A 72,089-nucleotide genomic window follows, 5' to 3' on the forward strand; every position below is an offset into this window, starting at 1 on the left:
CTCCCCTCCCTCCCTCTCTCTCCCTCATCCCTCCTCCCTCTCCTCACTCCCTCCCTCCCTCCCTCCTCTCTCTCTCCCCTCCCTGTCCTCTCTCTCACTCCTCTCTCTCCCTCCCTCCTCTCTCTCCCTCCTCACTCCTCTCTCTCCCTCCCTCCCTCTCTCTCCCTCCCTCCCTCTCTCACTCTCCTCCTCCTCTTTCTCTCTCCCCTCCCTCTCTCACTCTCTCTCCACTCGTCTCTCACCCCTCCCTCGTCTCTCTCCCTCCCTCCCTCTCTCTCTCTCCCTCCCTCCCTCTCTCTCTCCCTCCCTCTCTCTACCCCTCCCTCCCTCTCTCTCCCCTCCTCCTCTCTCTCTCCCTCTCCCTCCCTCTCTCTCCCCTCCCTCCCTCTCTCTCTCCCTCTCCTCTCCCTCTCTCTCTCCCTCCCTCTCCCCTCTCTCTCCCCTCCCTCCTCTCTCTCTCCCTCCTCTCTCTCTCCCCTCCCTCCCTCTCTCTCCCCCTCCCTCCCTCTCTCTCTCCTCCGTCTATCTCTCCCTCCCTTCCTCTCTCACTCTCTCCCCCTCCCTCTCTCTCTCTCTCCCCCTCCCTCCCTCTCTCTCTCCCCCTCCCTCCCTCTCTCTCTCTCCCTCCCTCTCCACTCTCTCCCCCTCTCTCTCTCCCTCCCTCCCTCTCTCTCCCTCCCTCCCTCCCTCCCTCTCCCTCCCCTCCCTCTCTCACTCTCTCTCCCTCTTTCTCTCTTCCCTCCCTCTCTCACTCTCTCTCTCCCCTCCCTCCTTCTCTCTCCCCCTCCCCTCCCTCTCTCTCTCCCCTCCCTCCCTTCTCTCTCCCTCCTCCCCCCTCTCTCTCTCTCTCTATCTCTCGCTCTCCCTCTCTCTCTCTCTCTCTCGTTATTGTGGTGTCAATCACACTTAAGGAGGCGCATGTCACAAATGATGTTTGAATAAACGATGACTCTTCCAACTCATCATTGTCAGTAAGTGCGAAGTTGTAACCAACTCTTACACGAACGCTGCAATACATCCAAATACCTTTCCTCCTAGCATGTTGTGGTTTGTACAATCATTCACATTTTTTACGAAGCTAACGCCCAGCCCCACGTATCTCCCCACCCATACAAATTACTGGCGGGGCGGGGGGGCGGAGTGGGGGTCGTGTTTTATTTTGTGCTTGATATTTAGATAGTAAACATCAGATAGATCGTACTTTTCGCACGTTCGTCCGTAAAATTGAGATCTGCATTTCCGGGCTCTAAAACGCGAAACTGCCCGGAACAAGTCAGAGAATTGGGCGCGTTCTCCAGGTAAGAATCGTCTCTCCTCTGGTTTAATCACCCCTTCACAATTGCAGTCTTAAAGGCAGACTCTGAAACAATCACTATCCTTTCGCCTTCCCTCCCTCCCTCACTCCCCCTCCCTCCCTCACCCCTCTCTCTCCCTCACCCTCTCTCTCCCTCACCCTCTTCTCTCTCCCTCACCCTCTCTCTCTCCCTCCTCACCCCCTCTCTCCCTCCCTCACGCCTCTCTCTCCCCCTCCCTCTCACCTTCCCTCCCTCCCCCCTCTCTCCCTCCCCCCCCTCTCTCTCCCTCCCCCCCTCTCTCCTCCCTCCCCCCCCTCTCTCCCTCCCCCCCCTCTCTCCCTCCCCCCTCTCTCTCCCTCCCCCCTCTCTCTCCTCACTCCTCTCCCTCTCCTCCTCACTCCCCCTCTCCCCTCTCCCCCTCTCCCCCTCTCCCCCCTCTCCCCCTCTCCCCTCTCCCCCTCTCCCCCCTCTCCCCCCTCTCCCTCTCCCCCCTCTCCCCCTCTCCCCTCCTCCTCTCCCCTCTCTCCCTCCTCTCCCCTCTCTCCCCTCTCCCCTCCTCCTCCCTCTCTCCCCTCCCTCCCTCTCTCCCCCTCCCTCCCTCTCTCCCCTCTCCTCTCCCTCCCTCCCTCTCTCTCCTCCTCCCTCCCTCTCTCCCCCTCCCTCTCTCCCCTCCTCTCTCCCCTCCCTCTCTCCCCTCCCTCTCCCCCTCCCTCTCCCCCTCCCTCTCTCCCTCCCTCTCCCCTCCCTCTCTCCCTCCCTCTCTCCCTCCCTCTCTCCCTCCCTCTCTCCCTCCCTCTCTCCCTCCCTCTCTCCTCCCTCTCCTCCTCTCTCCTCTCTCTCCCTCTCTCCCTCTCTCCTCTCTCTCCCTCTCCCTCCCTCTCTCCCTCCCTCTCTCCCTCTCTCCCTCCCTCTCTCCCTCCCTCTCTCCCTCCCTCTCTCCCTCTCCCTCTCTCCCCTCTCCCCTCTCTCCCTCTCTCCCTCTCTCCCTCTCCTCTCCCTCTCTCTCCCCTCTCTCTCCCTCTCTCCCTCCCTCTCTCCCTCTCCCCCCCTCTCTCCCTCTCCCCCCTCTCTCTCCCTCCCCCTCCTCCCCTCTCTCCCCTCTCTCCCCCCTCTCCCTCCCCCCTCCCCCTCTCCCCCCTCCCCCTCCCCCCTCTCTCCCTCCCCCCTTCTCTCCCTCCCTCCCCTCCCTCCCTCTCTCTCCCCCTCCCCCTCCCTCTCTCCCTCTCCCCTCCCTCTCTCCCCCTCCCTCTCCCCCTCATTAAGTACCTCTGCTAGCTCCTCCAGTTCCATACACATTTTTCTACTGTCACATTTGATTTGTCCTATTCTCTTGCGTCTTATCCTCTTGCTCTTCAATACTTGTAGAATGCCTTGGGGTTTTCCTTAATCGTGTCCTCCAAGGTCTTCTCATGACCCCTTCTGGCTCTTCTAATTTCTTTCTTAAGCTCCTTCCTGCTAGCCTTATAATCTAGCTCTCTATCATTACCTAGCTTTTTGAACCTTTCGTAAGCTCTTCTTTTCTTCTTGACTAGATTTTCAACAGCTTTTGTACACCACAGTTCCTGTACCGTACCATCCTTTCCCTGTCTCACTGGAATGTACTTATGCAGATCTCCACGCAAATATCCCCTAGTTCTGTTGTACTCGATCGGACCCGATGCAATAGCAATTGTACCACAAATACACTGTCTGGAGTGCCCGGCGCTTGTGGTGTTTTAGTCAGGGTGAAGGCCAATCGTTCTGCAGTTAAGACTATAGCCGTCAGAAAGTGATAAAAAGGGGGGAATGACGGAATGAAGGGATAGGTAAATAAGGGGGAAAACAGAGGACAATGATTGGTGGGAAGTCAGCAGAGCTACAATGGTATGGGACGAATACACTGTAACTGGCTGTTGGAGGGTGATGTTGGAAGCAGCCATAACCAGGGAGTAAATGGCCAGGAGCATCTGCAAACAGGGTGGTAATCCCTGCACTACGGGGTCTAATTTAGTGGAATAATAGGCAAAAGGCCTGCGTCTATCCCCATGAATCTGAGTGAGCACTGCAGTAGCACAATCATCTAAAACATTCACAAAAAAGCTGGAAAGAACGGTCATAGAGTGGGTGGCCGAGAGCAGGTGCTCTCGAGAGGGATTTCTTCAATTCCTCAAAAGCCTCTCTCTGTTGCTCAGTTAGCTCTAGGGGCCCGTTAAGCGTACTGGAAGCCAAAGAACTCAAATGCTTTGTATACAGAGCAGCATTGGGAATCCACTGTCTGCAAAAGTTTACCAGACCAAGGAAAGCATGCATGGCTTTCGGTGTAGATGGCAGGGGGTTCGCAAGGATCGGGGTAAGTCTTTCTGAGGTGAGGTGCCTTTCGGTTGTACTCAAAAGGGTTCCCAGAAATCTCACTTGCCGTTGGGCTCTCTTTACTTTTTGGGGCGGGATCACGTATCCCCATGAATGCAGGGCATTCAGAAGCGTATTGGTGTCCTGCACGTTTGAGGTTTCTGACGGGCTTGCCAGTAGGAGGTCATCTACGTACTGTTTTACCGTAGAGCCCCCTGGAAATTGTAAATCTCTAAGCTGCCTATGTAATATCTGCGAGAAAATGGTGGGGGAGTGCACAAACCCTTGGGGTAACCTAGTCCAAGTGTACTGCTGATCTTGAAAGGTAAATGCAAAAAGGTACTGTGACTCAGGAGCAAGGAGTATTGCAAAAAAAAAAACGCATGCTGCAGATCGACTATAGTAAAAACTTGGGAGTCCGGTAGAATGTTGCTTAAAATTGTAGCGGGATTAGGGACCACCGGATGTATAGGCTGCACAATTTCATGCTTTATTTTGGTTGGCTTGGAATCCCTGCCATGAGTCCAAAAATGCTCAACTGCCCTTTTTCACGGCCTGCTTGTTCCTATCGGGCCAGTCCATATCAGTTCTAATAGCCTTGGACACATCCTTGGGGACGCACTGCAATATCATCGAAATAAACTGGGGCGAAGTATTGCCAGCATTATAAGTGGCATCTCCAGCATAGGTTGCATAAAAGGAGCAGAAGCGTTCCCAAAAATCGCAACCGTCCTCTCCCACCTTTGGTCGGCATTCGAGGACCTTGGTGATGTCTACGGGGCGCCGCAAAGCTTTCCTTAGAGCCTTCTTTATTTTGTCCACCTGTTCTGGGGGCGGGGTTGCGGTGGAAAAGGATTCCCAGTTGGCATGATCCTCTATAACTCCTTTCCATTTCTCCTGCTCACTGGTCGTAAGAGCCATGCAGCACAAGCTAAAGAGATCCTGGGGAGTTGTCTGAAATATTTGGATTGTACCAGTCATGTAATCGATAAATCCCTCGGGATCATTTTTCCTGTTCGGGGCCTGATTCATGATCATACATATTTCTTGGGGCTTCCAAGGAGTATAAACCTGCATAGTAGCCGCCTGGTTCGGCAGTCCTACCCTAGGGTTGGGAACGGCCCTGTTGGGAAATTGCCCCGGGATCCCTCTCCCTCTGGGTCTCGAGTCTTCAGAATCATCATTTTCAATACCAGAGTCATAATCAGTATCCGTCTCAGGGTCTATCAGGGGGCCATCTCCCACCGAAAGGTTTCGTCGCCTCCTAGTCTGGCACCTATTACTCCCCCGTCACCGAAGTTGTCCCCTGGTTTGGGAGGCTATTGGGCTTGGGGACGGTGTATTCAGAGGTGCCTGGGGTTGGGCAGCAGTAATGTTATATGGGGGCGGTAGCGTCATGGGTTGGGGTCAAATGCGGGCAACAGGAATGTGCCATACCTCCTCCTCCTCAGTCTCATTTTCATTAAGGAGCATGGGCAGTCCAGACAGGTCAAGAGGTACCTCAGTTTTACTTTTCCTGGCTTCATCATCGTCCTACCGTCTATCCTTAGCCCCCCTATCTCTTTTTTCCCTATCTTGTTTTTCTTTATTCTTATCGTGATCCTCACGCAGTCCTTCTAATATCTCCCACGATTTCAAATTTCCTTCATTGTCACATACACTAATCCCTCTGCGACGTGCGTTATGCACCCAACTACTTCGCTTTAATCTATAACCCCTACTCCCCATTAATCTTGTGCCGTGTCTCTCTGCACCCACTTCAAGGTCCTGACCTTCGCGTGGGGGATTTCCCCTCTTAGCAACCGGTCTAAGGCAGGGTGCTGGGACAGGCAAATTGTCACAATGTTCCCCAAAACGTATTTACAGCATCCGGATAGATTGCAGAGGAGAGTCACTTCTCCTGTGTTTGGCCAAACATCTGCTCTGCCCTGTGCTGGACAATTTACTGCGCTAGACACCCCGGCCCCCCACGCCAATTAGAATGGTTACCAGCTCCAAAATGTAATAGGTTACTGCCACTAACCCGCTGACCAATTTGCTGTAACACACTCAAAGAAAATGTAATAGATCACTACCAATGATCCTCTGCCCAATTGTTAGCACCGGCAGGCTTTAATATTAACAATACTTCGTCGGGGACTGTAACCCCTTACCTTATACCTCGTCGGGGGCTGTAACCCCTTTTTTAAACTGTGGTACTCGTGCGATCCTCAACTCAGGTTTCGAAAGCAATCCGTCAGAGAATTACCTGCCAGACGAGGGGATCGTCAAGGTGGGCAATTAATGAGAGAGGTCAAGGTAAATCTTATTTTGTGGGCCCACCTGTCTCACGTCACCACCACTGATTCGACCTCTGACACCGTCTAACGGAGATTCCTCGTTTTTGGACTCCTGTCTGGCATGCCAAATTGTCGTACTCGATCGGACCCGATGCAATAGCAATTTGTACCACAAATACACTGACACACGTAATTCTTTTCAAACTTTTATTCTTTAGTCATAGCATGCTATGGGGGAGGTTACAGACTGATCTCCCGAAAGAGCCAGTCCAGAAGCTGCCCCCGAATTACACAAACAACAGGAATTCTGCAGATGCTGGAAATTCAAGCAACACACATAAAAGTTGCTGGTGAAGGCAGCAGGCCAGGCAGCATCTCTAGGAAGAGGTGCAGTCGACGTTTCAGGCCCAAACCCTTGTTAGTCCTGACGAAGAGTCTCGGCCTGAAACGTGGACTGCACCTCTTCCTAGAGATGCTGCCTGGCCTGCTGCGTTCACCAGCAACTTTTATGTCTGTTGCCTGAATTACACAGTTCTCCACAATTTATAACATTGATAGGTAGCAGGAAATCTTACGATTACAAGTTTAGACAATGTTAGAATCATTTCAATCACATGCTAAGATACAATTAGATGTAAGATAATCATTGGTCAGTTAGTTATAATTATTTTAAGCCAAAGCTGGCTCATCAGTTCCCCATTCGAACCCCTTCCCCTTTTCTCAAGAACATTCTAGCCGTTACCTCATCCCTCCCATATTTAGCTATGCCTTGAGCTGCTTCTGCAAGATCAGATAGTTCCTTATTTGAGCCTTTACCTATCTTTAGAGAACAATGACTAGTACATCACCGGTTGCTGGGTAAAGTTTCTTTTTGACCGTCCAAAACAGTAAGCTAAGGCGCTTACTGTTGCAGTGACTAGTGGGGTACCACAAGGCTCAGTGCTGGGACCCCAGTTGTTTACAATATATATTAATGACTTGGATGAGGGAATTAAATGCAGCATCTCCAAGTCTGCGGATGACACAAAGCTGGGCGGCAGTGTTAGCTGTGAGGAGGATGCTAAGAGGATGCAGGGTGACTTGGATAGGTTAGGTGAGTGGGCAAGTTCATGGCAGATGCAATTTAATGTGGATAAATGTGAGGTTATCCACTTTGGTGGCAAAAACAGGAAAACAGATTATTATCTGAATGGTGGCTGATTAGGAAAAGGGGAGGTGCAACAAGACCTGTGTGTCATTATACACCAGTCATTGAAAGTGGACATGCAGGTACAGCAGGCGGTGAAAAAGGCGAATGGTATGCTGGCATTCATAGCAAGAGAATTTGAGTACAGGAGCAGGGAGGTACTACTGCAGTTGTACAAGGCCTTGGTGAGACCACACCTGGAGTATTGTGTGCAGTTTTGGTCCCCTAATTTGAGGAAAGACATCCTTGCCATAGAGGGAGTACAAAGAAGGTTCACCAGATTGATTCCTGGGATGGCAGGACTTTCATATGATGAAAGACTGGATGAACTAGGCTAATACTTGCTGGAATTTAGAAGATTGAGGGGGGATCTTATTGAAACGTATAAAATCCTAAAAGGATTGGACAGGCTAGATGCAGGAAGATTGTTCCTGATGTTAGGGAAGACCAGAATGAGGGGTCACAGTTTGACGATAAAGGGGAAGCCTTTTAGGACCGAGATGAGGAAAAACTTCTTCACACAGAGAGTGGTGAATCTTTGGAATTCTCTGCCACAGAAAACAGTTGAGGCCAGTTCATTGGCTATATTTAAGAGGGAGTTAGATATGGCCTTTGTGGCTAAAGGGATGAGGGGGTATGGAGGGAAGACAGGTACAGGGTTCTGAGTTGGATGATCAGCCATGATCATACTGAATGGTGGTGCAGGCTCGAAGGGCCGAATGGCCTACTCCTTCACCTATTTTCTATGTTACAAGGTGATTGATTATAAGTTAATCATTGTCCTCTGTTTTTCCCCCTATCCCTATTCCCTCGTTCCATCATTTCCTGCCTGATAGCCTCATATTTCTCCTTACTCCAATTAAATGCTTTCTTAACTTGTCTGTTCCAATCCCTCTCCAGTGCTATGGTAAAGGAGATAGAGTTGTGATCACTATCTCCAAGATGCTCTCCCACTGAGAGATCTGACACCTGACCAGGTTCATTTCCCAATGCCAGATCAAACACAGCCTCTCCTCTTGTAGGCTTATCTACATATTGTGTCAAGAAACCTTCTTGAACATACCTAACAAACTCCACCCCATCTAAACCCCCCGCTCTAGGGACATGCCAAACAGTATTTGGGAAATTAAGATCTCCCACCACGACAGCCCTGTTATTATTACACCTTTCCTGAATCTGTCTCCCTATATGCTCCTTGATGTCCTGTTTACTATTGGGTGGTTTGTAAAAGCACCCAGTAGAGTTATTGACCCATTCCTGTTCCTAACTTCCACCCACAAGAGATTTCGTAGACAATCCCTCCATGTCTTCCTCCTTTTCCACGGCCATGACAATATCTCTGATCAACAGTGCCATGCCCCCACTGCTTTTGCCTATGTACCATCAAAGTCAAAGACAACTTCTATCCCACTGTTATCAGATGATTAAATGGCCCACTACTATGGCAAGATGGATTCTTAACCTCAAAATCCAACTTGTTATGGCTTTGCACCTCAATGTCTGCCTGAACTGCATTTGCCTTGTAACTGTAAACTTCATTCTGCATCCTTTTGGTATTTTCACCTTGTTCTGACTCAATGTGTTGTTGTAATCTGTGTGGAGAGTGGGCAAGACAAGTTTTTTCACTGTATGTGTGACAATAATAAACCAACTTACCAATTTACCTGAGCTAGTCCCTTACTAGGATCAGAATTTCACCAGCATATATATATATATACATGTATTAAAATTATAAAAGAAAGTAGCGAGGTAGTGTTCCTGGGTTCAATGTCCGTTCAGAAATCAAATGGCAGAGGGGATGAAGCTGTTCCTGAATTGTTGAGTATGTGCCTTCAGACTTCTGTACCTCCTTCCTGATGGTTGCAATGAGAAGAGGGCACGTTCTGGGTGATGTAGGTCCTTTATTGAAGGATGTTGCCATTATGAGGCATCGCTCCTTGAAGATGTCCTGGATACCAGGGAGGCAAGTGCTTATGGTGGAGCGGACAATGCTTACAGCTCTGCAACTTATTTTGATCCTGTGCAGCAGCCCCTCCCCTCCATACCAGCCAGTGATGCAGCCAGTTAGAATGCTCTCCACGGTACATTTGTACAAATTCGTGAGATTTACCTGTCTAAATCTTTTCCATCCTTGAACTTGTGTCATTTTCTTGTAAACTTTAATTTGTTGGGACTTCGACTATGTCCTCTGGCAATTTGTTCCACATACCTTCCACCACTCTGTGTGTGAAAACCTGCCCCATCCTTTCCTTCTTACCTTAAGTAACTGTTCTATAGTTTTCGCCTTCGCTACCCTGGGAAAAAGACTGGCTATTCAACTGAAGATTGTTTTTTTTTTCAATCTTTTCATTAATATCAAAATGTTAAACATAATATAGTATTAATACAAAGCTATTGGGATTGCATTGTTAACATATCTAACTAAATATAAACTCAGTTGACACACAGGTATTAAAACCTCCCAAAATTGTACAACATACAAATATACAAAAAAAACCCAGAAATATCATGAAAAAGGAAAAAAAAATAAAAATACCCTCAGAAAAAAACTGATCTGACAATGCTAACCAACTAAACTAAGGAAAAGAAAAAGACATGGGCTGTTGTATAACATCAAAAAGAACCATTGGTGTCATTACCTCTGCTCCTCTCTGCATATATTTAAAAGAAATAGAATATGTTTGGAAAAGGTCAAATTACATCATATGGAAGCGTCGAATAAATGGCCTCCAAGTCTTTTCGAATTTAATAGAAGGATCGTAGATGACACTTCTAATTTTTTCTAAGTTTAAACACAACATAGTTTGAGAGAACCAATAAAATGTGGTGGGAGGATTGAGCTCTTTCCAATTCAGCAAAATGGATCTTCCAGCCATTAACGTAAGAAATGCAATCATCTGACGAGTTGAAGAGGTTAAATGATTTGGTTCTATCATTGGTAAACTGAGAATTGCAGTAATAGGGTGAGGTGGTAAATCAATACTCAGAATACATGAAATAATACCAAATATATCTTTCCAGTGGTTTTCAAAAAAGGATATGAGTTAAAGAAACTAGCTCGGAGTGACATCCATCACATACAGGATTTATATGGGAATAATAACGAGCTAATTTATCCGTGGACATATGGGTCCTATGTACTACTTTAAACTGTATCAAGGCATGTTTAGCGCACAGAGAGGATGAGTTAACTAATTGAAGAATTTTTTCCCATTTTTCAATAGATAAAGTAAGCTTAAGTTCCCTTTCCCAATCATTCTTAATTTTATTAGATATATCGATGTATTTTCATAATTATATTATAAATAGTTGCTATTATACCTTTCTGAAAAGGATTTAAATCTAATTTTTTTTCCCAAAATATCCATTGGATATAGATTCGGGAAGGTAGGAAGAACAGTTTTTTAAATATTTCTAATTTGTAAATATCTAAAGAAATGGGATCTAGGCAAATTATATTTATTAGATAATTGTTCAAAGGACATGAAACAGTTATCCAAAAATAGATCACAAAATCGTAATATACCTTTGGTTTCCAAGCCAGATAGGCTTGATCCATAATAGAGGGTTGAAAAAAAATTAGATATAATAGGACTTGCTAGAATAAATTGATTCAGCCCAAAAAATTTTTGAAATTGAAACCATATTTGTAAAGTATATTTAACTATTGGATTATCCATTTGTGCAATTTAGAAAGAGCAAAAAGATGCTAAGTCCCTAAAATAGAACCCAGTGAAAACCCTTGTACAGATTTACATTCAAGATTTACCCAATGTGGGCTTGAAATTGTGTCCTAGTCCCATGACCAAAATTTTAAATATCGAAGATTAATTACCCAACAGTAAAATCTAAAGTTTGGCAATGCCAGACTACCCTCCTTTTCAGATTTCGGTAATTATCTTTTACCTAATCTAGGATTTTTATTCTGCCATATATATGAAGAAATTTTAGAATCAACATTATCAAAATAGGATTTCATAATAAAAATTGGCACTGCTTGAAATAAATATAAGAATTTAGGTAAAATAATCATCTTGATAGTATTAATCCGACCTAGCAATGATAGAGACATTGGTGACTATTTAGTAAACAGGTGTTTAATCTGATCAATTAAAGGTAAAAAATTAGCCTTAAATAAATCCTTGTGCTTTTTTGTAATTTTAACCCCCAAATAAATAAAACAGTCGGTAACCAAGCTAAATGGTAAACATCCATATATTGGAACCTGCATGTTTAGGGGAAACAGTTCATTCTTATTAAGGTTCAATTTATAACCAGAAAAGTTACTAAACTGAGCCAACAAGGATAAAACTGCGAGAATGGATTTCTCAGGATTAGAAATTTATAATAACAAATCGTCTGCATATAATGACATACAGTATATATTATCCCATGGATAATACCAAAGATATTAGGTGAATCTCGAATAGCAATTGCTGAAGGTTCTAAAGCAATATCAAATAGTAATGGACTAAGAGGGCATCCCTGCCTAGTACCCCGAAATAAGTGAAGAAAAGGGATCTTTGATTATTAGTAAAAACCGAAGCTACAGAGGTATGGTATATCAATTTAATCCAAGATATAAATATCGGACTAAAATTAAGTTTCTGAAGCGTACTAAATAAGTATGGCTATTCAACTCTGTCAAAGGCTTTCTCAGTATCTAATGAAATAACACATTCTGGAGTACTAAGTGAAGGAGTATACACAATATTCATTAATCTCCTAATATTAAAAGATGAATAATGATTTTAAATAAATCCAGTTTGGTCCACAGATAATTTAAGGTAATACCCTCTCTAATCTAGTTGCTAGTATTTTAGAAAAAATCTTAGGATAAAAAAAAAAACTGAAGATTGTAACATCACTCTTGCCCTCTATGCTGCAGAGAAAAAAACCTCTAGCTTTTAATTCCCCTTCAACTGAACCCTTTCCAGCTGAGTGACATCCTCACTAAAGTTAGTGACCAAAATTTCACACAAAACTCCAAATATGATCTCATAATGTTATGACTGTGTAATATGGTGTCCCAACTCTTGTACTCAGTGCCCTGACCAATAAAGGTGAGCATGTCAAATGCCTTCTTCACCTGTGTTCCACTTTTAGGGAGCTATAAACTTGTACACCTAGCTTGCTCTGTTCTACCACACTGTCCAGAACCCAGACATTACATAAGAACATAAGAAATAGGAGCAGGCGTAGGCCATCTGGCCCGTCGAGCCTGCTGCACCATTCAATAAAATCATGGCTGATAGGGCCATGGACTAATCTCCACATACCCTCCTTTTCCCCATAACCCTTAATTCCCCTGCTATGCAAAAATCTATCCAACCTTGTCTTAAATGTATTTTACTGAGGTAGCCTCCACTGCTTCATTGGGCAGAGAATCCACAGATTCACCACTCTCTGAGAAAAGCAGTTCCTTTTCATTTCCATCCTAAATCTACTTCCCTGAATCTTGAGGCTATGTTCCCTAGTTCTAGTCTCACCTACTAGTAGAAACAACTTTCCTGCCTCTATCTTATCTATCCCTTACGTAATTTTATGTTTCCATAAGGTCTCCTTTCATACTTCTTATTCCAGTGATTATAGTCCCAGTCAACTCAATCTCTCCTCATAATTTAACCTCCTCACCTCTGGAATCAACCTGGTGAACCTCCTCTGCACTGCCTCCAAAGCCAGTATATCCTACTTCAAGTATGGAGACCAGAACTGCACACAGTACTCCAGGTGCGGCCTCACCAGTACCCTGTACAGTTGCAGCATAACCTTCCTGCTCTTAAGTTCAATCCCTGTAGCAATGAAGGCCAACATTCCGTTTGCCTTCTTGATAGCCTGCTGCACCTGCAAACCAACCTTTTGTGATTCATGCACAACTACTCCCAAGTCCCTCTGCACAGCAACATGCTGCAATTTTTTTACCATTTAAGTAATAATCTGCTCTTTGATTTTTTTTTTTCTTTCCAAAGTGGATGACCTTGCATTTACCAACATTGTACTCCATCTGCCAGACCCTTGCCCACTCAGTAACCTATCTATATCTCTCTGCAGACTCTCTGTATCTTCTGCACAATTTGCTTTTCCACTCAATTTAGTATCACCAGCAAACTTAGAATCACTACACTCAGTCCCCTCTCCCAGATCGTTAATGTATATCGTGAACAGTTGCAGACCCAGCACCGACTCCTGCGGCAAGCTGCTCACCACTGATTGGCAACCAGAGTAACACCCATGTATCCCAACTCTCTGCTTTCTGTTAGTTAACCAATCCTCCATCCATGCTAATACATCACCCCAACTCTATGCATCCTTATCTTACGGCTAAGTCTTTTATGTGGCACCTTATTGAATGGCTTCTGGAAATCCAAGTAAATAATGTCCATCTGTTCCCCTCTATCCACTCCGCTCATTATATCATAAGACCATAAGATATAGGAACAGATGTAGGCTATTCGGCTTATTGAGTCTGCTTTGTCATTCAGTCATAGGCTGATCCAATTCTTCTAGTTATCTCCACTCCTCTGCCCTCTCCCCACACCCTTTGATGCCCTGGCTAATCAAGAACCTATCTATCTCTGCCTTAGATACTCCCAATGACTTGGCCTCCACAGCCGCTTGTGGCAACAAATTCCACAGATCTGCCACCCTCTGACTAAAGTAATTTCTCCTCATCTCAGTTCTAAAAGGACGTCCTTCAATCCTGAAGTTGTGCCCTCTTGTCCTAGAATCCCCTACCATGGGAAATTACTTTGCCATGTCTAATCAGTTCAGGCCTTTTAACATTCGGAATGTTTCTATGAGATCCCCCCTCATTCTCCTGAACTCCAGGGAATACAGCCCAAAAGCTGCCAGATGTTCCTCATACCGGAATCCTTTCATTCCTGGAATCATTCTCGTGAATCTTCTCTGAACCCTCTCCAATGTCAGTATATCCTTTTTAAAATAAGGAGCCCAAAACTGCACACAGTACTCCACGTGTGGTCTCACGAGTGCCTTATAGAGCCTCAACACCACATCCCTGCTCTTATATTCTATACCTCTAGAAATGAATGCCAACATTGCATTCACCTTCTTCACAACCAACTCAACCTGGAGGTTAACTTTTAAGGTATCTTGCACAAAGATTCCCAAATCCCTTTGCCTCTCTGCATTTTGAATTCTCTCCCCACCTAAATAATAGTCTGCCCATTTACTTTTCCACCAAAGTGCATGACCATACACTTTCCAACATTGTATTTCATTTGCCACTTCTTTGCCCATTCCCCTAAACTATCTAAGTCTCTCTGCAGGCTCTCTGTTTTCTCAACACTACCCGCTCCTGCACCTATCTTTGTATCAGCAGCAAAGTTAGCCACAAATCCATTAATCCCATAGTCCAAATCATTAACATACATCGTAAAAAGCAGCGGTCCCAACACCGATCCCTGTGGAACACTACTGGTAACCAGCAGCCAGCAAGAATAGAATCCCTTTATTCCCACTCTCTGTTTTCTGCCGAGCAGCCAGTGCTCCACCCATGCTAGTAACTTCCCTGTAATTTCATGGGGTCTTATCTTGCTAAGCAGTCTCACGTGTGGCACCTTGTCAAAGGTCTTCTGAAAATCAAAGTACACCACGTCTACTGCATCTTCTTTATCTGCTTGTAATTTCCTCAAAAAATTGCAGTAGGTTTGTCAGGCAGGATTTTCCTTTCAGGAAACCATGCTTGCTTTGGCCTATCTTGTCATGTGCCTCCAGGTAGTCCCTAACAATCGATTCCAACAATATCCCCAAGTCATTTTGTATTGGTCCTATATCTACCCTCGATTCTCTTTTACCCTTTATATACTTAAAAAAAAGCTTTTAGTATCTTCTTTAATATTAGTCGCCAGCTTCCTCTCATAATTCATCTTTTCCTTCTGAATTATCTTCTTAGTTTCCTTCTGCAAGTTTTTAAAAACTTCCTAATCCTCCATCTTCCCACTAGCTCTGGCTTCCTTGTATGCCCTCTCTTTTGCTTTTAGTTTGGCTCTGACTTCACTTGTCAGCCACAGTAGCGTTCCTCTTCCCTTTGAAAGTTTCTTCTTATTTGGAATATACCTGTCTTGCCCTTCCCTCATTTTTCGCAGAAACTGCAGCCATTGCTGTTTTGCTGTCCTTCCTGCAAAAGTCCCTTTCCAGTCAACCTTGGCCAGTTCCCCTCTCATGCCATTGTAGTTTCCTTTATTCCACTGAAATCTGACGCATCGGATTTTATTTTTTCCCTCTCAAATTTCAGTGTGAACTCGATCATATTGTGATCACTGTTCCCTAAGGGTTGCTTAACATTAAGCTGTCTTACCACCTCCGGATCATTGCACAACACCCAATCCAGCACAGCTGATCCCCTAGTGAGCTCAACAACAAGCTGTTGTAAAAAGCCATCCCTTAGACATTCTACAAAACTGACCTGGTTTTCCCAGTCTAAAATCCCCAACGATCATCGTGACATTGCCTTTCTGACACGCCTGTTTATCTCCTGCTGTAATTTGTAATCCACGTCCCAGCTGCTGTCTGGAGGCCTGTATACAACTGCCATTAGGGTCCTTTTACCTTTACCATTTCTTAACTCGACCCATAGAGACTCTACGTCTTCCAATCATATGTCATCTCTTTCCAATGATTTAATATTATTTCTTATACACAGAGCCACACCACCCCCTCTGCCTACTAACCTATCTTTTCGAAATACCATATATCTTTGGACATTCAGCTCCCAATGGCAGCCATCTTTTAGCCAAGTTTTCGAGATGGGCCACAATGTCATATTTGCCAATCTGTAGCTGAATTTCAAAATCGTCCACTTCATTCCTTGTGCTGCATGAATTCAAATACAACACTCTCAGTCCAGTAATTGTTGCTTGTCCTCAAAGAACTCCAGTAAGTTTGTCAAACAGGACTTTCCTTTGCTAAATCCATGCTGCATCTGCCTGCTGGATCCATTTCTTTCCAGATGCCTCGCTATTTAAGGATAGCTTCAAGCATTTTCCCAACTACAGATGTTAAACCAACTAGCCTTTAGTTACGTGTCTTTTGCCTACATCGTTTTTTTGAACAGTAGCATGACATTCGCTGTCTTCAAATTCAGCAGTCCCCAACCACCGGGCTGCAAAGCATGTGCTACTGGACTGCGAGGAAACGATATGATTTGGCGATATGAGTCAGCCGCACCCTTTCCTCATTCCCTGTCACGCCCACTGTTGAGCTTGAATGCAGGCGAGGTCATTATGCATGCAAGGTCATTACCCGTGCGTCATCCATGTCAGCGCGGGAAGGCGATCAACTCCTCAAGCTTGCAAATGACAGCAGGCTGAAAAGTATGTTTGACGTAACATCTCTGCCAGCATTCTGGATCAAAGTCAAGGCTAAATATCCTGAGATAGCCACGAAAGCGCTGAAAACGTTGCTTCCATTTCCAACATGTCTCTGCAATGAATGCAACGAAAACTAAATTGCGGAATAGACTGGACATAAGGAACCCCCTTCGAGTATCGCTGTCTCCCATCACCCCTCAATGGGACCATGTTGTTGCAGGAAAACAAGCCCAGGGCTCCCACTGATTCAGCGATATTGGTATTTTGCAATGATTTTATATGTTCATACGGGGAAAATATGTGCTGTGTGTTTAATATCCAAACGTGATTTAAAATGTTATGATGCTATTGACTTGTATGTGACTTATATAAACACGGAAACAGGCCATCTCTGCCCTCCTAGTCCATGCCAAACACTACTCTCACCTAGTCCCACCGACCTGCACTCAGCCCATAACCCTCCATTCCTTTCCTGTCCATATACCTATCCAATTATTCTTTAAATGATAATATCGAACCTGCCTCTACCAATTCTACTGGAAGTTCGTTCAACACTGACTTCAAGCTCCCCTGTCCTCCGCTGATAATTGACTTATCACTATATTCATGCGAGGAAAATGTGCTGTGTGTTTAATATTAAATTCATTAGATAAACCCTTTTAGAAATGAAATTGAGTGTATTAGCCACTTATCACCTATATTCCGGTCGTGATTAACAACCCCCCCCCCCCCCCCGCACCCCGAACAGAATCGCTGAAAGCGATTCGTAGAGGAAAAAAATCAGCACGGTCACGCATGCGCACTGGTGCCCGCGCAAGGCTTCATGGTCATGGTAGTCTTTCTCGGGGTAAACACAACGTATTTGACTGTTTCCCTTGTCCGTTGGCAACCCTCCCCACCCCACCCCGCCTGGGGCCAGCCGGTCCGCAAGAATATTGTCAATATTAAACTGGTCCGCAGTGCAAAAAAGGGTTGGGGATCCCTGTTCTAATCGACCGGGACTTGCCCAAAGTCCAGAGATTTTTGGTAGATCATCACCAACACCTCTACTTTAACTTCTGCTATTTTTTTCAGTATCCTGGGATGCATTCCATCAGGACCAGAGAACTTATCTATCTTCAGGCCCACAAGTTTGCTCAGCACTACCTCTTTAGTGATAGCTACTGTTTTGAGGTCCTCACCTCCCATTGCATCCATAATGTCTCTCTTTGGCATGTTAGATATGTCTTCTGCCATGAAGACTGACACAGAATAGTCACTCAAAGCCTTGGCCATTTCCTCATTACCGAATATCAATTCCCCCCTCTCGTCCTTCAAGGGATCTACATTCACTTTAGCCACCTTTTTCCGCTTTATATAATTATAAAAACTTTTACTATCTTTTTTATATTTTGTGCTAGTTTATTTTCGTAATCCATCTTCCCTTTCTTTATTGCTCGCTTAGTGGTACTTTGTCGCTTTTTAAAGTTTTCCCAGTCTTCCAATTTCCCACTACTCTTGGCGACTTTGTATGCATGAGCTTTTAGTTTGATGTCTTTTATTTCCTTAGTTATCCAAGGCTGGCTCTCTCCACTCTTACTGTCTTTGTTTTTAACTAGAATATTCTTTTGTTGAGCACGGTGAAAAATCTCTTTGAAAGTCTTCCACTGTTCCTCAACTGTTCACCATATAGCCTGTGTTCCCAGTCTACATTAGTCAAATCTGCCCTCATCCCATTTAGTCTATATTGTTTAGGCATAATACAGTAGGTTTTAGATTGAACTATTGCACCCTTCGTTTGTATGAGAAATTCAGTCATACTGTGATCACTCTTTCCAAGAGGTTCTCCAACTACAAGATCACTAATTTTACTTGTCTCATTGCACAGGACCAGATCTAAGATCCTGCCCTGGTTTAATTTAACACAGTACAACACTTCACATGTCTGAGTTAAATTCCATTTGGATTTCTTAGCTGGCTTGTTCAGTTGTTCTAGATTTTGCTGTCATCTTAAATAACCTCCTTTACTATAACATCAGTTCTGGTGTCATCTTTCTTATCAAACTTTCTTATCATGCCAACAATTGTCACAACTCTAGCAAACAATATATTCCAGCTCATAACAATTTTCTTCACAAGTTACTTTTGCCTTGCAAATTATTTATCCCTGCAATCAGTTAAAGTGCTGCATTCACCTCCTCCCTCACCTCCAACAGGGCCCCAAACAATCCTTCCAGGTGAGGCAGCGCTTCACCTGTGAATTGGCTGCTGTCCTCTAATGTGTCCAGTGCTCTCATTTCATCTATTATTTGATGAAACCAAAATTGAGCTTTTTGGCCATCAGACTAAATGCTATGTTTGGTGTAAGCCAAACACCGCACATCATCAAAAACACACCATCCCTATTGTGAAACATGGTGGTGGCTACATCATGCTGTGGGGATGCTTCACTGCAGCAGACCCTGGAAGGCTTGTGAAGGTAGAGGATAAAATAAATGCAGCAAAGTACAGGGAAAACCTGGAGGAAAACTTGAGGTAGTCTGCAAGAAATATGCGACTTGGGAGGAGATTTGTTTTCCAGTAAGACAATGACCCAAAGCTACACAGGAATGGCTTACAAACAACAAAGTTAATGTCCTGGAGTGGCCAAGTCACAGTCCGGACCTCAATCCAATTGAGAATTTGTGGCTGGGGCTGTTCACTCATGATCTCCATGCAATCTGGCGGAGCTTGAGCAGTTTTGTAAAGAAGAATGGGGAAAAATTGTAGTGTCCAGGTGTGCAAATCTGATAGAGACCTATCCACACAGACTCAAGGCTGTAATTGCTGCCAAAGTTGCATCTACTAAATACTGATTTGAAAAGAGTGAGTACTTATGCAATCAATTATTTAGTGTTTTATATTTGTAATTAATTTAAATCGCTTTGTAGAGATCTGTTTTCACTTTGACATGAAAGAGTTTTTTTTTCTGTTGATGATGTCAAAAATGACAAATTAAATCCACTGTGAATCACTGTTGTAAAACAATAGAACATGAAAACTTCCAAGGGCAATGAATACTTTTTATAGGCACTGTACATCCCAAAGAAGAAGTATTCTAATGGCAGGGTGATGCAAACGTGGCTGACAGAAGTCAAAGCCAACAGAAAAGCCAAAGAGGGGGCATATAATAGAACAAAATTTAGCGGGATTATTAGAAAATTGGGAAGCTTTTAAAAACTAACAGAAAGCAACTAAAAAGTCATAATGAAGGTAAAGATGGAATATGAAGGTAAGGCAGCCGATAATGTTAAAGAGGTGCCAAAGTTTTCTTCAAATATATCAGGTGTAAAAGAGAGACAAGAGTAGATATGAGAGGTAGTAATGAGGACAAGGAAATGGAGGACAAAGTGAATCAGTATCTTGCATCAATCTTCATTGTGGAAAACACTAGCACTGTGCTGGTACACTGAGAGTGTCAGAGGGCAGAAGTGTGCGAAGTTGCCATTACTAGAAGCAGGTGCTTGGGAAACTGAAAGGTCTGAAGGTAGATAAGTCACCTGGAACAAATGGTGGACACACCAGGGTTCTGAAAGAGGTGGCTGAAGGGATTCTGGAGGCATTAGTACTGATCTTTCAAGAATTAGTTGATTCAGGCATGGTTCCGGAGGATTAGAAATTTGCAAGTGTCACCCCACTCTTCAAGAAGGGAGAGAGGCAGAAGAAAGGAAATGACAGGTCTCAGTGGTTGGGAAGATGTGGAAGTCGATTGTTAAAGGTGTGGTTTCAGGGTACTTAGAGGCACATGATAAAACAGTTCATATTCAGCATGGTTTCCTCAAGGGAAAATCTTGCCTGTCAAATCTGTTGGAATTCTTTGAAGAAATAACAACAGGATAGGCAAAGAGTTGGTGGATGCTGTTCATCTGGATTTTCAGAAGGCCTTTGACAAGGTGCCACACTTGAGGCTGCTTACCAGGATAAGAACCCATGGTATGACAGTAAAATTACTAGCATGGATAAAGCAGTGGCTGATCGGCAGGAGGTAACGAGTGGGAATAAAGAGAGCCTTTTCTAGTTGGCTGCCAGTGACTAGTGGTGTTCCATTGGGGGCTGTGTTGGGACTGCTTCTTTTTACATTATATTTCAATGATTTTGATGATGGAATTGATGGCTTTGTGGCTAAGTTGCGGACGGTACAAAGACAGGTGGAGGGGAAGGTAGCACTGAGGAAGCAGAATGGCTTAGATTAGAAAATTGGGCAAAAAAGTTGATGGAATACAGTGTCAAGAAACATATGGTCATGCACTTTGATAGAAGAAATAAAAGATTTTTTTTATAATGGAGAGAAATTCAAAAATCTGTGGCACAAGGTGACTTGGGAGCCCTCGTGCAGGATTTCTTAAAGGTTAATTTCCTAAAGGTCGAGTCAGTGGTGAGGAAGGCAAATGTGGTGTTATTTTGAGAGGTCTGGTATATAAAAGCAAGGATGTAATATTGAGCTTTTATAAGGCACTGGTGAGGCCTTACTTGGAGTATTGTATGGTATAAACATCATAAAAATGAAAAAATGACTTGAATATCTTACAGAATATTATTATTCACAGAATAATTTTTTTCTTCTTGGTTATAAAGCTAGTTTTTGGAGTCAATTTTACATTTTCAGTGTCTCATCAAATCCATAGGGACATGTTTGCCTACATTCTGGCCTCATTACTAATATGGTTTCTGTGCTGGTGGATACGAGACAGACGCAAACTTGAGCATCTCTCAGACAAGTATGTGTTCATCACCGGGTGTGACACTGGTTTTGGAAATCTGGCTGCCAAGTCCTTTGATAAAACTGGATTCTGGGTACTTGCTGGGTGCCTGACAGAGGAAGGGGCACAAAGGTTAAGCAATGAAACCTCAAGTAGATTGAAGACAATCGTGCTGGATATTACAAAGTCAGAGAGCATTGAAAATGCAGTGAACCAAATCAAGCAGGAGGTGGGACATAGAGGTAAGTCAAATTTAGAAAGTTAATTGCTAATAGTTTTCAGAAGCATGAAGAAATCCAAGCAACACACACAGAATGCTGGAGGAACTCAGCAGGCCAGGCAGCATCTTCGAAAAGAGTAAAGAGCCGACATTTTGGGCCGAGACCCTCATCAGTACCTTGTATTCTGTCTGGGTAGCTGCCAACCTGATGGCATGAATATCAGTTTCTCCTTCCAGTTTAAAAAAAACTCTCTCCACCTCCCCTCTTTTTCTGTTCCCCACTCTAGCCTCTTACCTCTTCTCACCAGCTATCACCTCTCCCCGGTGACCTCCTCCTTTCCTTTCTTCATTTGCCTACAGTCCTCTCCGGTCAGATTCTTTGCTCTCCAGCCCTCGCCCTTTCCCACCCACCTGGCTTCACCTATTAGCTTCTAGTTATCCTTCTTCCCTTCCACCCACCTTTTTATTCTGGCATCTTCTCCCCTTCCTTTCCAGTACTGAAGAAGGGCTTTGGCCCGAAACATCAACAATCTATCATTTCCATAGATGCTGCCTGGTCTGCTGAGTTCCTCCAGAATTTTGTGTGTGTTGCTCTGGATGTCCAACATCTACAGAATCTCTGGTGTTTTTGTTTGCATCGATCTGATTCTGACTTTACCTGCTTGAGTCTAAGCATCTAGATAGAGACTGCTAGATACGTTATTGATCCCAAAGGAAATTAGAGTGTCACAGTAGCATTACAAGTGCACAGATAAAGTTCGAGGTACACTGGGTAAACAGGAAGGAGCCAACACAGAGTACAGTCCCCCGAGGGGCCCGAGTGCTGCTTACAAACAAGCCACACAAACTGGTCTGCCCGTTTGGTAGTCCATTATCCAGGGTAGAATGGAAATGCTAACCTGCTTTGAATGGAGTTTTTCCCCCCAGCAATAAGGGCTGTATGGTATTGAAGGCACTTGAAAAAAATGTGATCCTCACAGTGCAATCCAATGGGGAGTAGGCTTGTTCAGCAGGTAGAGGACAGTATCATCAACTCCAATGTGCTCCTGCTATTTTGTCAGGTTGGAGACGCAAGTGTCTCCAGATGCTGGAACCTGGAGTAATGAACAAAATTCTGGAAGATGAGAGAAGGATCTTGGCCTGGAATGTCAACTCTCCATTTCCCTCCAGTTTCTCCAGCTCCTTCAGCTAGCTGTTTGTGAAATTGTCAGGTTCCAACACTTACAGTGACTCATTTCCACCTGATCATTACTATGCTTAATCATATAATAATAATAAAATAACAAAATATCATAAAATACTTTTGTTAACAATAACAAATAATAATAATAATGCCTGTGTCTCTGGTTTTACCAGTTTGAGCTGAGAAAAATATAAAAATATGATAATAATAATAATGAGCAGGGTATATATTGTCCCAATAGTAATATCTACAAATGGTATTTTTTATCTTAATATATATCTATGGTTTATTTACAATTGTTGACATTTGTTATCTTCATATAAACAGTACTGTGTATGTTTTATGCATAATTGCCCGAATTTTTTATCTTTATATACTGATGTATGTTTAATGTATAATTCCCCTCATTTGTTTCTACAGGTCTTTGGGGCTTGGTAAACAATGCTGGGATTGTCGGGACACTTTGTCCCATTGATTGGTTAAGAACTGAACATTTCCGAAGACCTATTGAAGTTAACTTACTGGGATCTATAGAAGTGACGTTAAAATTGCTGCCACTGATTAAAAAAGCTAGAGGAAGAATTGTGAATATAAGCAGTGTTCTCGGCCGATTAGCTGTGAGCAGTGGTGGATACTACGTGTCAAAGTTTGGCATAGAAGGTTTCAATGACAGCTTAAGGTAAGGATATGAAAAGATTGATATTCTGTGATGGGCTTCTATTGTGGACTGAGAGTGGGAAGGGGGCAGGGAGAGGGGAATCATGGTTGGGAAAAGGGGAAGGGAGAGGGGAGGGAGCAGGAAGCACCAGTAAGACATTTGTAATGATCAATAAACCAACTGTTTGGAATCAAATGACCTTGCCTGGTGTCTCAGGGATGGGTGTGTCTGCACCTGTGCCACCCCACACTCCTGGCACTCCTTTTCTGCCACCTGTCCTACACCCCTCCCACGGTGCTCCACCCTCACCATTCCCAACATCCTTTGTTCCCGTTAGATTTACAAATTTGCTCTCTGCTCCATGTTGACAAATACAGTACTGTGCAAAAGTCTGTGTGTGTGTGTGTGTGTGTGTGTGTGTGTGTATATATATATATATATATCTTCTACAAAAGTCTTACAATATATATGGCTAAGACTTTTGCAGAATACCTTTTGACTCAGTTGAACATTAAGCATTTTTAATTCAATGAATCATATCACAGAGTGATTAATTTCAGTCTGATTACAGACCAGTTTTTATTTCATGTCTGATTTTCTGCATTTGTTATGTGTTGTTATCCCTTATATTGAAAACTATAGTTTCAATGAGCAATTTCAAAGAAATAACTCTCTGATTTCAGTTATTGTGGGCACTGAGGGAATGTTAGACTGTTGTTGATCTCGTGTTTTGGAGTGGATTTTACACAAAAATACCTGACAATACATTTATGCTTCTTGTTTCGATTGTCCAATTTTAACCAACGTATTTTAAATTTGAGTCTCAGATCAGATGAGGTTTATATATGCAATCAATTCCGATGTGACTCTCCTTTACACTTTCTAACAACACTACACTGATTGGCCTAATCTCAAATAATAACGAGGCAGCCTACAGAGAAGAAGTCATCACCCTGACACAGTGGTGTCAAGAAAGCAACCTCTCCCTCAATGTCGCAAAAACAAAGGAGCTGGTTGTGGGCTACAGGAGGAATGGAGACAGGTTAACCCCTATTGACATCAATGGATCTGGGGTTGAGAGGGTGAACAGCTTTAAGTTCATCACCATACCGAGGATCTCACGTGGTCTGTACATACCGGCTGTGTGATGAAAAAGGCACAACAGCACCTCTTTCACCTCAGATGGTTGAAAAAGTTCGGTGTGGGCCCCCAAATTCTAAGGACTTTCTACAGGGGCACGATTGAGAGCATCCTGACTGGCTGCATCAGTGCCTGGTATGGGAACTGTACTTCCCTCAATCACAGAGAGTGGTGTGGACAGCCCAGTGCATCTGTATATGTGAACTTCCCATGATACAGGACATTTACAAAGACAGGTGTGTAGAAAGGGCCCGAAGGATCATTGGGGACTCAAGTAACCCCAACCACAAACAGTTCCAGCTACCATCTGGGAAACGGTACCACAGGATAAAAGCCAGGAACAACAGGCTCTGGGACAGCTCCTTCCACTAGGTCATCAGACTGATTAGCTCATGCTGACACAATTAGCCCTTCTGACCCTTCGAGCCGTGCCCCTCAGCAATCCCCTAATTTAATCTTAGCCTAATCACGGGACAATTTACAATAACCAATTAGCCTACCAGCTGGTACATTTTTGGACTGTGGGAGGAAACTGGAGCACCTGGAGGAAACCACGCAGTCACGGGGAGAACGTACAAACTCCTCCCAGGCAGTGGTGGGTATTGAACCCGGGTCACCTGTACTGTAAAACATTGTGCTCACCACTACACTATTGTGCCACCTCATTACCTCATAATCAACAGTAAAATTCAGGTTATAGGTACCACCATTTTCCTGTTCTGTGCCATCCTGCAGTGTAATGAGGGTGCATTTGGTAAGGGCACATTGCAGCCTCACCTTTGCAAAAGTACAAAAACAGGAAGAGTACCTTAACACATTTTATTAATGGCATTGAATAATATTTTCCACTCTAGTACAGCTATACAACCAAACTATTTCTCATCTATGCTAAATTTGCTTTTGCTTAGGCGTGATATGAAGAGATTTGGAATAAAAGTTGCTTGTATTGAACCCGGGACCTTTGAAACCAGAATGACCAACTGTGAAATACATCGTCATGAAAAGGAATGCCTCTGGGATGATCTCCCACCGGATGTGAGAAAAGAGTACGGAGAAGACTATTTAATACAATGTAAGATATATACACCTACTCAGCTTAATAGAAAATGAATCCATAGCCCAGGGAATTACATTAGGCACAAGCATTTTATTATTGACTTTGTTTTGGTAGGCCATTAAAATAATTATTGAAGATTAATACTAAAAATTATGAATAAGAAGTGTACTATGATACTTGTTGAGTAATTTTAGAAACCTGAAGTTCGTGTAAAAAAAAGTTAATTCTTATTTTGTCTGAAAGGCCTGCTGGTATATTTTATGGAAGTGCATTTTGAACTAATTGAAGCTTGTTATGAAAATCTTCACAGACTCATAATCTTTCAGGATTCAGTTAGTCTTAAACTTGGGAGCAGAAAACGTAGAAGATTGAAGGGAGATTTGATAGAGTTATACAAAATTATAAGGGGTATAATTAGGGTAAATGCAAGCAGGCTTTTTCCACTGAGGTTGGATATGACTACAAGAGGTCATGGGTTAAGGGAGAAAGGTGACATGTTTAAGGAGAACATGAAGGGAAACTACTTCACTCATAGAGTTGTGAAGGGAAACTTCTTCACTCAGAGAGTGTGGAACGAGCTACCAGTGCAAGTGTTGGATGCCAGCTGAATTTCAACATTTAAGATAAGTTTGGGTAGGTACATGGATGGTGGAGGTATGGGGAGCTATGGTTCTGGTGCAGGTCCATGGAGGTAGGCAGATTAAATGGTTCTACACTGACTAGATGGGCCAATGGGCCTGATTCTGTGCTGTGCTTTTGTATAACTATGATTCTGAATCAGTTTTAGTCATTTCATTTCTTAGATGGCTAGTTTTGAAGAGCAATTGTATGAGAACAATATTGCATAATGGTCACATGTTTAAGTACTGTAGTTCATTAAACCATGTAGCAAATCAGAAGGTATGCCTTGGCACCTCTGATGATTAATTGCTATCCGAAATAGACTTGATCTATGCAAGTACAAATGAGGTAGAACCGTTCTGGACTCTGGAACTTGCTTTTGCAGGTTTAGCGATCATGAAACCATTAGTTTTCAGCATCATTCCTCCATGGAATTAATAATAATTTTGAAGTTTGCATGTATGCACATTTGAATAGGGATAATAATGACTCTGTTGCAGAGGGTCACTAGATCACTTGTCTCGTGCAGTTAGTCACATGCTAAATTGGTAGGATGTGATTAGACTGAAAACTGTGCGGAAAGGATTTACCAGAATGTTGTCTGAATGGAATATTTTAGTTGGAAGGAGAAATTGGATTTTCTGGGTTTGGTTTCCTTGGAGCAGAGGAGTCTAAGGGGAGGCCAGTGAGAGGTACAGTACTGGGCAAAGGCTTAGGCAGAAATATATAGCTAAGGTGCCCAAGGCTTTTGCACCGTACTGTATTGGTCCACATGGAATAGAGAACAAGTTTGTAAATCTGGTGGGTGCAAAGGGTGTTGGGAATGGAGAGGGCAGAGTGCCACGGGAGGGGTGTGGGACAGGTAGCCGAGAAGGAGTGCCGGGGTGGGAGGGTGGTGCAGTTTCAGACACCCCACCTCAGAGACTGCAGGCAAGGTCATTAGATTCCAAACAATTGGTTTATTGATCATTACAGAATGTCTGTCTGGTGCTGCATGCTTCCGCCCCTCTCCATTCCCCTTTTCCCAACCATGATTCCCCTCTCCCTGCCTCCTACCCTATCTCAGTCTGCAATAGAGACCCATATCAGAATCAGGTTTATCATCATTCACGTCATGAAATTTGAATTTTTTTGTGCGGCAGCAGTATTGGTGCAATACTTAAAATAACTACTGTACTGTGCAAAAGTCTTAGGCGGCCTAGCTATAGATATGGGTAGACAGCAGGAAAAGGTATCTAAAACTAGAAGGCACAGTTTTAATGTGAAAACTAAGAGGGTTAGAAGGGATCTGAGAAAAGAAATTTTCATCAGAGTGTGGTTGCAATCTGGAGCTCAGTGCTGAGAAAGTGATGGAGGCATACAGTATTTTCTCACAACAGTTCTAGCTTCATGGAGTCAGAGTTATAGAACATCGAAACAGATCCTTTGGCCCAATCATCCACAGAATCAGAGTTATTCACCATCGAAACAGGCCCTTTGGAGATCATGTCAACCATGATCTCTAACTCAGTTAGTCCCATTTGCCTAATTTGGCCCTTGTCTCTCAAGGCTTTCTACCTCCATGCATTTATCTAAATGTTTTAAACATTGTAATTGCATCTGCCCTCTACAGGTTCCTCTGGGAACTCATTTCATATACCCACTGTTCGTTAAGCACCATGTCATATGGTGTGGGCAATCATGGTCTTTCCAAGACCATGATTGTTCTTGGAAGTGGTTTTGCCATTGCCTTCTTCTGGGCAGTGTCTTTATAAGACAGGTAACCCCAGCCATTATCGATACTCTTCAGAGATTGTCTGCCTATTGTCCTTGGTTGCATAACCAGGACTTGTGATCTGCACCAGCTGCTCAAACGACCATCCACCACCTGCACCCACGGCTTCACTTGACCCTGATCAGGGAGGCTAAGCGGGTGCTACACCTTGCTCAAGGGTGATCTGCAGGCTCGCAGAGGGAAGGAGTGCCTTAAACCTCCTTTGGTAGAGATGTATCTCCACCCCACCACCTCAGGGTTTAGTGTAAATGGGTAATGTTTGGTCAATGGAGACTCAGTGGGTCGAAGACCTTGGTTCCATGTTGTATCTCTCCATGACTATGACTGAAATTTCAGTAAGCAAATCCATTTAATGAAAGTTCAAAATATATCATTATCAAAGTATATACACCATATGTTACCAGATACAACCCTTATTGTCCTATGGGCATACTCAATAAATCTGTAGAATAATAACCATAATGGAATCAATGAAAGACTACTCAATTTGGGCATTCAACCAGAGTGCAGAAGACAACAAGTTGTGCAAATACAAAATGAAAGAAATAATAATAAAATATAAATAAGCAATAAATATAGAGAACATGAGATCAAGAATCCTTGAAAGTCAGTACATTGACTGTGGGAACATTTCAATGACAGGGCAAGTGAAGTTGTTTCAAGAGCCTCATAGTCGAGGGGTAATAGAACCTGAACCTTGTGTGAGTCCTGAGACTCCCGCACCACATTCCTAGTGGCAGTAGTGAGAACAGAGCATGGGCTGGGTGGTGGGGTCCCTGAGGCTGCAACAGTGCTCCATGTAGATATGCTCAATGGTGAGGAGGGATGGAGTGAGGAAATTAACAATCCTGCTGTGGTGTAACAGCAACGTTAGCCATCCTTTTCTCATTAGAGATGATGGACCTGCATATGATAAAGCACTTTCCATTATTGTATGAGATTTTAAACATATACCACCCAAATTAGTTTATTTGTGATTCATTAAAGTCTACCCCACTAACACTTTGCTTTGGATATTCACAGCGGTTGTCAGACGGGAGAAACTAGTGAAATTATTGTCGAGTACAGATCTTTCCCTGGTGGTGTGGTGTATGGAACATGCTCTATCAGCCAAGTACCCAAGGACTCGGTACAGTGCCGGCATTGATGCAAAACTACTATGGATCCCCCTATCATATTTGCCAACATTTATTGCAGATTACCTGCTGACTACGGATACGATAATAAACCCAAGTTCTGTGTAAAGGATTCTCAGTCTATCTTCAGTGTGAACATTGTTTATTAGAAACATTGACACTGGAAGGCTCTGGACCAAATTGCAGACAATTTGTGACATATTTGTACATGGAGCTTAAAAAAATAGAGGGTTATGGGCAACCCTAGGTAATTTCTAAGGTAAGGACATGTTGGCACAGCTTTGTGGGCCGAAGGGCCTGTATTGTGCTGTAGGTTTTCTATGTTTCTATTTGTCCTGCTACAAGAATGCAAGTGTTTATATCGTCAATATTGTATTGTTAGATTTTGATCATGTGTGGATAAAGAATCTGTTTTTGAGAAATGTGAGCTGAATCAAGGATGGCTTACATTTGGGTAGTTAATGAAGAAAGGAGTATCTACATTTATTCAGCATTTTTTTTATTTCACCCAGCAGACAACGCTACTAATGGTACTTTGGTGCATACTATTGTACATTTTTATGCTTAAGCTGCTGGAGTAGGACTTGAACCTACAAACTTCAGACTTGAGGTGAGAGAGCTGGTCCACAGACCTAAAGTGGAAATTGCTGGAAAAGGCATGCAGCAGAAAATTTCAATCAGACAAAGAAATTTCCTAATTACCAAAGGCTGTTAAAGTGAAATAGACAGAATAGCCCGAATTACTTCTTCCTTGTTGTTAAGATTTATTATTGTCTTTATATCAAAAACTGAATCAACATTTGAACTAACGTTGTTTATTCAACCATAAGACATAGGAGCAGAATTGGGCCATTCATCCCATTCAGTCTGCTCTGCTGTTCCATCATGGCTGTTTATTATCCCTCTCAACCCCATTCTCCTGCCTTCTCTCCATAAAGACTGATGTCCTTACAAATCAAGAACCGATCAACCTCTACTTTAAATATAGCTAATGATTAGCTTCCACAGCCATCTGTGGCAATGAATTCCACCGATTCACTGCCCTTGGCTAAAGAAATTTCTCCTCATCTCTGTTCAAAATGGACATGTTTCTATTCTGAGGCTGTGCCCTCTGGCCCCAGAACAATCCCCCCGCTCTTACAATAGGAAAGATCTTTTCCATGTCCACTCTCTCAATATTCACTAGAATCGATCAGAAACCCTCCTCATTCTTCTAAACTGCAGTGAGTACAGGCCCAGACCTATCAAATGCTCTTCCTACATTAACCTTTTCATTGCCTGGATCACATTACTATGAGCCTCTTCTGGATCCTTTCCGAAGACAGCATATCCTTCCTTTGATAGGGGGCCCAAAGTACTCTCAATACCCCAAATGCAGTCTGAATAATAACCTCTAAAGCATCAACATTACAGTATTGCTTTTATATTCTAGTCTTCTTGAAATGGCTGCTAACATTGCATTTGCCTTCCATACCACCAACTCACCTGCAAGTTAACCTTCAGGGAATCCTGCAAAGGATTCCCAATTCCCTTTCTAATTTTTGATTTTTCTTCTCATTTAGAAAATAGACTATACCTTTATTCCTTCTTGCAAAGTACAAAGCCATATACTTCTTGACACTGTATTCCATCTGACATTTCTTTGCCCATTCGGTTAATCTATCGAAGTCCTTCTGCAGATTCCCTGCTTCCTCAACACTACCTGCTCTTCCACCTGTTTTCATATCACCTGCAAACCCGGCCACAGATCAATCAATTCCAACGTCCAAATCATTCACATATAACATGAAAAAAAGCAGTCCCAACACCAACCACTACGGAACACCACTAGTCACTGGCAGCCCCTTTATTCCCACTCTTCCCCTCCTGTAAGTCAGCCAATGTACTATCCATGCTAGTATCTTTCCTGTAATACCACACATTCTTATTTTACTTCATGGACTTGTATGTGACATCCTGTCAAAGGCCTTCTGAAAATCAAGTAAACACCATCCACTGATTCTCCTTTGTCAGCACTGCATGTTATTTCCTCAAATTCAAACAGACCTGTCAGATAAATTTTCCCCTTAAGCAAGCCATGTTGACTTCAGCCTATTTTATCACGTACCCCAAATCCTCCGCAATCTCTTCCGCTACCTCTTTCAGAACCCTGGGATGTACCTTCAGGTCTTTCAGCTTCCCAAGCAACTTCCCCTTCGTAATAGCAACTACACTCACAATTGCCCTGTGACTTCCTTTAATTTCTGGCATACAGCTCTTGTCTTTCACAGTGAAGATTGAAGCAAAATACTTGGAGTCAATCAGCCAATTCTTTGTGCCCTATTACTACCTCTCTAGCATCATATTCCAGCGGTCTGATACCTCCTCGCGCCTCTCTTTTACTCTTTATATATCTGAAAAACCTTTTGGTATCCTCTTTAATATTATTTTCTAGCTTACCTTCATATTTCATCTTTTCTCTCCTTGTTGCTTTTTTAAGTTGCCTTCTGTTGCTTTTTAAAAGCTTCCCAAACCTCTAGCTTCTCAGTAGTTTTTGCCATATTTTATCCCCTCTCATGCTCAAATCTGATCTTTGACTTCCCTTGTCAGCCACAGTTGCCTTTTCCTCCCTTTAGCAGACTTTTTCACATTTGAGATGTATCTATCCTGCACTTCCAAACTGCCTCCAGCAACATCATCCATGCCATTCTGCTGTCATCCCTGCTAGTGTCCCTTCCAAGCAACTTTGGTTAGCTCATCTGTCATGCCTCCATATCTGACTTTACTGCACTGCCATACTGCCTTTGGTTTCTCTTTCTCAAACTGCAGGGTGAAGTGAATGCTATCATATTATGATCACTTCCTCCCAAGGGTTCCTTTACCTTAAGCTCCCTAATCAAATCTGGTTAATTACATAAATCCCAATCCTAAATTGCCTTTTTTCTGAGTGGGCTCAACCTCAAGCTGCTCTAAAAAGCAATATGATTGGCATTGACATTCTCTAAACGCCTTCTCCTGGATTCCAGCACCAAACTGATTCTCCAAATCTTCCTGCAAATTGAAATCACCCATGACTATCGTAACATGATAGGAATCCAATTTCTACTTATAGGGATACTCTTGACCTTTAATATGTATCCTCGTGTATTACTCTGTGTAAAGATATTTCTGTCATTGATAACGCAAACGCAAGATGCTGGGAATTCAAGTAACACACACAAAATGCTGGTGGAACTCAGGGAAGAAGTACAGTCGACATTTTGGGTCGAGACCCTTCGTCAGGACTAACGGAGAAAAGAGATAGTAAGAGATTTGAAAGTGGGAAGGGGAGAGGGAGACCTGAAATGATAGGAGAAGACAGGAGGGGGATGGATGAAGCGAAGAGCTGGGAAGTTGATTGGCAAAAGGGATACAAGGCTGGAGAAGGGGGAGTATCATAGGACGGAAGGCCTTGGAAGAAAGAAAGGGGGAGGGCAGTACCAGAGGAAGATGGAGAACAGGCAAAGAGTTATTGTGAGAGGAAAAGAGAAAAAAAATATTAAAAATTAAAAATTAGGGATGGGGTAAGAAGGGGAGGAGGGGCATTAAGGGAAGTTAGAGAAATCAAAGTTCATGCCATCAGGTTGGAGGCTACCCAGATGGAATATAAAGTGCTGTTCCTCCAACCTGAGTATGGCTTCATCTCGACAGTAGAGGAGGCCATGGACTAACATATCGAAATGGGAATGGGATGTGGAATTAAAATGTGCGGCCACTGGGAGATCCTGCTTCCTGTGGCGGACAGAGCGTAGGCGTTCAGCGAAGCGGTCTCCCAATCTGCGTCGGGTCTCACCAATATATAGAAGGCCGCATCGGGAGCACCGGACGCAGTATATCACCCCAGCCAACTTACAGGTGAAGTGTCGCCTCACCTGGAAGGACTGTTTGGGGCCCTGAATGGTGGTAAGGGAGGAAGTGTAAGGGCATGTGTAGCACTTGTTCCACTTGCAAGGATAAGTGCTGGGAGGAAGATCGGTGGGAAGGGATGGGGGGGATGAGTGGACGAGGGAGTCTTGTAGGGAGTGATCCCTGTGGAAAGCAGAAGGTGGGAGAGAGGGAAAGATGTGCTTAGTGGTGGGAAAATTCTCTTTTCCTGTTTTTATACAGTATCTCATCATCATTATGTGCAATATCATATGACGTGGCAATGATGGTCTTTGACCATGATTGTTCTTGATAATTTTGCTACAGAAGTGGTCTACCATTGCATTCCTCTGGACAGTGGCTTGACAAGATGGGAGACCTCAGCCATTATCAGTAGTCTTCAGAGGTTGTCTGCCTGGCATCAGCGGCTGCATAACCAGGACTTGTGATATGCACCAGCTGCTCAAGTGACCATCCACCACCTGCTCCCAAGGCTTCACATGACCCTGATCATGGTGCAGGGGTGGGGGGGGGGTGCTATAATCAGATGTTACACCTTGCCCAAGGATGACCTGTGATCTGCTGGCTAGCAACTTACACCTCCTTTGGTGGAGACGTATCTCCATCCTGTCACCCACACTTTATAGCTTACCTTGTTAAATAGTTTCTGAAGTGACATACGCAGGATGCACTGCTTTTCTTAAGACAGCTCATGATGTGCATATGATTAGAAAATGGACCATTCTACTCTAGATTCTAGATTATGGTCGTCTAGATTCCGATTCTGATCAGACTAACTTGATTATTGTGCTTGTAAGAAAACAGTGAAAATAGCAACTTTTTGGGATTCTTTTTAAGGTAGATTTAGCTTAGCAAATGTAACTATCAACAATTTGAAATTTTACTCTATTAAACTTAGCAATAAAATATTTTCTTGATTATTTAATGATATTTTGTCCTCTTTATTTTTTTTCCAGACAAATGCATGGATTTTTATTTTGTATAGAGTGATTCAGCACTTGCATTGCATGAGCCATGAAACTAAAAACTGAGTCATTACTGGCAAAGGCAAACATTGAAGGCAAATACTTAATACAAATGATTATGCTAGGTTGGACAATGTGATTTAATTTCTGGTCTTAAGCACTTAAAAGATATCTAGGGGATATTTTTGCCAGCAGCATCCGTATCCTGAAAAAGGAATGTAAACTGAGTGGCATGCTGACATCTAATTGAGTTGATTCTGTCTGCATTTTTAAGTTTAGGGTTTTACTTTGTTTTGTATGTTCCTGCGTGGAGTGACTCCTCTATCCACTGGACCAATTTCAGTGAAGAATCTCTAAATTTCCATTTAAAATCAAATCAGGTCATCAAGGGAATGGCGGCGTAAGGAAAAGGTCTCTCGACAAAAAAGGTAAACTGCCCCAAAATGGAAATTAGACAAATACTAAATATTGTATAACTATATTAATAAAAGGGGCAAGGATGATGTCTAAGAACGAGATTAAAAAGTCCGCTCAGAAGGCTGATAAACAGAAAGAGACGCAGCAAGGCGACGGGCCTAGCTCCCCCACGGCTAGCCAGGACAGAGATAATGAGGAGGAATCGGTGAATCTGTCTTTGGTTCTCAGAGAGATTCACGAGGTCCGCAAGATAACAGCAAACAGCTGGAAGATATTAAAGGAGAAATAGTAAAAACTAATTCGAGGATAGATGAAGCCGAAGCGAGGATTGTAGGAATTGAAGAGAAGCTACAAAACGCAGAGGAAGTGATAGCAGAAATGCTAAAGCTACAAGAGCAGCTCCAGTGGAAGCTAATGGACCAAGAAGGCCACTCAAGAAGGGAAAATGTGAGGATCTGTGGAGTTCCCGAAGGAACTGAAGGTAAACCCGGATTGATGATTCCCTTCGTGGAGAAGCTGCTTAGAAAGAACCTTGATATACCGGACGCAAAAGACCTACAGATAGAAAGGGCCCACCACACGTTGGCACCACAGCCTCCGGCAGGCGCCCAGCCCAGATCGATTCTAGTCAGATTTCTCAGTTACAGGACGAAGGAAGAGGTGCTTAAACGGTCATGGCAAAAGAAAGGTTTCATGTGGAGCAACTGTAAAATCAGATTAGACCACGATTACGCACCGGGGATCCTTGCCAGACGGAAGGAATATGCGGAAACACGGAGGGTCCTGAAGGAAAACAACATCAGGTTTCAGACCCTGTATCCAGCTCGTCTGAGAGTCTTTTACGACGAAGGGACAAAAACTTACGCTACGGCCGGGGAGGCAATGTCGGACCTGGCGGACCGGGGACTACCTACTAAAGTTATCACCCAACCGGAGTCGCTACTGGAGAGGATTCGGCAAAAGTCGTGGCAGCCAGTGTGGCGAGGACGCTCCGCACGAACCACAGTGTTAAACTACAAAGAAAAGCTACAAATATTCAGACGCGGATGTACAGAGAATACAGATTAATTAAGAGAAATGACTGAAAAGAGTAGATCGGACTTAAAGGTAAAATGAAAGCTGGTAACTGAAAATAAACTAGACGGAATTAAGGGAGCTAGGGCTTTACTCTTTGGAGAGAAGGAGGATGAGAGGAGACATGATAGAGGTGTACAAGATAATAAGAGGAATAGATAGAGTGGATAGCCAGCGCCTCTTCCCCAGGGCACCGCTGTTCAATACAAGAGGACATGGCTTTAAGGTAAGGGGTGGGAAGTTCAAGGGGGATATTAGAGGAAGGTTTCTTACTCAGAGAGTGGTTGGTGTGTGGAATGCACTGCCTGAGTCAGTGGTGGAGGCAGATACACTAGTGAAGTTTAAGAGACTACTAGACAGGTATATGGAGGAATTTAAGGTGGGGGCTTGTATGGGAGGCAGGGTTTGAGGGTGGGCACAACATTGTGGGCCGAAGGGCCTGTACTGTGCTGTACTATTCTATGTTCTATGAATAACTTGAATGATAGCAATATGGTCGAGACATAAATAGGAGAAAAATCTCTATGATTATTCAAACTGCAGAGGGCCCTCTAACACAGGGTGAAGATAGAGGTTATCCCTCTGAACTGAGGCGGGTCGGTGCTCAGGCCTCACTGTTGGAAGTCGGAAAAATTTTTCAAATGTTATACGTTCAAAAATGTCTAGGGTGTGGTTATATGTCTTGGTTTCCTGTTGAGAAGGGATTGCTTACTGTTTGGTTAGAAAAGGAGAGTTTTACTAGAGAAAAATGCAAATTGAATTGGTAAAAATAATTTCCTAAAATGTTACTGGGGTTTTGAATCCAATTAAAAGAAATAAGATTATGTCTAAATTGAAAAAAGAGAGGGCACAAATAGCTCTCCTCCAGGAAACACATATGAGCCAATCTGAACATGAAAAATTAAAAAGAATGGGCTTTAAGCATGTATTTTATTCATCATATAAATTGAGCCACAAAAGAGGGGTAGCTACTTTAATATCAAGTGCTCTTAATTATGAACATATTTCAGAGACTAAAGACAAAGATGGACGATTTGTAAAAATTATAGGAAGAATAGAAGGTACTGAAATAACATTGCTGAATGTTTATGCTCCACCAGGTTGTGAATGGTCATTCTATAGACACATTTTTGACCTAATGGTCAGTTCTCAAGGGGTAGTAATCTACGGAGGGGATTTTAATATTAGGTTAAATCCTGCATTAGATTCTTCAAGAATAGTTACTCAGAATAAACCTCTGACTCGGAAAATGAACTTATTGATGGAGGAGTTGGGAATTATAGATGTGTGGAGGGAATTACACCCCACTAGTAAAGATTATACACATTACTCTTTCCCTCATTCAGCCCATTCAAGGATAGACTATTTCTTTATCTTTAATACAGATAGGCTCAGGATAAAAAACCGTAATATTGAAACAATTGATCTGTCGGATCATAGCCCAGTCTCTCTATCTCTAATCCTGGAAAGGAAAATGAGGAAAACACTATGGAGGTTAAACTCACATATACTCAATAACCTGAAAGTAATGGAGAGATTAAGGGGAGAAATCAAAGAATACCTTGACCTTAATGACACGGGAGAAACATCACCAGTGATCTTATGGGATACATTGAAAGCTGTACTGAGAGGAAAAATTATTTCCATTACCACTCACATGAAAAAAATCAATGCACAATAATTAGCAGACCTTCAAGGAAAATTAAAACAACTTCAAGTTGTCGATAGCAACAAAAGTCATTCTAATTTAAAACAGGAAATTAGGAAATTGCAAAGTGAAATTGATGATATTTATACATTGGAAACTCAAGGAAATTTTCTTTACCTGAGGGAAAGGAATTATGAAGTAGGAGGTAAATCTGCTAGATTATTAGCATATAAATTACGAAAACAACAAGCAGACAATACAATTCATAAAATGAAGAATTCAAAGACAAAGCTTGTGGAGAATACAAGAGAGAAAATTCAAGAGAGTTTTGAAACATTATCGAGAGCTGTACTCCCAACCCCAGGCCTCCAATGAGCCCTATATAGACACTTTATTGAATTCTTTAGATCTACCCAAGCTTACAGATTTACAAAATGAATGCCTATTAGAACCAGTAACTGTCAAAGAACTGAATGTGGCCATCTCTAGATTCAAGGCTGGAAAGTCTGCAGGTTCTGATGGGTTTACCTCAGAGTGGTACAAATCACTGAAGTCACAGTTAGCCCCATTACTACTTAACACCTTTAATTGGATCTTGCAGAGAGGAAAAACTCCACCTTCCTGGAGAGAAGCGATTATTTCAGTTATTCCTAAAGAGGGTAAAGATAAACTAGAATGTGATAATTATCGGCCAATTAGTGTTCTTAATTTAGATTACAAATTATTTACATCTATATTAGCGCGCAGATTGGAGAAGCTTTTACCTGGCCTAATCCATTTAGACCAGACTGGATTTATTCAACAAAGACAAACACAGGACAACATAAGGAGAACTCTACACATACTAGAACAGGTTATTAAGACCGAGACAGAGACAATGGTAGTGGGATTAGACACTGAGAAAGCTTTTGATTCAGTTAGTTGGGCATTCCTATACGGCTTTCAAGAAAAGTTTATTGAAGTAATCCAGACTCTATATGGCAGCCCTACAGCTCGAATTAAGATAAATGGGGACCTCTCTGACTCCTTTATTTTAGAGAGAGGCACCAGACAGGGATGCTCAATTTCTCCTCTCCTTTTTGCGCCATATATTGAACCGCTTGCCCAACTAATAAGACAGAGCGAAATCGTAAAAGGTATCAAGGGGGCAGGGATTGAACAGAAAGTGGCGTTATTCACAGATGATGTTTTAGTCTATCTGAGTGAATGAGAAAAATCAATTATAGGATTGCTTGCACTGTTGGATGACTTTGGGAAAATATCAGGTTATAAAATAAATGTAAAAAAAACGCAGGTGATGTCTCTAAATTATACACCATCCAAAAAACTGCAGGATACATATGATCTTAAGTGGGAAGCTAAATCATTAAAATATTTAGGAACAACCCTGCCAAAGGATCTTTCAACGCTGTCACAGGTAAATTATGGGTCATTAATTTCAGAGATCAAAGCAGATATGCATAGATGGAATCTTATCCCCTTTTTAAGTTTAAATTCAAGGATAAATACCATAAAAATGAATATTCTCTCTCGGTTACTTTACCTTTTCCAGACTTTACCTGTGGAGGTGGATGATAATCAATTCAGGGAATGGGACAAATGGATTTCCCGCTTTATCTGGCAAAGAAAGAAATCTAGAATTCGATATAACACCTTACAGTTAGGGAAGGACGGAGAAGGTATGGTACTTCCTTGCTTGAGAAATTATTTTTATGCTTCACAGATAACCCCTCTGTTATATTGGTGTAATAGGAAATATAAGGCTAGGTGGAAGGAAATAGAATTTGGATTAGTTGACAGTTTTCCTCTACAGGCCTCAATAGCTGACAAAGGATTGATGACCCAATTGGAAAAGTTTAAAAACAGCTGCATAAATCTTACATTAAAAGTATGGCAGAAGGTGGTTAATTCATGTGGAATCAATAACATGTTAAAACTTTTCAGATGGTGTGCATATGATACCGAATTCCTCCCCAACAGAGGAGATAAAAGATTTGAACTATGGATAAAGAAAGGTCTTACAACCTACCTCTCATTTATACATAAAAGAGTATTACAAAGTTTCCAATTCCTGCAGGACAAACATAGCCTAGAACACAATGACTTTTTTAGGTACCTTCAAGTACAACACTATGTTAACCCCAGTGTTGTAGATATACAGACCTATCAACAGTAGAATTAGAATTTTTCAAGATTCTGAATTCGGCTTGCAGTTCAATACCAAGTAAATCAGTTTCTCGATTATGTAATGCACTCTCTCATGCTAAAAATGTAAACACATTGTATATTAAAGAGAAGTGGGAGAAAGAAGCGGGGTTGGTACTTTAAGAGGAGGCTTGGGGGAAAATATGCAGCTTTCAGTGGTCTTCGACTAATTCTTTGACTTGGAGAGAACATTGTTGGAAAAATACTATAAGATACTTCAAGACCCCATATCAGTAAAAATATAAAGACACAAACGTGACGTGTTGGAGAAGGTGCGGCTCCAAGGAGGCAAATCATTTCCATATTCTCTGGGATTGCCCTAAATTAAGTTTATATTGGAAAGATATTCATAGAACATTAGTTAAGCTACTTAAGACCCAGATACCTCTGAACTTCGAGGTATCTCGAAGCTCTATTTGGGGCATGTATTGTTTCTCGAGCAGAAGAAAGATATAAAGTTGCTGCAGGCCCTTTTAGCGGCAAGTAAGAAATCAATCACTAGAAAGTGGCTAAATCCAATACCACCTACATTAGAAGATTGGCACGAAATTATCTTGGAAATATTTAAAATGGAAAAGATGACTTACTCCCTGAGAATTCAAAAAGAAAAATTTTATCAAATTTGGAATAAATGGATTGAATATATAACCACAAAGCCAGCAGACTTTAGATGACTCTCCTAATGATTTATACTGCTCTTCTCACCAACACAGTAATATTGCTAACGTAAGCACCCCTGGTCTAAATGTTTACTGTTATTGTTTTTTTTTTTGGAAAATAGAGAATTAACACAAGTAAAGGAAAAGATTTGGGAAAGGGATAAAAAATGATAAAATTAAGTAAATAAGTACATAGGGATTGGATAATTATGTTTTGGGGTAGGAGCAAACATGAACAAGTTAGGAATAAACACCTACAATGGTTGTTACATAGGCTTACATACAACATTTTGGACCAGAAAGAAATAGTGCAGAAGAGATATATGGAAATTATTATTAATCCACTATTATAACTATTTTTCTTAACAACTAATATCATTACTTAGCCTAATAGATTAGAATTTCAACTGTACATAATTATCTATTTAAGTGTCTAATTTCTTCTTGTATCATAATGTGTACTTAGGAATGTATAAATAATTATAGTTTTATATATATATATATAAAAATGGAAAAGGTTATACATGTGAAAAAAGTTCATGATACTTGTGAATTCCTTATCAGCTTCAACAGGCAGCTTCTGTGCAAAGGGAACCAAAGGTAACATTTCAGATCTGTGCCCTTTCATCCTTAGAGGGTGCAGAAGGCCAGGTATATCAGATAGGTAGGTAGATAGGCTGTGCTGTCTTTACTCTGTTCATGTGTAAGTGAAGATAGGCAGCACGGTAAGCATACAGTACTGTGCAAAGGAAGTCATTCCTGCCTGTGGCCATCAAATTTTACAACTCCTCCCTTGGAGGGTCAGACACCCTGTGCCGATAGGCTGGTCTTGGACTTATTTCATAATTTACTGGCATCATTTACATATTACTATTTAACTATTTATGGTTCTATTACTATTTATTATTTATGGTGCAACTGTAACGAAAACCAATTTCCCCCTGGGATCAATAAAGTATGACTATGACTATGATTAAAACTCTGAAGACACATACATCGGGTGCCCAAGGCTTTTGCACGGTACTGTAGTTATTTTACTTATTGCTCTGCAATGCTACTGCAAAAAAAAACAATTTTCCTGACATAATTCAGAGATGACAAACCTGATTCTGCTATGGGTCTGTATTGTAGATCGAGAGTGGGAAGGGGCAGGGAGACAGGAATCATGGTTGGGAAAAGGGAAAGGGAGAGGGGAGGGAGCAGGATGCACCAGAGAGACATTCTGTAATGATCATTAAACCAATTGTTTGGATTCAAATGACCTTGTCTGGTATCTCTGGGCTGGATGTGTCTGCACCTGCGCCACCCCCAGCTCCTGGCACTCCTTCTCTTCCACCTGTCCCAAACACACCTCCCATTGCGCTCCACCCTCACCATTCCCAAATTCTTTTGCCCCTTCCGACTTACAAATTCGCGCTGTGCTCCATGTTGACAAATACAGTACTATGCAAGAGTCTTAGACACCCTAGTTATATAAACAGTGCATATAAAAAGTATTCACTCCCTCTTGGAAGTTTACATTTTTTATTGTTTTACAACATTGAATCACAGGGGATTTAAATTTGGCTTTTTTGACACTTCAACAAAAAAGACTCTTTCGTGTCAAAGTGAAAACAAATTGGTCTAAATTAATTAGAATTATTAAACACAAAATAATTGCATAATTACTCACCCCCTTCAAGTCAGTATTTAGTCGATCCAATTGCAGACTTGAATCTATGTGGATGGGTCTATATCTGCTTTTCACATCTGGATGATACAATGTTTCCCCATTCTTCTTTATAAAACTGCTCAAGCTCTGTCAGACGGCATGGGGATCATGAGTGAACAGCCCTTTCAAGTCCAGCCACAAATTCTCAATTGGATTGAGATCTGGACTCTGACTTGGCCACTCCAGGACATTAACTTTGTTGATTTTAAACCATTCCTGTGTAGCTTTGTTTTTAGCCTGGGGTGGTTGTCTTACGGGAAAACAAATCTTCTCCCAAGTCGCAGTTCTCTTGCAGATTGCATCAGGTTTTCCTCCGGAATTTCCTTGTATTTTACTGTATTCATTTTACCTTTTACCTTCACAAGCCTTCCAGGGCATGCTGCAATGAAGCATCCCCACAAAATGATGCATCCACCGCCATGCTTCACGGGAGGGATGCTGTGTTTTTGAAGATGTGCTTATGCCAAGCACAGCATTTAGTGTGATGGCCCTAAGAGCTTGCTTTTGGTTTCATCAAATAATAGAACTTTCTTCCGGCAGACTTCAGTTGTTGTATGTGCAGCCTCTCCCGTCTCCGCCACTGAAGCTTGTAACTCCTCCAGAGTTGTCGCAGTCCACTTGGTGGCTCCTTCATGCTCAGTCACTCAGGTTTTGAGGATGGCCTCCAAAAGGTAGATTTACAGTTCTGCCATATTTTTTCCATTTCTTGTTGATTGGCATAACTGTATTCCAAGGGACATTCAATGACTTGGAAATTTTCTTGTTTCTATCTCCTGACTTGTACCTTTCAATAACAATATTGCGGAGTTGCTTGGAGTGTTCTTTTGTCTTCATGGTGTCATTTTTGCCAGGATACTGACCCACCGGCAGTTGGACCCTCCAAAGATACAGGAGTATTTTTACTACAGTCAGTTGAAACACTTTGACTGTACATGAGTGATCTCCATTTAACTAATTACATGGTTTCTAAAATCAATTGGCTGCACCAGTGACGATTTGATGTGTCATATTTGAGGGGCTGAATACTTAAGCAATCTATTTTTTGTTTATATTTGTAATTAATTCAGATCACTTTGTAGAGATCTGTTTTCACTTTGACACAGAAGAGTCTTTTTCTGTGTCAAAAAAGCCAGATTAAATCCACTGTGATTCAATGTTGTAAATCAAGAAAACATGAAAACTTACAAGTGGGTGAATACTTTTTATAGAGACTGTATGTATTTCAATATTCATCTGCTGCAAAACAACATTTCATGAAATATGTGAGTGATGATTAACCCGATTCTGTTCTGGAGTCGATTGTTAATGACGTGGCTTTGGTCTACTTGGAGGCTCTTGTTAAGATAGGCCAAAGTCAGTTTTTCTCAAGGGAAAATCTTGCCTGATAAATCTGTTGAAATTCTTGGTAATCTGAGGAAATAAGCGGGATAGGGAAAGGAGAATCAGTGAATGTTGTGTACTTGAATTTTCACAAGACCTTTGACAAGATGCCACACTTGAGGCTGCTTAACAGGTTATGAGCCCATGGTATGACAGCAAAGATACTAGCACAGATAAAGTGGTGGCTGATTGATAGGAGGCAGGGAGTGGGAATAAAGAGAGCCTTTTCCGGTTGCCTGCCAGTGTTCCACAGGGGTTTGTATTAGGACTGCTTCTTTTTACGTTATATGTCAATGATTTGGATGACAGAATTGATGGCTTTGTTGCAAGGTTTGCAGATTGTGTTAAGACAGGTGGAGGAGCAAGGAGTTTTGAGGAAGGTGAGATGCTACAGAAGGACTTAAGACAGATTTGGGAAAATGGGGAAAGAAGTATCAGATGGAATATGGGGTCTGGAACAGTATGGTCATGCAACCAGAATAATGTCCTAAGAATGGAGGACGTGCTGGCCTGCCTGAGTGGTGCGAAGTGGTTCAGTGTGCTGAACTTGTGGAGTGGATATTGCCAGATTCCCATGAGTGAGGCATTCATACGTCCAATAGGATTCAGTTCCAGGGCAGATCAGGAGCCCCGGTGGCTTTCCAGCATGTCATGGAGAAAACAGTGGGGGATATGAACTTGCATGAGGTGTTGGTGTACCTGGATGATCTCATAATGTTTGGGTCCACTTTGGAGGAACACAAAGCGAGGCTACTGAAGGTGCTGGGCTGCCTAAAATCTGAAGTGTTAAAACTTTCCCTGGACAAATGCCAGTTCTGCAAAATGTCTGTTGGGCACCTAGTCTCAGGAAATGGAGTAGCTACAAATCTGTCTAAGATAACCACATGGCTAAGGACCCCGACTATGAGCATCTTGCACTCATTACTTGGGTTCTGTGGGTACTATCGGAGGTTTGTGAAGGGCTACGTGAAAGTGAGTCATCCTTTAAATTAGCTTCTGTGCAGTTACCCTCCCTTGGGGAAGAAAGAGAGGAACAAAGGAGAGGATGGTAAAGATTACCTTAGCCCTTCGGAGCATTTTGGAGTGAGATGGGCTGCAAAATGTGAAGTTGCTGAAGGAGCTTCTGATGAAAACGGCTGTGCTGAATTTGCAGCCCCATGGTTGCCATATGTATTGCATACAGATGCCAGCAGAGAGGGCTTAGGCGGTGTTCTGAATCAGGATCGGGGACAGGATTGAGACCTGTCGCATTTGTCAGCCGGAGCCTGTCACCCTCTGAGAGAAACTATCCCATGCACAAATTGGAGTTCCTGGCATTGAAATGGGCTGTGGTGGATAAACTAAGTGACCATCTATATGGTGCCAAGTTCGAGGTGAGGACGGAGAACAACCCATTAACTTATATCCTGATGTTGACAAAATCAGTGGTCGACGGCATTGTCTACCTACGATTTCAGCCCGAAGTACTGGCCGGGGAGTGGGAACATTGATGCCAATGCTTTGTCCCGAGGTGCATGTGAAGAACTGGACAGGGACAAAGAGTTGGAGAGCCCCTGGAGTCAAAGCCACGTGCCAGTATCTTTGTTTTTTTTCCCTAGCTAACCCTTTAGTTAAGATTCATAAATATAATTCCTTTAATTGTATGCAATGTGCCGTCAGTTATTTCTTGGCACTGAATTCGTAACAGGGTAGCAATTTACATAGCAAGTAGGTTTTTGCGTGGGGGAGCCATCTCAATCTCACAGGTTTGGCGGGACCAGTTTGTATTCACCAGACTTACGCAGCCAAGGAGACCAGCGGGGTTTCATAAATATTGGAAGAGAAACATAGAAATATAGAAAATCTACAGCACAATACAAACCCTTCGGTTCACAATGCTGTGCAGAACATGTACTTACTTTAGAAATTGCCTAGGGTTAGCTATAGCCCTCTATATTTCTACGCTCCATGTACCTGTCCAGGAGTCTCTTAAAAGACCCTATCATATCTGCCTCCATCACCTTTGCTGGCAGCCCATTCCATGCACTCACCACTCTCTGCGTAAAAACTTACCCCTGACATCTCTGTACCTACTTCCAACCACCTTAAAACTGTGCCCTCAGTTGTTAGCCATTTCAGCCCTGGGAAAAAGCCTCTGACTACCCACATGATCAATGCCTCTCATCATCTTATACACCTTTATCAGGTCACCTCTCATCCTCTGCCGCTCCAAGGAGAAAAGGCTGAGTTCACTCAACCTATTCTCATAAGATGTGCTCCCTAATCCAGGCAACATCTTTGTAAATCTTCTCTGCACCCTTTCTATAGTTTCCACATCTTTCAGTAGTGAGGTTACCAGAGCTCAGCACAGTACTCCAAGTGTGGTCTGACCAGGATCCTATATACAGTTGAAGTCAGAAGTTTACATACACCTTAACCAAATACATTTAAACTCAGTTTTTCATGATTCATGACATTTAATCCTAGAAAACATTCCCTGTCCTAGGTCAGTTAGGATCACTATTTTAAGAATGTGAAATGTCAGAATAATAGTAGAGAGAATGATTTATTTCAGCTTTTATTTCTTTCATCACTTCCCCAGTGGGTCAGAAGTTTACATACACTTTGTTAGTATTTGGTAGCATTGCCTTTAAGTTGTTTAACTTGGGTCAAATGTCTTGGATAGCCTTCTACAAGCTTCTTATAGTATGTTGCTGAAAGTTTGCTCCATTCCTCCAGACAGAAACTGGCGTAACTGAGAAAGGTTTGCAGGCCTCCTTGCTTGCACACGCTTTTTCAGTTCTGCCCATAAATTTTCTTTCGGATTGAGGTCAGAAAATTGATGTCAAGTCTGGTTCATCCTTGGGAGAAATTTCCAAACATCTGAAGGTACCATGTTCATCTGTACAATCAACAGTACGCAGGTATAAACACCACGCAACCATCATACCGTTCAGGAAGGAGACGCATTCTGTCTCCTAGAGGTGAATGTACTTTGGCACGAAAAGTGCAAATCAATCTCAGAACAACAGCAAAGGACCTTGTGAAGATGCTGGAGGAAACAGGTAGACAAGTATCTATATCCACAGTAGAACAAGTCCTATATCGACATAACCTGAAAGGCTGCTCAGCAAGGAAGAAGCCACTGCTTCAAAACCACCATAAAAAAGCCAGAGTACAGTTTGCAAGTGCACATGGGGACAAAGATCTTTCTTTTTAGAGAAATGTCCTCTGGTCTAATGAAACAGAAATTGAACTGTTTGGTCAAAATGACCATCATTACGTTTGTAGGAAAAAGGGTGAGGCTTGCAAGCTGAAGAACATCATCCCAACCGTGAAGCATGGGGGTGGCAGCACCATGTTGTGGGGGTGCTTTGCTGCAAGAGGGACTGGTGCACTTCACAAAATAGATGGCATCATGAGGAAGGAAATTATGTGGATATATCGAAGCAACATCTCAAGACATCAGCCAGGAAGTTAAAGCTCGGTCATAAAATGGGTCTTCCAAATGGACAATGACCCCAAGCGTACCTCCAGAGTTGTGGCAAAATTGCTTAAGGACAACAAAGTCAAGATATTGGAGTGGCAATCACAAAGCCCTGACCACAATCCGATAGAAAATTTGTGGGCAGAACTGAAAAAGTGTGTGTGAGCAAGGAGGCCTACAAACCTTACTCAGTTACACCAGTTCTGTCTGGAGGAATGGAACAAAATTCCAGCAACTTACTGTGAGAAGCTTGTGGAAGGCAACCCAAAACGTTTGACCCAAGTTAAACAATTTAAAGGCAATGCTACCAAATACTAACAAAGTGTATGTAAACTTCTGACCCACTGGGGAAGTGATGAAAGAAATAAAAGCTGAAATAAATCATTCTCTCTACTATTATTCTGACATTTCACATTCTTAAAATAAATTAGTGATCCTAACTGACCCAGGACAGGGAATGCTTTCTAGGATTAAATGTCATGAAATGTGTAAAAACCGGGTTTAAATGTATTTGGCTAAGGTGTATGTAAATCTCCGACTTCAACTGTAGCTGTAAACATTACCTCTCGGCTCTTAAGCTCAATCTCACGGTTGATGAAGGTCAATGCACCCTATGCTTTCTCGACCACACAGTCAACCTGCACAGCAGCTTTGAGTGTCCTATGGACTCAGACCCCAAGATCCCTCTGATCCTCCACATTGCCAAGAGTCTTAACATTAGTATTATATTCTGCCATCATATTTAACCTACCAAAATGAACCACACACTTATCTGGGTTGAACTCTATCTGCCACTTCTCAGCCCAGTTTTGCATCCTATCAATGTCCCGCTGTAACCTCTGATAGCCCTCCACACTATTCACAACACCCCTAACCTTTGTGTCATCAGCAAATTTACTAACCCATCCCTCCACTTCATCATCCAGGTCATTTATTAAAATCACAAATAGAAGGGGTCCCAGAACAGATCCCTGAGGCACACCCCTAGTCACCAACTCCGTGCAGAATAGGACCTGTCTACAACCACTCTTTGCCTTCTGTGGGCAAGCCAATTCTGGATCCACAAAGCAGGGTCCCAGGATTGCTACCTGTGCCGCGTGCTAGTGAGGTTAGACATAGGAAGATAATGCAGCAAAGGAGTTGGTGCAGGAGGGAAGGCTTCATGTTTCTGGACAATTGGGTCTTGTTCCAGGGAAGGTGGCACCTGTTCCGACGGGACGGGTTGCACCTGAACTGAAGGGGGACTAATATCCTTGCGGGAAGGTTTGCTAGTGCTTCTCCGGGGGGGAGGGGGGTTTAAACTAGATTTGCAGGGCGGAGGGGAACCAGAGTGTTAGAGCAGATAGTGAGGTGGAGGAGGATATAGGTCGTGCGAGAACTGCAGATACAGTTCATGGAGTAAAGCCAGATCTAACATATAAAGAGGCTTTGAGGAGAGAGAAACAGAATGAAGGGTGTAAAGGTAGTAAGGTAGAAGGGCTAAAATGTGTGTACTTCAATGCAAGAAGCATCAGGAACAAAGGTGATGAACTGACAGCTTGGATACATACATGGAATTATGATGCGGTGGCCATTACAGAGACTTGGCTGGCACCAGGGCAGGAATGGATTCTCAATATTCCTGGATTTCAGTGCTTTAAAAGGGATACAGAGGGGGGGAGAAAGGGGAAGAGGGGTGGCATTACTGGTCAGGGATACTATTACAGCTGCAGAAAGGATGGGTAATGTAGCAGGATCCTCTTTTGAGTCAGTATGGGTGGAAGTCAGGAACAGGAAGGGAGCAGTTACTCTTTTGGGAGTATTCTATAGGCCCCCTGGTAGCAGCTGAGATACAGAGGAGCAGATTGAAATACTTGAAATACTTTATACTTTATTGTCACCAAACAATTGATACTAGAACGTACAATCATCACAGCGATATTTGACTCTGCGCTTCCTGCTCCCTGGATTACAAATATAAAATATTTAAATTATTAAAAATAGTAATAATTAGTAAATATTAAACATTTAAATTATAAATCATAAATAGAAAATAGAAAAAGGGAAAGTAAGGTTGAGCAAAAAGTAATGAGAGGCAGGTCCGGATATTTGGAGGGTACGGCCCAGATCCGGGTCAGGATCCGTTCAGCAGTCTTATCACAGGGACCGGGTTGCTCCTCTTCTGTTTGAATCTTGCTTAGAATACGTTAAGTTCATCAGGAAGAGAAGCACCACAGTTATTGATATTCCCAGCCTTTTCTTTGCGCCCAGTGATCTCATTTAGACCCTGCCGTGGTCTACTGGCATCCCTCTGGTTAGCCTGGGCTTCCAACTTGGCTCGATATTGCCTATTGGCACCCTTAATCGCTTTCCGGAGATCACACCTGGATTCCGTGTAGTGACTGGTATCCCTAGACCTAAAAGCCGCAGCTCTAGCCTTTAAAAGGGACTTGACCTCATAATTCATCCAAGGTTTCCGGTTAGGGAATACTCGGATCGTCTTGCGAGACGCACAGTCCTCCGTGCATTGAAGCCTCTCAGCTTCAATCTGACCAGCAGCCCAGCTCTTTTCCCATGCTTTCTCGGTAAATGGTGCATCTTTCCAGGTTTCCATCGATGCAGTGTGTTGTTGTCAGCTCTCTGAGGTTGGTGGACGCATCCCGCGAGGATCGATTGGCGGGTTGCGTTGTCGGACACTCCGGGTCAGGGGAGACTCCGCTCCCACTTCCAGCTGCCGGGGGCCCGGGATGTCGATTGGGTCGGGCCCCGAAGCCGACACTTAATCCCGGAGGGCCGGGCTCCTGGCTGAAACAAGTCCTTAAGCCGAGTCACAGTTGTGGAGGCCTCCGCTCCAGCCGAGCCTCGGGCTCGATTTCCGAGGTCGGCAGCGGAGGCCTCACATCCGGCAGCTGTGTTTGACCCCAGCCTCCAGTGTGTCCTGTTTGACTCCTTTACCAGAGCCAGCCTTTCTAATCAGTTTACTGAGCCTGTTGGCATCGCCTGTATTGATGCCATTGCCCCAGCACACCACCACATAGAAGATTGCACTGGTGACAACAGACTGGTAGAACATGTGAAGGAGAGGCCTGCATACTCCACAGGATCTCATTCTGCTCAGGAAGTAGAGGCGAATCTGGCCCTTGTTGTACACTTCCTCTGTGTTGGTGCTCCACTCAAGTCTGTCATCCAGGTGTACTACAAGATACTTGTAGGTCCTCACCACATCCACATCCCCACCATCAGTAATATCAGGGAGCAGTGCAGGCTTATTCTTCCTAAAGTCCATCACCATCTCCTTTGTCTTACTGATGTTGAACTGTAGATAATTCTGGATCCACCTGGACTGGCAGGTAAGTGAGTGCTTAAGGACATACACTAAAGGCCTGGGGTGGATTAATCTGGACTGGGAGATAAGAATCAGAACCGGAATCAGGCTTAACTATCGCCGACGTATGTTGTGAGATGCGCTGTTTTGTGGCAGTACATTGCAAGATATAAAAATGACGATAAATGACAATAAAAATATAAGAAATCAATAATGCAACATAGAGGAACATCAGCTGGATGTTCAAATTGGAACTGAAATTGAGTTGTAGAGTCACAGAAAACCACAGCACAGAAACAGGCCCTTTAGCCCATCTAGTCCATGCTGAACCATTTAAATTGCCCAGTTCCATTGACCTGCACCCAGACAATAGTCCTCCACAGCCCTCCCATCCATTTACAGTACCTATCCAAACTTCTTAAATGTTGAAATCAAAATCACATCCACCACTTGTACAGACATCTAGTTCCACACTCTCACCTCCCTCTGAGTGAAGGAGTTTCCCCTCATGTTCCTTTTAAACATTTCACCTTTCACATTTAGGCTACGACCTCCAGTTGTAGTCTCATCTAACCTCAGCAGAAAAGACCTGCTTACGTTTACCATATCTATACCCTTCATAATTTTGTATCAAATCTCCATCTTCTACATTCTAAGACTAAAGCTCTAACTCAGGTCCTCCAGTCTGGCAACATCCTTGTAAATTTTCTCTGTACACTTTCAATCTCTTCACTCAGATCAAATGTCTACCACAGAAGGTTATGGAGGCCACGTCATTGAACGTATACAATAAGTAGGTAGATAGAGTACTGAATGCCAAAGGATTAGGGGAATGGGGTGAAGATGCATCAGCCGTGATCGCATTGAGTTCTGGTACAGATGCAAAGGGCCAACTGGCCTGTCCCTGTTTCTGCTTTCAGTGATTTTATACATTTTGATCAATGCTTGATTGTTTGTTCCTGTATTTTGAACAATAGACTGTATTCTGGGATCAGAGAACCCAAAACTGAGGGTCTGAAAAAGGCCAATGCAAAATGAAAATAAAGAATAGATGACTGTAGCAGTTTATGCACCAGGAAAGGCAGGGTAGCTCTCTCAGAGCTCAGAGGTGAAGGTAGTTCACTTATACACAATGTTTATGCAGACTGGCCCTACAAACTGATAGGAATGTCATTTGTAACTACTTCCAAGAGGACTACAACTTTGTCAGAGGGTTTGGAGGCTTGTGTGCCTCAATGACCCAGAGAGCAACATTAGCTGGAGTTGGGGCTTTGTGCCGAATAGTCCAAAAAAAACGAGGTCAAAGGTAGAAGGCAGACTAAGAGTGGTCCACCGGTCCTCCGGGTTCAGGGGTTCAGCTCAGGGCTAACAACCTTGAGTGCTAAATCAAAATACTTTCTTTACTTTATTGTCGCCAAACAATTGATACTAGAACGTACAATCATCACAGCGATATTTGATTCTGCGCTTCATGCTCCTTGAAGTACAAATCGATAGTAAATAGTAAAAATTTAAATTATAAATCATAAATAGAAAATAGAAAAGGGAAAGTAAGGTAGAGCAGAAAATCCGAGAGGCAGGTATGAATATTTGGAGGGTACGGCCCAGATCTGGGTCAGGATCCGTTCAGCAGTCTTATCACAGTTGGAAAGAAGCTGTTCCCAAATCTGGCCGTATGAGTCTTCAAGCTCCTGAGCCTTCTCCTGGAGTGAAGGGGGATGAAAAGTGTGTTGGCTGGGTGGGTTGTGTCCTTGATTATCCTGGCAGCACTGCTCTGACAGCGTGCGGTGTAAAGTGAGTCCAAGGACAGAAGATTGGTTTGTGTGATGTGCTGGGCTGTGCTCACGATCTTCTGCAGCTTCTTTCGGTCTTGGACAGGACAACTTCCATACCAGGTTGAGATGCACCCCAGAAGAATGCTTTCTATGGTGCATCAATAAAAATTAGGAGGGTTTTAGGGGACAGGCCAAATTTCTTTAGCTTTCTCAGGAAGTAGAGGCGCTGGTGGGCCTTCCTGGCAGTGGACTCTGCTTGGTTGGACCAAGTCAGGTCATTTGTGATATTGACCCAGAGGAACTTAAAGCTTTTGACCTGTTCCACTTCCGCACCACCGATGTAGATGGGGTTGTGCGGTCCGCTAATCCTTCTGAAGTTAACAACCAATTCCTTCGTCTTGCTGACGTTGAGGGATAGGTTATTGTCTTCGCTCCATGCCACCAGGTTCTTAATTTCCTCTCTGTACTCAAACTCATCATTACCCGAGATACGGCCTACAATTGTTAAAAAACCAGCAATGAAGAATCCTTCTACATCTGAGTGCGACAGTACTCCTGAGTCTCCACCCAGGACTTGCATGGCTGACAGTCGTGAAACGAGAAGAAGCTACTGACATTATGAAGGAAACCCTGAACGCCAGCAAGAGATGGAGGAACTTTATTACTGTCCTAAATGGCAGCAGCATTAGGTAGTAAAACTTTGCATCCAATCCATATCCTTTGCATTAATGACCGGTTGAAAGGCAGTTGTAACTTTGCTGTGAATGTCTAACTCTTGCTGTTTATGCCATAGAAAGTTTTACGAGGCAATACAGAGTGAAAACTACTTTTCTAGTTAAACCACATGCAAGGATGTTGTGGCATCTCTCAGTCTTCCAGCATTGCTTTACACTGCTCTCTCACACACTTTACACTGCTCTCTCTCTCACACTTTACACTGCGCTCTCTCTCACACTTTACACTGCTCTCTCTCACACTTTACCCTGCTCTCTCTCATACTTTACACTGCTCTCTCTCACACACTTTACACTGCTCTCTCTCTCACACTTGACACTGCTCTCTCTCTCACACTTTACCCTGCTCTCTCTCTCACACTTTACCCTGCTCTCTCTCATACTTTACACTGCTCTCTCACTCACACTTTACACTGCTCTCTCACACACTTTACACTGCTCTCTCACTCACACTTTACACTGCTCTCTCTCTCACACTTTACACTGCTCTCTCTGACACTTTACACTGCTCTCTCTCACACTTTACACTGCTCTCTCTCATACTTTACACAGCTCTCTCTCTCACACTTTACACTGCTCTCTCTCTCACACTTTACACTGCTGACTCTCTCTCACACTTTACACTGCTCTCTCTCTCACACTTTACACTGCTCTCTCTCACACTTTACCCTGCTCTCTCTCTCACACTTTACCCTGCTCTCTCTCATACTTTACACTGCTCTCTCACTCACACTTTACACTGCTCTCTCACACACTTTACACTGCTCTCTCACTCACACTTTACACTGCTCTCTCTCTCACACTTTACACTGCTCTCTCTGACACTTTACACTGCTCTCTCTCACACTTTACACTGCTCTCTCTCATACTTTACACAGCTCTCTCTCTCACACTTTACACTGCTCTCTCTCTCACACTTTACACTGCTGACTCTCTCTCACACTTTACACTGCTCTCTCTCTCACACTTTACCCTGCTCTCTCTCACACTTTACACTGCTCTCTCTCACACACTTTACACTGCTCTCTCACTCACACTTTACACTGCTCTCTCTCTCACACTTTACACTGCTCTCTCTGACACTTTACACTGCTCTCTCTCACACTTTACACTGCTCTCTCACACTTTACACAGCTCTCTCTCACACACTTTACACTGCTCACTCTCTCTCACACTTTACACTGCTCTCTCTCTCACACTTTACCCTGCTCTCTCTCACACTTTACACTGCTCTCTCTCTCACACTTTACACTGCTCTCTCTCTCACTTTACACTGCTCTCTCACTCACACTTTACACTGCTCTCTCACTCACACTTTACACTGCTCTCTCTCTCACACTTTACACTGCTCTCTCTGACACTTTACACTGCTCTCTCTCTCTCTCTACACTGCTCTCTCTCACACTTTACACTGCTCTCTCACACTTTACACAGCTCTCTCTCACACACTTTACACTGCTCACTCTCTCTCACACTTTACACTGCTCTCTCTCACACTTTACACTGCTCTCTCTCTCACACTTTACCCTGCTCTCTCTCACACTTTACACTGCTCTCTCTCACACACTTTACACTGCTCTCTCTCTCACACTTTACACTGCTCTCTCTCTCACACTTTACACTGCTCTCTCTCTCTCACTTTACACTGCTCTCTCTCACACACTTTACACTGCTCTCTATCTCACACTTTACACTGCTCTCTCTCACACCTTACACTGCTCTCTCTCTCACACTTTACACTGCTCTCTCTCACACTTTCACTCTTCAGTCTCATTCTCTCCTGCTATAAGCTGCACAGACTCTTAATCAACACACACAAAATGGTTGAAGAACTCAGCTGGTCAGGCAGCATCTATGGAAATGAATAATCAGTTGACGTTTTGGGCTGGCACCCTTCTTCAGAACTGGAAAGGAAGAGGGAAGACACTAGGATAAAAAAGGCAGAGAGAGGGGAAGGAGGATTGCTAGAAAATGATAGGTGAAGCTAGGTGAATGGAAAGGACTGGATATGAAGAAATCTAACAGGAGCGAAGAGATGACTGTAGAAGGAAAGGAAGCGGGGGGGGTGGTCCGTGGGAAAGTGACAGGCCGAAGCAGTGAGGGGACAGGAAAATTTTTATTACTGGATATTTTTTACAGTCTTTTTATCTTTCCCTCTCATTAAACCATTTCTCCCTCCTCTCCACATCCAGCTATTTGAGTGCTAATGTTATCACTATCCACTCTCCGCATTGCGTTCTATCTCCTTACAACTTTTACCAATGTGTTTCTCTCCACACTGACTCTACCACTTTCTGCTTTTCCTGGTCAACATATCCCTGAATCCTTCAATATCTGTCAGATTTTTAAACATTTATTTTCACTTCAGCGTAACACTTTGTTCTCTAAAAGATGAGGTGGATAGTTTCTTCGAACTTTGGATTTGTTTCTGTTTTCACTGTGATTTTAAAGGCATCCGTTAGTCTTGCGAGACCATGGATCTGCGCCTGGAAAGTCTTCACTCTCCAGGGCACAGGCCTGGGCGAGGTTGAATGGAAGACCAGCAGTTGCCCATGCTGCAAGTCTCCCCTCTCCATGACACCAATGTTGTCCAAGGGAAGGGCATTAGGACCCATACAGCTTGGCACCGGTGTCGTCGCAGAGCAATGTGTGATTAAGTGCCTTGCTCACGGACACAACAGGTTCCCTCGGCTGGGGCTCGAACTCCTGACCTTCAGGTCACTAGTCCAATGCCTTAACCACTTGGCCACGTGCCCATCACTGTGATGTTATGCACAGAATCCTACTGGTCTTGTACTTATTAACAGTGGCATTATAATGATTTACTGGAGATGAATTACAAGCCATCAGTGGATGGGGGATCAATGTGATCTCTAGTGACATTGTTCTGACCAAATATTTTAATTTCTAACGTTTAATTTTGCACATTATTTTGAACTTTGAAAATGTTAAGATAATTGACCCTTCATTTCTTTTCCATGGATGCTGCCTGTCCTGCTGAGTTCCTCCAGCATTTTGTGTGTACTACTCTGGATATCCATCATCTGCAGAAACAATCACTTATCTTCAAAAATTGAATGGGCTGGTTTTTTTTGGCCACAGATTTCAAACACTTCCAGAGCCTACAAGCTTCCTTTCAGAGGGAACGGTCATCAGAGAATAATCACAAAGCATTATTATGGATTTGCTTCTGACTAGGTTTAACATTGAATTACAGATATATAAATAGTTATTTGTTCTGTCCTTTTTTACACCAAATATGGTCTATAATTTGGGTTCCTGTCAGAAAATGAAAAGAAGGAAATACATCACTCTTTAAAGAGAAAGATTGTGTGGGCATAGGTATACCGTGAGCATACAGTAATCTGCAAAGGTCATAAACAGTGCCCCCTCCCCCCCGCACCGGGAGTTTTCATCTTTTATTGTTTTACAACATTGAATCAGTGGGTTTAATTTGGCTTTTTTTTGATATTCAGTGACTTGAAAATTTTATTGTATCCAACTCCTGACTTGTGCTTTTCAATAACCTTTTCACAGAGTTGTTTAGAGTGTTCTTTTGTCTTCATGGTGTAGTTTTTCCCCAGGATACTGACTCAACAGCAGTTGACCCTTCCAGAGACCGGTGTATTTTCACTACAGTCAATTGAAACACCTTGACTGCACACAGGCCTCCAAAAACAAATCTCCATTTAACCAGCTCTGTGACTTCCAAAACCAATTGACAGCACCAGTGATTACTTGGTGTCTCACATTAAGGGGGAGGGGTGAATACTTACACAATCAGTTATTTATGTTTTATATTTGTAATTAATTTAGATCACTTTGTAGAGATCTGTTTTCACTTTGCAATTAGCCTGCAGGCATTTCATCAGCAGTCGAGGTAACATTCTCAGTGCACAGTTTTTGGTGTTTCTCTCTGGGACTGCTCACATTTAGGTAGGAGTCCATTGCTTGCTCGGTCCTGATTGGCTACCCCTCCAGCTGAACTTGAATTACTGTCACCGTCCTGTAAACTTAACCAGTCTGGCCATTCTCCTCTGACCTAATCATTACCAGGCATTACTGTAATCATTACTGTCGCTCACTGGATGTTTCTGGGAGCTTTCTTTACACAATTCTCTGTAAACTCTAAAAAGCCTTGAAAGGATTCATTCACTGCCTTCCAAAAATTCAACTGGGTGGCTGAGGAACATTTCTTAACATTTGTAAAATATATATTTATACAATACAACAAACTACAAAATCAAGAAAGACACATAAATCAATTCGTGACCTTTTATTTTTGACCAGAACATTGAAACTTCAGCAGTGATAAATGCCTTTTAATTGATAACACCTCAAAATCCACACCTCAAATTTACTCCAAATTTTGATTCTATTCTCCAAAATCTTTGATAGTTTTGAAAGTTAAGATACTGACTGACACCGGAGAAAGCAATAACATTGCCTGTTTTCTATGATACAGAAAGAAAGGGATCACATCATATTTTACATTAGTGTCACTAGTACTATTTCCTCTTCATCATACTCAATCCCAAAACAATGCTAAAAGAGAGCTTTTGCTGGCTTGATTTTACCTCTTCTGAGCAGAAAATCAGAGATAGCAGTTGGCATGTAGGAGAGAGGAATCCAAAAAATCTTTGCATCGATTCCAGCAGAGTACCGAGTACGAGGATGAAGAGAAGTCAGAGCATGATTCAGGCACCACACCACTTTCATCAAATCTGGGTTGAGTTGCTTCTCCACTTTGGTTGTCAGGATTAAATAGACTGTAAAACAATATGAAAAGTACATTTAAAGAAAATTGTTTTTCAACTATGATATTGATAAGCACCATATATAACAGATGGCAGAGTATTAGAGATACATATTGTTTGCACAAAGGAAAGGTGAAGTGTTTTCAGATAGATTTTATTTTCCTGGGAGTCTGCTAATTTTTGTGATGAGTTGTTGACTTGTGCAGTAAAGGCTCACTCTCGGTGTTATGTTTTGTAACTCCAAACCAGGAAGATCTGGGAGTCCGAAACAAGACCACAAGACATAGGAGCAGAATGAGGCCGTCTGGCCCATCGGGTTTGCTCCGCCATTCAATCATGGTGGATCCTTTTTTCTCCTCCTCAACCCAGTTCCCAGCCTCCTTCTTATAACCTTTGATGCCATGTCCAATCAAGAACCTATCAATCTCTGCCTTAAATACACCCAGCAACCTGGCCTCCATAGCTGCAAGTGGTAACATGATTACAGTGAATGGCGGTGCTGGCTCGACGGGCCGAATGGCCTACTCCTGCACCTATTGTCTATTGTAACAAATTCACCACACTGGTGAAATGTGGTCTGACTCTGAGCTTACTTTTAGCGAGGCGCACGTGCATCATGTGGTAGCGTGATGACATTTGTAATTGCCATAGTTTTACATTTTTACAAAACGGTTTAATCAATCAATATATACACAAGATTACTCAAATATTGTTGAAATAGACAACAACCTGTATGCTCTCACAAGAGGAAACAGGTGGAGTTCCTGCCTCTTCTCCAAGAAATGGTTCTTGCTACCTGAAATCAAACAGGAAGTCCCTGACAGACCTCAACGTTTATATCTCCAGCCTCTCACTCCAATAAAATCCCATTTTATTACTCCTCGTGTCTCTTGTAACCCAGGTGACTGAGGAAGAATTTAATGGATTCTTTCTCTTCGATTGATGCTGGGTATATCGGCTTCCCCTCCCTTCTGGGAGACTGCATGCAGCTGCTGCTAGTGGGCTGGCGGTTTGAGGAACTGGGATGCAACCATGCAATCTAGAATGAATGGACCATCTGTACTCCTTATCACATTCATTTTGCATTATTACGATATATAGAATTACTGAAACTGTGTGTATTAACGCCCCAAATTGTGGTTCCATTCTCTGAAATCTTTGACAGTTTAAAATCAAGATTCCTGACTCACACCACCGAAAGGGATAATGTGGCCTATTTTCTACGATACAGGAAGAAAGGAATTTTTAAATGAAATTTTACATCAGTGTCACTATAGACTATCTACTATTGTGTCAATAGTTTAAAGTCTACAGACACAGCAGTAAATAAGGTTGAAAGAGTACAGAGAAAATTTACAAGGATGTTGCCAGCTTTGGAAGACCTGAGTTATAAGAAAGTATTAAATGAGTTAGGACTTTATTCCTTGGAGCATAAAAGATTGAGAGCAGATTTGGTATACAAAATTAGGAGGGGTACATGTCGGGTAAATGCAAGCAGGCTTTTTCCCACTGAGGTTGGGTGGGACTGCAACCAGAGGTCATGGGTTAAGAGTGAAAAGTGAAAAGTTTAGAGGGAACCTGAGGGTTGTAAAAGATTAGAGCAAGCTGTCAGCCTCTCTCTCTCCCTCTCTCTTCTCTCTCCTCTCTCTCTCGCCCCTCTCTCTTCCCTCCCTCCCTCGATGGAGGGAGAGAGAAAACCTGCCTGAGAAACCGAAGTGCTGATTATGGACTGTAGGTTTTCATGGGACTCTAGATCCGGGTCTTCCTGGGGGCTTTTGTTATTGCTTGTGTAACATTCAGTTATATTGGCTCGTGTATGTCTAGGGGAAATCCAGCCCAGCACCCGCCTCAACACTCCCCACAGGGTTGGTTGCCGCCCGAATCAATCACAAACATCAATCATCAGCCAGCACACCCAGTAAATTTTAACAAATACACTTTATAGATATTACTAATTCTATGACATTAATATACATTTGATACAGAGAGGAAAGTAATGAAAAAAAAGGCGCCAACACTTATCAAAGTCCAAGTTCTTTGCGCGCTACATTGGAGCTCAATTCGACTTCAGACGACCACCCGAATTCCGTCGACTCACGGCTCGGGACCACCCTGAGTGATCGACCGGAGCCTCTCCACACGTCCGCGGTCTTCCTCGTCTCTCCTCCGACTCCCCGCCAAAACTCAGTCCACAGTCATATCATACAGCATGGTTATCGAAAACAAAACGATACATAACCACCCATTGGCTAATAGAACCCTGTTATCTCATTTTAAAGTAAAACGACTGTTAGCGCAAACTCTCTTCAGCGTTAAAGCACAACAAAGCCGCATTCCCCAGATTAACATAACAAAGTCACCACTTTAAATGTAACAAAACAAAGACCCCGTACACTTGCATGATGGGAGGGTGGTGGGGTGGGGAGGGAGAGGAAATCAGTGCCTCAGCTGCTGCTTGTGCATGGAAGGTGTGAAGGAGTGGCTGGGCTTCACGTTTCTGATATTTCTATCATTCATTCTTTGGGTTTTGTTGTTTTGTGAATGTCTGCGAAGGTTAAGAATTTCAGGCTGTATACATTCTCTATATTAAATTGAACCAATTCATTTGAACAACTTATATATAAACATAAAAAACTCAAAAAATGGATTTTGCATTTTCTACACTATTCTGCTATCTACAGGTGAAGCATAGCAGTGGATGAATAATATTTATTGAGACAAGCTTCCTTTAGGTAATGTATCCATTTGGATCACAAGTTCATAATTGGATATCTTTAATTAAAAACATCTAAATATATATAAGATAAAAACAACTAACCTTTATCCATGTAATCATCCCCATATTCTTCTTGTACATCTGGCGGTAACCTACTCCACAGCCTGTTCATTTCCTGCCCTATGTCGTCGATATTACTCATGGGTGTTTTGAAAAAACCTGGCTCAATACAAGCTACTTTCACTCCAAAACACTTCATATCTCTCCTGCAAAATTACAAAATAAAACCATCATGTTGTTATGAACTTTTATCTACCAGCTTTTGTTTACTTTGTCCTTTTTTATTTTATGTATTATAATGTTCAAGCTGCTTTAAATGATAGACTATGAGGGGACCCAGTCAATCTTTTATGAAATAATAATAATAACAAAGTTATAGAGCATTTTTCCTACAGAAGATGTAATTCCAGGTGACTTACAAAGAGTAAAGATTAAAAATGAAAATAAAATACAAAATGATGTTCATTAAAAAAAAAAGGTTGAATAAGTAGGTAACACACACAAACTGCCTGAGGAACACAGCAGGCCAGCCAGCATCTATGGAAAGGTGTACAGTCGCTATTTCTGTTAAGATTTCTGTCTTAAGTGTTCCCAGCGATCTGGCCTCCACAGCCATATGAGGCAATGAATTTCACAGATTAACCACTCCCTGGCTAATGAAATTCCTCCTCATCTCTGTTGTAAATGGACGTTCATCTATGCTGAGGCTGTGTCCTCTAGTCTTAGACTCCTCCACCACAGGAAACGCCTCCGCATACTTCCTGTCCAGGCCCTTCAACAATCAATGTTTCAATGAGATCACCCCTTAATCTTCTGAATTTCAGTGAACAGACTTCTGAAGCCAGCAAACACTCCTCATATGACAAACCTTTCAATACCAGAATCATTTTTGTGATCCTTCTTTGAACCCTCTCCAATATCAGCAAATTTTATCTTAGATAAGGGGCTTAAAACTGCTCACAGTACATCAAGTGAGGCCTCACCAATGTTTTATAAAACCTCAATTACATACTTGCTTTGTATTCTAGTCCTCTCGAAATGTATGTGAACATTACATTTTCCATCCTTACCACAAACTCAAATAAAAAATTAACCTTTATGGAATCTTGCATGAGGACTCCCAAGGCCCTTTGCACCTCAAATTTTCTCTCCTTTTACATTATTCCCACTATTTCCCTCTTGCCAATCAACCACTGCTTTATCCACACGAGTATCTTTCCTGTAATACCATGGGCTCTTAGCTTCTGAAGCAGCCACATGTGCGGCAACTTGTTAAAGGCTTTCAGAAAATCCAAGTATTCAACATCCACCAATTCTCCTTTATCTATCCTGCTTGTTATTTCTTCAAAGAATTCCAACAGATTTGTCAGGGAAGTTTTTCACCTAAGGACACCATGCTGACTGCAGCCTATTTTATCATGTGTTTCCAAGTACACTGAAACTACATCCTTAAGAATCAACTCCCAACATCTTCCCAACCACTGAGGTCAGACTAACTGGCCTACAGTTTCCATTGTTCTCCCTCCTCCCTTCTGGAAGAGTGGAGTGACATTTGCAATTTTCCATTCCTCCAAAACCATGCCAGAATCAATTGGTTCCTGAAAGGTCATTAGTAATGCCTCCAGGATCTCTTCAGCTACCTCTTTCAGAATACTGGGGTATATACCATCTGGTCCAGGTAACTCAGCTACCTTCAGACCTTTCAGATTCCCAAGAACTTTCTCCTTAGTAACGACAACTTCACTCACTTCTATCCCCTGACATTCTCAAACCTCTGACATACTGCTAGTGTCTTCTACAGTGAAGACTGATGCAAAATACCCATTCAGTTCATCAGCCATTTCCTTCTTCCCCCATCACTACCATAGAGTCTAAATGGAAGAGGAAATATACAAGCACTCTGGTCCCTGACTCCAGCAGCAAAGATGACAAATTTCCTGGCCCCTGGTGCTCTGGTCCCCAAGCCCTGGTACCAGATCTTGGCTCAGGGCTCACTCTCAGTTCCTGGCTGATATCCTGCAGCAGGAGCAAGTCGGATAGTGAACCACCAGGATTCCCGAAAAACAAAATGCCAGATTAAAAGAACTCTGCTCTATTATGTTGATACATAAACAGAAGTATCAAGGAGAGCATCTTAATTTCAAGCTCACCTGAGACTGTCATTGAAGGCTTCTACACCAAATTTAGAGATGCAATATGGTCCACTTCGAGGGCTGATCCTTCCAAATACACTTGCAATATTCACTATTCTGCCTCGTGCCCGCTTTATCAGTGGAAGTACACTCAGTGTGACCTCAATAAGTCCAATCAGGTTGACATTCAACACGGCTCTGTAATCATCTATCATAAGCCAGTCAACAGGTACAGTGGCGTTCATGATGCCAGCATTGTTAACCAGCCCCCAGAGTCCTATAATTGTTGAAATGAACAAAAAAAAAAATTTAATGTCAGATTACCCTTTATTATAATTGATTGGCCCCTAATAGTGTCTTGTGATTTCACACATAAAACCCACATTGAAGCCAAAAAAAAATTATATTTTTATACACACACACACACACACACACACACACACACACACACACACACGCACTTATATGCAGTCCACATACAAAACGTTAATGCTGTTGCCCTAGTGTTACAGGTTCATCATGCTCCTTGTCTTATATTTAAATTCTTGGTGGAGTAATGGATGAATAGTAACTATTAAAGTGTTTAATTAATTTAGAAGTGTTGGTGCGTGGCCAAGAGGTTAAGGTGTCAGTCTGGTGATCTGAAGGTCGCTATCTGAGCCTAAGCTGAGGCAGCATGTTGTGTCCTTGAGCAAGACACTGAACCACACATTGCTCTGCGACGACACCGGTGCCAAGCTGTATCGGCCCTAGTGCCCTTCCCTTGGACAACATCTGTGGCGTGGAGTGGGGAGACTAGCAGCATGGGGAACTGCCGGTCTTCCAGACAACCTTGCCCAGGCCTGCGCCCCGGAAACCTTCCAAGGCGCAAATCCATGGTCTCACGAGACTAATGGATGCCTATTATAATGATTTAGAAGGATCAGTTGAACACTGTGTTAATGAACACATATTGTTTGAATAAAAAACAGGCATTAGAACAAAAGATCAAAGAGTTTGATTGTTTCTGGGTCTCTCTATGCTTATCACACTTGTATTTACTGGGGTACCTTTCACTGCTTTATTGTACTTTGCACTGACTGGAAGTCACGATCAGAGCTTGGACCCAGGGGTGGTTTCATGAGTGAGTTGAAATTCGGAGCTCCCCCTGACACAGCAACAAGTAGCATCTAAGAATCGTGAGCTCTGAAATCTTTGTATTTTGTGTGCTTTATTTGTGCTTTCTATTTTATGAAAATAAATAGGCTTAAATTACTTTATTGTTCTTGTATGCTTGTTAGCACATCTCCTGGAAACACAGATTGTTTGGGTCTAATCAACCAAACCCACTACACTCGCTCAAAAGACTGCAAGTGCCACAGATCAAAAGGATGCCAGGAATTTAATGGAACTGACTCGCACTAGATGCAGGGAGACCTTTTCTGCCTTCACTCAAGAGCTTTCCCCATTTCCTTAAGCTAGGCAGATAGGTAGACTCCATTCTCAGTGTAGTTATAGTTTGAAGACTGTTTTAATGATCACTAATATATCACAGTATACAAGCAGCTGAGTGAAAAGACAGTATTTTAGGCATTCTCACAAAAGACGGATTCAAATATATATCAAAACTCCTTTGACTCCGAACAAAGTGCTTCCTGCTTCAGAATGGTCAATCTGATGATGACGGTTAGTTGCTAACAACACAAATAAAAGTAATCAACAACAGCTGCAAACTTACAATTAGGCATTGAGAGCTCGTAGCTAGAAATAAAACAGCAAACTAAATGGGTGGGGTGGGAGGGGGTGGACATAACAGTACCTCCACCCTCCAGAATCAGAAAGACAGGTGTGTTAAGAGGGCCTGAAGGATCACTGGGGACCCGAGTCACCCCAACTCACAAACGGTTCCAGCTGCTACCATCCGGGAAGCGGTACCGTAGCATAAAAGCCAGGACCAACAGGCTCCGGGACAGCTCCTTCCACCAGGCAATCAGATGAATTAATTCATGCTGATACAATCCTATTTCTATGTTACACTGATTGTCCTGTTGTATATACTATTTATTATAAATTACCATAAATTGCACATTTAGACGGAGACATAACAAAGATCTTTACTCATGTATATGAAGGATGTAAGAAATAAAGTCAATTCAATTCAAAAGTCTAAGAAATAAATTTAATCACGGCAGTGGATTCCAATTAATTGAGCCATCGGTTAATCAGTCTCCTATTTGACACAAAGAATAAAAACAGAAAATCGAGAAAACAGCCAGGATGCCCTTTATTTGGAACATCATGATATTTAATTGGGACAGGAGACTGTTGCTGAACTGTTCCTAATTAGAGTCAGTTAACTGATGGTTTGTCTCTTTCTTTGTATACCTTTTAAACTATTTCCATGAAACTTTGACTTAATTGTGGTACCCACTTACCTGAGCCAAAATGTGCTGTTCCTGATGTGTCCTAACCAACCAGAAATCAAATCAGAACAGTCATTCCAAAGACAACACGGAATTCAATCAACCTACATGAAATGCCAGCAATACTCTTAAGAGCATGGAAACCATGTCTAACAAAGGATTCATTTATTGAGATACAGTGTGAACAGTCCTTTGCGCCCCTTAAACCCACACCACTCAGAACTCCCCCGATTTAACCCTAGCCTAATCACAGGACAATTTACAATGACCAGTTCACCTACCAACCAGTACTTCTTTGGACCGTGAGAGGAAATGGAGTCACCCAGAAGAAACCCACATGTACACGGCCAGTACGTAGAAACTCTTACAAGCAGAGGCGGGAACTGAACCAGGGTCAACTGTATTGTAAAGTGCTGTGCTAAACACTACACCACCGTGGATCTCCTGCCTTTGGAGGCAGAGCACAGGAGGATAACATGACATCCCCTTCGACTCAATAGGATGAATGGCCTAATTCTGCTCCTATTCTTTATGGTCTTATGAAAACATCTGTGCAAACTGTAACAGAGTTAATGCTTCAGATCAAAGACCCTTCATCAGAAGTAGGTCAATGAGAAAATAAATTGGTTTTCAGTTGCAGAGAGGGTTGGAAAGGCATGGAATTGGCAGTAGTAATATCTGTACATTTGCATGCTCCTGAATCATTGATTGTGTGCCTTCAGGCTTCTGTACGTCCTCCCTTATGGTAGGAACGAGAATGAAGCATAACCTGGGTGGTGGGAGTCCTCAATGATGGATGCTCTCTGAAGGTGTCCTGGGTACTACGGAGTCTAGTGCCATGATGGAGTTGACTAAGTTCACAACTCTTTGCAGCTTGTTTCAATCCTGTGCAGTAGACCGCTTCCCCCCCCCCCCCACCACCTCAATACCAGACAGTGATGGAACCAGTTAGAATGCTTTCCATGGTACATTTGTGAGTGTTCTGGGTGACATAAAATTCTCCTTGACCTCCTAATGAAATATAGTTGCTGCACTTAATACTCCAAATGTGACCCAACTACTGTTTTACATGCTTCAACATGAACTCCCAATTTGTACACTCAATGCCCTTCTGCTATCTTTACCACCTCATCCACCCATGTTGCCACTTTTAGGGAGTTATGCAGCTGCACCCCAAAATCCAACTGAAAGCCTGTGTCCTTGATGCTCCTACCATTTACTTTCCTCTTGCGTTTGACCTTCTAAAATGCAACACCTTCAATTCGTCCAATGGTGGGGGAGCCTAGGGCCAGAAGGCACAGCCTCAGAATAGAGCGCTATACATTTAGGATGAAGGTGTGGAGGAATTTCTTTAGCCAGAGAGTGGTGAATCCGTGGAATTCATTGTCATGGGCAGCTGTGAAGGCCAAGTGGTTGGACATAGTTAAGGCAAAGGTTGATGCATTCTTGATTAGTCAGGGCATGAAAGGTTATGGGGAGAAGGCAGGAGGTTGGGGCTGAGAGGGAAATGGATCAGCATTGATGGAATAACAGAGCAGACCCAGTGGGCTACATGGCCAAATTCTGCTCCTATGTCTTATGGAATTCATATTGAATTTTACACACAGGATTAATTCCATGAACATGCCTGTCCCAAGCCTTTTAAGGTGACTTTTCTTTTTTTGTTGCTATTATGACACATGAGTTTCACTTGAAAGGCTAGCATTTGCCTTCCAAGTTGATCACCCCTTCATAAAGATATGGAGGACCATCTGCTTGAACTGTTGTATATCGGATGAAGATATGTATGTTGGTTGCAAGTTGTAGGGTTTAGATTCAATGATGTGGAAGTGGCAACACATTTCCAAGGTAGAATGTGTGTGATTTCCAGTCAATGGTGTTCCTATAAGCATGCTGGCTGTGTTTGGGAGGTACTAATGGACAAGCGTAGATGAGCACCAAAAAGACAGTCTGTAATGATCAATAAGCAAACTGTTTGGAATCAAATGACCTTGTCTCATGTCTCAGGGTGGAATATGTCTGCACCCAGACCACCTCTACCCCAGCATAATTTCTCTGTTGCCTGACCCACTCCCCTCCCTCGGCGCCCCACTGTCGCCATTCCTATTTGCTCTTGCCAGATTTACATACTTGCTCCCTGCTCCATGTTGAGAAAAAGTCTTATACACCCTGGCTCTATACTTATGTGTATATTATATTTATATATAAAAGCCCCTTCAAATAGAGAATTTACAAATATGGAGTATTACTGTATGCCTTTTCAGTTCTGAAGCAAATGTGATGGCTACCCTTTATCTCTTTTACCAATCAACTTCCCACTCCCTCCCACTCTCCCAGTTTCAATTATCATCGGCCACCTTGCACGTCTTCCTTCCTTCTATCTTCTTACTCTGAATTCTCCCCTTCCTTTCCAGACCTGAAGAAGAATCTGGGGGCAAAATGCCAACTGTTTATTCATTTCCATAGATGCTGCTTGGCCTGCTGAGTTCCTCCAGCATTTTGTGCATTTTGTTTTGTAGAACACCTTAACACTTTTTTATCTTCTCTATTTGGTGTTGCACTGTACTGCTGCCAGAAAATTGACAAATTTATCAACAAAAGCCAGTGATATTAAAACTGATTTGATTACTGAAGATTTTCAAAACGCATTTACTGCTTTACATTTTTTAAACATATGGTGATATCACGTGTCATGTGTATGCACATGATTGGACAGAGTTATGAGCATGCATAGAAATGAGAGAATGATCTAGAAACTGTATGTTAAAGACGTACTTGCTGTTGTAAATAAAATTCTAGCTTTAATTCTTCCAGAATATGGTTTGTTCTTAGTAACCCACGATTCGTGTAAAGAACACAACATGGTGTCAGAAGTCGGTCTGGAAGAATAATTCCTTTCGCTAACACGGCAGAAGTGAAGATAATCGAACAAAAAGAGCACAAGCTTTTTTGTTGTTTGCTAACAGCTTTAAAAATGGAAGTTCTGCAACCCCCATCAACGCTTCAGCTGACTAGAAACGTAGCTGAAAATTGGAAAAGACTTAAACAGCATTTTGAAATTTATTTATCGGTGATCGGAGCATAAAATAAAACAGAAAAAACGAAAGCAGCGATCCTACTCCATGTAATAGGGGATGAGAAAATGTAGATAATTTGAATCTAAAAGTGTTAATCGACAAATTTGAAGCATTTTGTATACCGAAGTGTGATGTGACGTATGACTGCTACAATTTTTTCTAATGTCGGCAGAGACCTGGTCAAACGATTGATCAATTTGTTAGGGAGTTGAGAAACCACAGTAAAAGATGCAAGTTTGCAGAGTTTACAGACTCTCTCATTAAAGACAGAACTGTTTGCGGCATTCTGGATAATGGTCTGAGAGAAAGACTATTAGAACTAGATTTGAATTTGGAAAAAGCTGTGGCACTCTGCAAAGTTTCTGAGTCGGTGACGTCACAGGCTAAAGAACTTTTTATTGAGAATTGCAACCTTCACGTTGCTCACAAACATATTAGAAAAAATAATAAAACGGCAACGAAATCCACAGAGAACAAGACGTCATCTGAAAGGAAAAAAGTTTGTGATCGCTGTGGGCGGGAGCACTGACCTAAAAAGTGTCCAGCCTATTGGAAAATGTGCAACAACTGTGGTAAGAGTAATCATTTTTAATGCTGTTGCAGAAGTAAAAAGGAAATAAAACACGTAAATGCTGTGCTTGAAAATAAATGTGAGTAGTTTTATATAGATGTGCTTTGTGAAAACAAACAAGTAAGAATGAATGGACTTTTCCATCGCAAGTGAACCGAAATATTATTCTGTTTAAATTAGATACTGGAGTACAAGTAAATGTTCTTGCAGAATCTGAGTTTAATGCATTAAAGCCAAGACCAAAGTTACATCAGACAAATATAAAAGTGACTGGGTATTCAGGTGCAGACATTCCAGTTAAAGGAACATGTGCAGAAAAAGTATCACACAAAAATATTGAGCACATACTTTCATTTGTGGTAGAGCCAAAAAATGTACTGAATTTGGTAAAAAGAGTCTTCGTCCTGGACAGTGATACAGAGTCAGAGTACAGTGGACAGAAGCCAGACTTGCCAGTACAGTACAATACGGATCTGAAGCCAAAGAGTGACAAGAATCAGGATCCAACTGAAGAAGTGAAAGCACAAGTGAAGGAATTGAGAAGTTTTATTGAAATGATGAAGTCTCAGCATAAAAAAGAGATTACACAGTTAATGGATGAATTGCGATTTCTTCTCAAAGACTTTAAGAAAGAGCCAACTTCAGAGTTTCAGTTAACTGGTGCAGACTGGACGAAACAAGGAAATAACAACGAAACACAAGTACTGTGTGAACCACTTAGAAGGTCTACTTATGTTCTTAAACCCCCAGAGAGACTGATAGAGACATGTTAAATGATGCTTCTGTTTGTTTAATGTTGCTAATTGTTTTTCTTTTTAAGGAAAGGAAGATGTGGTGATATCACGTGTCACGTGTAAGAACCTGATTGGACAGAGTTATGAGCATGTGCGGAAATGAGAGAATGATCTAGAAACTGTATGTTAAAGATGTACTTCCTGTTTGCTGTTGTAAATAAACGTTCTAGTTTTAATTCTTCCAGAATATGGTTTGTTCTTAGTAACCCACGACAGAACAGATTAGACCCTCTTTATTTGAGAAACAGGGACAGTTCACATTAAGCAATATGATCTAAGACAGGGGTAGCAACCTACGGCCGGCGGGCCAGGTCTGGCCCACAAAGGTATTTTGACTGGCCCGCAAGTAAATATTGAGATACTATGCTTATCCGGCCCGCGAGCAGTTTTTCCTTATTCTGAGTGTTTCACACAACCAACTGACGGACATGCATGACGTCCTCTTACACTGGACCCAGGTTCCCTTTTGTTCCAGACCAAACACTGGTATATACGAATGACGGGAAGGCAGACTACCTTATTAATATGTATTAGATACTGTGCGTGTACGCACAGATTTTCAGATGGGATCATTCAAATTTGTAAACAGAAACAACGTCACTGTGTTTTAACAAGAAAACCACGCTAAATATCCAGATATTTACATGTGCTACGATACTTGTTGAATAACTCGCGTTTCGAAATACAATCACAAAAATTCCAACGGCAATGAATGCAAAACGCAGGAAGGTAGACGCTGAGTGCTGAAAAAGCAGTGAAAATGAAGGAGATACCCGTGCCGGCTACAAGGTCTCAAAACGTATTGCAGAAAAGATGAAGCCTTTTACAAATGGAGAGTTTGTCAAAGAATGTTTACTGGCAGTGGTGGCTATTGTTTGTCCTGAAAATAAATCTTTATTTGCAGCTATCAGCCTGTCAGCAAGAATGATCACCCGGCGAGTTTTAGAAATGTCAGCAGATGTTAAAAGTTGTTTAAGGGATGCCTGCAAAGAATTGCATTTTTTTTTCCAATTGCGCTTGATGAGAGTACAGACTTGAGAGATGCAGCTCAACTTGTGGTGTTTGTGCGAGGACTGACCTCAACTTTTCAAATTTTTGAGGGGTTTATTCAATTAATTCCTATGAAGGACACGGTTACTGGAGCAGACATTTTTGAAGCTTTGCTGAAAATGATGTCAGAAATGAAACTTAATATGTCGAAGCTAATTGGCATCACAACTGATGGGGCACCAGCAATGGTGGGACAAAAAAACTAAACTGAGTTCTGTGATTACTAATTAGCAACCTTGGTTAAGCACAAATGGTTTTATAGCATGTGTTATTCACTAATTTGAGGAAAAACATAACTAGATGTATTTAAATGGATAATTCCAAAATTTCAATTTTTTTTAATGGCATTTATCTGGTCCACTGTCCGCTCATTAATACGTGATCCAGCCCATAGAGGCAAAAAGGTTGCCGACCCCTGATCTAAGAATTGACAATTTCTATTTGGCAAAGATGAAGGTTTAAATTTAAATTACCTTTTCCCTTTACCTCTGATTTTACAAATTCTGCTGCCTTCCCAATGCTCTCAGACTTGGTAACATCAAGTTGAATTGTTTTGAGTCTCGATGATGTCCTGCTCTCCAGTTCTTCAGCACCCTTCTCAGTAAAACAGGCAGCCAGAACATGGAATCCCTGCTGGTCCAGATGCTGGGCCAGAAGATTTCCAAAGCCAGAGTCACAGCCTGTGATGTACACGTGCTTGTCAAATATATTTGTTATCTGTTTCCTGTCTCTGTACCGCCAGTACAGGAAGCAAAGTACCAGCGACAGAATCAGATAGCCAAGCATTTCTGAAACTAGAGAAAAACATGCAGCATTTCAGAAAATATTTCAATTGTGTGAAGTCATTGAAAAATAATTCTGAGGTTCAACAAGTGCACTAGGGAACACAAGAGTCCAGAAAATTTGATGTAATTTATTGGTAAGATTAGATCCTACTGTAAGGGAAATACAGATATGGTGATGAATTCTCAAACTAAGAAGTGTCTTGCCTGATCGAGAGACTTTTGCGAATGAAGCACAAGTGTCTGACCGATGGAAACAATATTGTGAAATGTGATGTTTCATCGTCTTTAGCACACCAAAAGCTACAAAAGCTTAATTGGCTTATTCTTTAGTCACAGAAAAGTACAGGTAAGAAAGCGGCCCTTCGATCCGTCCAGTCCATGCCGAAACCATTTAAGCTGCCTACTCCCATTGACCTGAACCCAGACCATAGCCCGCCATACCCCCACCATCATAAACACTGAAATCCAGCTCGCACGCACCAGTTGTGCTGGCAGCTTGTTCCACACTCTCACAACCATCTCAACAAAGAAGTTTCCCCTCATGTTCCCCTTAAACTTTTCATCTTTCAACCTTAACCCATGACCTCTGATTGTAGTCCCACCCAACCTCAATGGAAAAAACCTGCTTGCATTTACCCTAGCGATACCCCTCATAATTTTATATACCTCTATCAAATCTCCCCTCTACCTTGTACATTACAAGGAATACAAGGTGACGATATGTACTTTGATAATAAATTTACCCAAACTTGTTGCAGATGTGGTCATCACGAATCGCAATGGTCTCATCAGCTCCCACATCAGCCGCTACAACACACCGCCTGATCCTGTATCCTTACTTCATTTCATTAGTTGCAATTTCATTAGTATCCCGGTACCAAACGTACCTGATCTTACCTGCTACTCACCTGTCCCACAGACTCACACAACAGATACTGCAAAGTCGACTCCGAAATCTCTGAAGCTAAAAGTTCAGAGGCCCCACCCTATCTCTGTCCCCTCCCACAATGGGAGTTCCGCTTAAACTTCACTTTTTATTGGCCCAAGTGAAACACGACGCAACAAGAGTTCCTCTTCTCAATTACATATGTTCTCGCAGGGATCCTCGTCGCAGCCTGTTTCCGCTCTCGCACAGAAACTCTAAAGCAAAATTAACTATTCATAATAAAATATTCACAAGAATAAAGCGTTCCACATCTTTTCATTCTTTACATTCATGGTTAATGATTTTCATATTGGTCTAGCGCTGTTGTCAGTAACATGGCGCTCTCCTGTTTTATATTAAATACTACAAGAATTGAGGAGATTCCTCACCACTCCCTCCCCTTTCGGCCCTTCCCTCTGCACCAGGAGAAGAACCCTACACCTTGGGCTCGCACAGATTTCATCATCACTACTCCAAAGTGAAAAGTACTCGCGACTCGCTCCCGTTTTCGCTCAAGCTAATCCAGAGTGAAAATCTCAGACTTCAAACGAAGAATGTGCGAACCGAAATTTCGTGTCCGCTTTCGCATTGCCATCCCTGGTACTGAGGTCCACAGGTTATCACCAAGTCAGAGACACTGGACTCCTAAGCA

At 42.5% G+C, this 72,089-nt stretch overlaps 2 protein-coding genes across 4 annotated transcripts; one reads left to right on the plus strand and one right to left on the minus strand.

Moving 5' to 3' along the window:
• The first annotated feature begins 855 nt into the window (after positions 1-855).
• Positions 856-33,726, plus strand: LOC140199638 (dehydrogenase/reductase SDR family member 9-like). Of its 2 annotated transcripts, none has more exons than XM_072262054.1 (5): positions 856-971; positions 21,064-21,380; positions 22,962-23,220; positions 25,248-25,411; positions 28,815-33,726. In XM_072262054.1, exons 1-5 carry the CDS (start codon positions 946-948, stop codon positions 29,033-29,035), a joined length of 987 nt encoding a protein of 328 aa, XP_072118155.1. In that variant the 5' UTR covers positions 856-945; the 3' UTR covers positions 29,036-33,726. The 2 variants fall into 2 exon arrangements, with proteins under 2 accessions (XP_072118155.1, XP_072118156.1); XM_072262055.1 differs by lacking the exon at positions 856-971 and adding an exon at positions 1,053-1,298.
• A 22,717-nt stretch (positions 33,727-56,443) lies between these two features.
• LOC140199639 (dehydrogenase/reductase SDR family member 9-like) lies at positions 56,444-71,495 on the minus strand. Of its 2 annotated transcripts, none has more exons than XM_072262056.1 (5): positions 71,421-71,495; positions 70,201-70,521; positions 61,852-62,110; positions 59,744-59,907; positions 56,444-56,937 (listed from the first exon to the last, which is right to left on the minus strand). In XM_072262056.1, the coding sequence occupies exons 2-5, from the start codon at positions 70,511-70,513 to the stop codon at positions 56,714-56,716; spliced, it is 960 nt and encodes a 319-aa protein (XP_072118157.1). In that variant the 5' UTR covers positions 70,514-70,521; positions 71,421-71,495; the 3' UTR covers positions 56,444-56,713. The 2 variants fall into 2 exon arrangements, with proteins under 2 accessions (XP_072118157.1, XP_072118158.1); XM_072262057.1 differs by having other exon boundaries at positions 71,410-71,483.
• Between the last annotated feature and the right edge of the window lie 594 nt (positions 71,496-72,089).

Source organism: Mobula birostris, chromosome 6 (genome assembly GCF_030028105.1).
Source record: "Mobula birostris isolate sMobBir1 chromosome 6, sMobBir1.hap1, whole genome shotgun sequence".
Taxonomy (NCBI): domain Eukaryota; kingdom Metazoa; phylum Chordata; class Chondrichthyes; order Myliobatiformes; family Myliobatidae; genus Mobula; species Mobula birostris.

Coding starts and splice junctions, on each gene's coding strand:
- LOC140199639 (XM_072262056.1), bottom strand. CDS start 70,513: ATGCTTGGCTATCTGATTCTGTCGCTGGTACTTTGCTTCCTGTACTGG. Junction 62,111..70,200: donor ATCAGAGGTAAAGGGAAAAG/GTAATTTAAATT, acceptor CAACAATTATAG/GACTCTGGGGGCTGGTTAAC. Junction 59,908..61,851: donor GCCTTCAATGACAGTCTCAG/GTGAGCTTGAAA, acceptor GTAATTTTGCAG/GAGAGATATGAAGTGTTTTG.
- LOC140199638 (XM_072262054.1), top strand. CDS start 946: ATGACTCTTCCAACTCATCATTGTCA. Junction 972..21,063: donor CTTCCAACTCATCATTGTCA/GTAAGTGCGAAG, acceptor TCAAATCCATAG/GGACATGTTTGCCTACATTC. Junction 23,221..25,247: donor GGTTTCAATGACAGCTTAAG/GTAAGGATATGA, acceptor GCTTTTGCTTAG/GCGTGATATGAAGAGATTTG.